The sequence below is a fragment of the Nerophis ophidion genome, linkage group LG09 (genome assembly GCF_033978795.1).
Source record: "Nerophis ophidion isolate RoL-2023_Sa linkage group LG09, RoL_Noph_v1.0, whole genome shotgun sequence".
NCBI classification, from domain to species: domain Eukaryota; kingdom Metazoa; phylum Chordata; class Actinopteri; order Syngnathiformes; family Syngnathidae; genus Nerophis; species Nerophis ophidion.
Genome location: NC_084619.1, coordinates 32,344,567 through 32,405,514, shown reverse-complemented (window position 1 = coordinate 32,405,514; position 60,948 = coordinate 32,344,567). Strand labels below are relative to the sequence as shown.

Below are 60,948 nucleotides of genomic sequence, written 5' to 3'. Positions count from 1 at the left end.
ACGTCCCAAGAGCTAGCTTCTGTAGCCAAGGATCGGACCCCCAAGTGCCCTCTTTTCGGCTGCCGCCCAGCTCACAATGCACCCGACCTCTTTGGCCCCTTCTATGAGTGGTGAGCCCATTGGAGGGATGACCCATGTTGCCTTTTCGGGCTGTGCCCGGCCGCCCCATGGGGACAGGCCCGGCCATCAGGCGCTCGCCATCGTGCCCCAACTCCGGGCCTGGCTCCAGAGCGGGGCCCCGGTGACCCGCGTCCGGGCAAGGGAAATCTGAGCCCATTTTGTTGTAATTCCATAGAATTCATTTTCATTTCAATTTTATTTATCTCCATCATTGATGTGCATCTTTGATCGATAGACAATTATACCTCAGTTATACAATTTTAATTTCACACAACAATGCCTTAGAAGGAGCAGGATGAAGAAAAATCTTATAGTTTCCTGCACCCTTTGACATAATACATAGTCTTACGTCATGGATATCATTTAAACCGACAAATACATCCAAATGTAATGAGACAATCAAAAAACACAAGAGAAACACAACAAGTGCAAAACTTCATAAAGTATAAACCAAACAGAGGAAATAATAATAATAATATACACCTCACGGAATGATACAAAGCAAATACAAAACCAGACAAAAAAGTAAGTGAAATAATAAATAAAAAGCAAAATGTAAACACTTATGGCTGTCCATATGATCTTATTGTTGTATTTGTATATATTTTTTTCAATTGGAATATATTTCTACAATCTTTTATCTCATTGTAAAGAGAATTCCACAATTTTACCCCCACCACTGATGTACACATTTGTTTTAAAGTTGTCCTTGAATATTGCTGTTTGAAATGACCTTTTCTTCTGTGCTCTGTACTCTCGGACAAACATTTTTTGTAAATTTGCTGGTAATGTTTTACTTTTAGCCTTAAACATGACACACAATGTCTGTAGCTTTACTAGCTCCTGAAGTTTCAATAGACCAGAATGAATAAATAATATGTTTGTGCATTCTATAAGAATGCACACTGTCTTGTGACTTGTTGATAAGCATGCGGCGTAAATTCTCAGATTATGGTTGTTAAATTGTTGTAAAAACCGGACTTTTATGCTAAATGCTGCCGCTAGCATTAATCTAATTAAGCCAATACACGTGGACTAAATGCGGCCCCTGGCATTAAGCTAATTAGCTTAATGCTAGCGGCAGCATTTAGCATTAAAGTCTGTTTTTTACAACAATTTAACAACCATAATCCTGGAATTTAACCCGCATGTTTATCAACAAGTCACAAGACAGTGTGCATTCTTTAAGAGCGACTACCAAAAAGTTTGTAAAATAATAAAAGGATCGAGAGACATAAAAAACGTGATTTACCAGCTCCGAGGGTCGCATCAAGAAAAATACACAGCAAGGAAACTTTAGTTAACTACCATAACATATTCTGCCGAAATTGCTATTCCATTTGAAATAAAATAGCTTTTTTTTACGGAATATAAAGTTTTACTCCTAGTCCTATCAAACAACGTCATTGCAATCATACATAAGTGATGATAGAAACACAAAGGCCGGTCATTACTGTGAATGTAGCAATAAATCAATAAATCTATACTTACGTCGTGTTCCAGCAGAGAAAGTCCAGAAATGATCGATCTTGGCTCAAGCGCGTAGCTTGACCTAGCAAGTTCATGCCCCTAGGCATGAACTTGCCTAGGGGCATATATATATATATATATATATATATATATATATATATATATATATATATATATATATATATGTAGGTGTGGGAAAAATCACAAGACTACTTCATCTCTACAGAACTGTTTCATGAGGGGTTCCCTCAATCATCAGGAGAACCCCTCATGAAACAGTTCTGTAGAGATGAAGTAGTCTTGTGATTTTTCCCACACCTACATATTGCGCTCTACCACGGTATCGAGCACTATTCTCTGGATAATCCAATCAAGACATATATATATATATATATATATATATATATATATATATATATATATATATATATATATATATATATATATATATATATATATATATATATATCCAGTATGTCTGGCCCCTCTACTTCTCCCACCTATAGCACACACACTCACACATACATAAGACTTTGGGGGATTGTCTTGCGGGGAGGCATGGCGGGGTGATGAGGGTGCCTCGTATGGGGCTCCAGTCCTCCTGTCTTGTCCCCTGCTCGTCCATCCCTCAATCTTAGCTGCATATTAGACACATAAGATTTTGGGGGCTTGGCTTGGTTGGGACCCACCATGACCTTGATGTCCCCCAATTTTAATCACGTTATTAGTTCCCACAACCATACATATCTCACTCACGCTACAGTACACACATCAATAGGGACTGGAGGTCGGCTATAACGGCTGATCTCCTAATTTTAACTGCACAGTAGACACTATGGGAGCCTTGTACACATGCATGGGGGGGGGTTCGGGAGTACGGCGCACCTCTCATTGCCTCCTCGGCTGGCGCGGGTTGCAGGCACTGCGGTCTAGTGGCCTGCCATTCCCAGGCAGAGACCTCGCGGAGGGTGTGAGGCTTTTATTAATTTGTTATTATTATTTTTTATTTATGGATTTATTGTTATTATTATTTTTTATTTTTTATTTTATTTTTTTATTGATTATTTAAAAAAAATTATGATTTATTTGTGTGTGGCGTGTGGCTCGACCTTGCGCTGTGGGGTCGGTGTTGGTGACTTTATGCGGTGGCGGCACGGCCCCCTTGTGTGGTCTAGATGCTGTGTCTCGGTGGTTTGGGTGGTGGAATGTCTGTGCGGGTTTGGGTTGGGGTGGTGGGGTCTTTAGGTGGGGGAGATGTTAATGTCTCTTGTTTGCATGTTGGCGTTTGGGCTGACTGGCGGGCTGGTGCTGGCTGGTCTCCGTGATCATGTTGTCGTGTGGTTGCCGGTTGCAGTTTTTTCGGAAGCTTTGATTTGGTCGAGTGGTGTTGGCTGTCTGGGGGTATTGCAGCTGCTGTTTCTGCTGCCGTTTACTTGTGGTGTGCGCGCCTGTGGCTGCTGGGTCCGGTGCAGGAGGATGGCTGATGTTGTGACTGGTGGCAGCGCGCGCGCGTGTTGGTTGTCGGGGCTGACGAACTTGCCGGCTTCATACTCGTTTGTTTTCGTGTTGGTTGACTTGTCGGGTGTGGGCCTGGGATGCCCTTGCTCCATGCCGCGTCGCCCTTTGTGCCCGGTGTCATGCCACCGTCTGGGGCGGGCTTGTCGGGAGTTGTCCCTGGGTGACAAAGTGCGCGGCCGGACCTGTGGGGTTTGGGGGAGGGGATCAGCTGGTTCTCAGTGGGCAGTGGTGGCCGGGACTTGATCGCTGTCCCGCCGGCCTGTGTATGGATTTGTTGTTGTATATACAGTATGTATATATATATATATCTATATTTATATATATCTATATATATATATATAGATATATATGTATATAGATGTATATAAATGTGTGTGTGTGTGCGTGCATGTGGATGATGGATGTAGGTATGTAAATGTGTGTACGCATGTGTATGTATCTACTGTATATGTGTGTGCATGTATGGGTATAGGTATATGTGTGTTTATAGATGTTTGTATGTATATGTGTATATGTATATATGCATATGTGTGTATGTGTTCAAACCCCGTTTCCATATGAGTTGGGAAGTGTTTTTGTTCCTAGTCTGTTTTATAATATAAATAAATCATCATTTCTTACTTTCACGCTGTGTCCATTCCGCCTGTATCAACGAGAGAACGCAACCACATAACCTTAATGCCAGCCAAGCTTCACAATTTATTTTGCTAACTGCTTCTTTGCTATTACTTTTACCATCATATTTGTACATATCCTATTTGCTGATGTTGCTCTATTGTTGCTGTTTTTAGTGTTGTGTTTGCTGTTGTTGTTTTTGTATCTTTGTCTTATCCCCTTCTTGTCCCCACAACTTTCTCTTTCTATCCCCTCCTGCTACGTCCCGGCTGCACCAAATGATAAAATAAATACATTTAAAGAAGTGAAATACAAATAAGGCAACAAGAGAAGTATCCTACACTTAACTCGATGTCCAGACATCGAGTAATTGTCTCTGGCCCCCTGCCTGGGAGAGGCAATGATGAGAGATATAGCAGATTAGTCTCTCTTAACAAGTGGCTGGATAGCTTCTGCAGACAACAGGGATTTACGTTTATTGATAATTGGCCCTCTTTCTGGGGCAAACCTGGCTTGCTGATGAGAGACGGCCTTCACCCTAACCAGGAAGGCGCTATCCTCTTGTCTCGGAACATAGATTTCGCATTGAGCCACATTTGACTAACTGCACTAGAGCAAGCCCGGTCACAGGCAATTACAGAGCCTGCTAGCCTGGGAATGGAGTCAGTTAAGCTAGAACTAGCCAGCGCCAGGCTGGATGATCCCTGTACACATAGCAATTTTCGTAGAATAATACACAACTCACAAAATGTTTTTTCTGCTGTGTCTATGACTACGTCAGAGTTAGACATGCGTTCTACTGAGGTGGCAAATTATGATGCATTCAGTTTATCGCAGCGCCAAGTAGACAATCTGAAAATTCCCGTCATATCAATTCCTAGATATGGTCGTAATTATTTTAAGTACACTGCGCATAATAAACGCAACATTATTAATATTGCTACTACGGATAATTTTATCAACAACTCCTTAAAACAGCCCACTACCTATAATATGGGCTTTTTAAACATCAGATCTTTGTCTCCCAAAACGTTATTAGTCAATGAGGTCATTAGAGTCAACAACCTTAACGTCATCGGTCTTAGCGAAACCTGGCTTACACCAGACGACTTTTTTGCGATAAATGAGGCATCCCCTCCTAACTATACGAATGCGCATATTGCCCGTCACCTCAAAAGGGGAGGGGGGTGTCGCACTAATATACAACAAAAACTTTAACTTTAGTCCTAACTTAAATAATAAATATAAATCGTTTGAGGTGCTTTCTATGAAGTCTGCCACACCTCTGCCTCTGTGCCTGGCCGTTATCTACCGCCCCCCAGGGCCCTATTCGGACTTTATTAGTGAATTCTCAGAGTTTGTTGCTGATCTAGTGACGCACGCCGATAATATAATTATAATGGGGGACTTTAATATCCATATGAATACCCCATTGGACCCACCGTGCGTGGCGCTCCAGACTATAATTGATAGCTGTGGTCTTACATAAATAATAAATGAACCGACACATCGCAGCGGTAATACAATAGACCTAGTGCTTGTCAGAGGTATCACCGTTTCCAAAGTTATGATACTCCCGTATACTAAAGTAATGTCCGATCATTACCTTATAAAATTCGAAGTTCAGACTCATGTTCGGCAAGCTAATAATAATAATAACTGCTATAGCAGCCGCAACATTAATGCTGCCACAACGACGACTCTTGCGGACCTACTGCCCTCGGTAATGGCACCGTTCCCAAAGTATGTGGGCTCTATTGATAACCTCACTAACAACTTTAACAACGCCCTGCGCGAAACCATTGATAGTATAGCACCGCTGAAGTTAAAAAAGGCTCCAAAAAGGCGTACGCCATGGTTTACTGAAGAAACTAGAGCTCAGAAATTATTATGTAGAAAGCTGGAACGCAAATGGCGCACGACTAAACTTGAGGTGCACCATCAAGCATGGAGTGATAGTTTAATAACTTATAAACGCATGCTTACCTTAGCTAAAACTAATTATTACTCAAATCTCATCCGCATTAATAAAAACGATCCAAAATTTTTGTTTAGTACAGTAGCATCGCTAACCCTACAAGGGACTCCTTCCAGTAGCTCCACCCATTCGGCAGATGACTTTATGAAGTTCTTTAATAAGAAAATTGAACTTATTAGAAAGGAGATTAAAGACAATGCGTCCCAGCTACAACTGGGTTATAGTAACACAGATACGACTGTATATACGGCGGATACTGCAAATATCCAAAATAGTTTCTCTCGTTTTAATTGAAATAACATTAGAAGGATTGTTACAACGTGTAAATGGAATAAAACAAACAACATGTTTACTTGACCCACTTCCTGGGAAACTTATCAAGGAGCTTTTTGTATTATTAGGTCCATCAGTGCTAAATATTATAAACTTATCACTTTCCTCGGGCACTGTTCCCCTTGCATTCAAAAAAGCGGTTATTCATCCTCTCCTTAAAAGACCTAACCTCGATCCTGACCTCATGGTAAACTACCGACCGGTGTCTCACCTTCCCTTTATTTCGAAAATCCTCGAAAAAATTGTTGCAGAGCAGCTAAATGAACACTTAGCGTTTAACAATCTATGTGAAACCTTTCAATCCGGTTTCAGAGCAAATCACTCGACTGAGACAGCCCTCGCAAAATTGACTAATGATCTATTGCTAACGATGGACTCTGATGCGTCATCTATGTTGCTGCTTTCGATACCGTCGATCATAATATTTTATTAGAGCGTATCAAAACACGAATTGGTATGTCAGACTCAGCCCTGTCTTGGTTTAACTCTTATCTTACTGATAGGATGCAGTGCGTCTCCCATAACAGTGTGACCTCGGACTATGTTAAGGTAACGTGTGGAGTTCCCCAGGGTTCGGTCCTTGGCCCTGTACTCTTCAGCATCTACATGCTGCCGCTGGGTGACGTCATACGCAAATACGGTATTAGCTTTCACTGTTATGCTGATGACACCCAACTCTACATGCCCCTAAAGCTGACCAACACGCCGGACTGTAGTCAGTTGGAAGCGTGTCTTAATGAAATTAAACAATGGATGTCCGCTAACTTTTTGAACTTAATGCCAAAAAAACGGAAATGCTGATTATCAGTCCTGCTAGACACCGACCTCTATTTAATAATACAACTTTAACATTTGACAACCAAATAATAAAACAAGGTGACTCTGTAAAAAATCTGGGTATTATCTTCGACCCAACTCTCTCCTTTGAGTCACACATTAAAAGCGTTATTAAAACGGCCTTCTTTCATCTCCGCAATATCGCTAAAATTCGCTCCATTTTGTCCACTAAAGACGCCAAGATCATTATCCATGCGTTTGTTACGTCTCGTCTCGATTACTGTAACGTATTATTTTCGGGTCTCCCCATGTCTAGCATTAAAAGATTACAGTTGGTACAAAATGCGGCTGCTAGACTTTTGACAAGAACAAGAAAGTTTGATCACATTACGCCTGTACTGGCTCACCTGCACTGGCTTCCTGTGCACTTAAGATGTGACTTTAAGGTTTTACTACTTACGTATAAAATACTACACGGTCTAGCTCCACCCTATCTTGCCGATTGTATTGTACCATATGTCCCGGCAAGAAATCTGCGTTCAAAAGACTCCGGCTTATTAGTGATTCCTGCGGGCTATAGAGCGTTTTCCGTTCGGGCTCCAGTACTCTGGAATGCCCTCCCGGTAACAGTTCGAGATGCTACCTCAGTAGAAGCATTTAAGTCTCACCTTAAAACTCATCTGTGTACTCTAGCCTTTAAATAGACCTCCTTTTTAGAGCAGTTGATCTGCCGCTTCTTTTCTTTCTCCTATGTCCCCCCTTCCCTTGTGGAGGGGGTCTGGTCCGATGACCATGGATGAAGTACTGGCTGTCCAGAGTCGAGACCCAGGATGGACCGCTCGTCGGGACCCAGGATGGACCGCTCGCCTGTATCGGTTGGGGACATCTCTACGCTGCTGATCCGCCTCCGCTTGAGATGGTTTCCTGTGGACGGGAATCTCGCTGCTGTCTTGGATCCGCTTGAACTAAACTCTCGCGGCTGTGTTGGAGCCACTATGGATTGAACTTTCACAGAATCATGTTAGACCCGCTCGACATCCATTGCTTTCGGTCCCCTAGAGGGGGGGGGTTGCCCACATCTGAGGTCCTCTCCAAGGTTTCTCATAGTCAGCATTGTCACTGGCGTCCCACTGGATGTGAATTCTCCCTGCCCACTGGGTGTGAGTTTTCCTTGCCCTTTTGTGGGTTCTTCCGAGGATGTTGTAGTCGTAATGATTTGTGCAGTCCTTTGAGACATTTGTGATTTGGGGCTATATAAATAAACATTGATTGATTGATTGATTCTTTTTTGTAAAGTAAATCTGAACAGCCGATATGGGCATCTACACCAACTTTATGATTTGCATGAGAAGCTGGACAAGACAAAAAAAATAAATAAATAAATAAATCAGTGATGTTGTGGGGGAAATAAAGCGAACTTTGTGGTGAGTTTTTTAAAACAATGTGCTGCTTATGCTTAAAATGATCAACATACATAAATACTAAATGTGATTATGAATGTGCCTTTTACTACACTACATATTACATCATGCAAATAAAACCCTAATGAATGTGTTTGGATGTTTTTAAGGGCTTAAAAAGGCAGAATAGTGACTCTCATAGCCACCATTGTAAGCAGACTTTGGATTACATTTTGTCTTACATAAGGATTGTAAATGATAGGCAAAATTTCCCCCAAAATGCAATTCCCCTTTAAATTTGATTTGTTATGTTTTATGTGTTATTAAAACTCTATGATTAATCATTTTCATGCAACTTAACAAAAAAAGGCGCCATGGCAAAGTCCGTCTTATTAGGAATGAGCCCTTCTTTCGCGATTACCACAATTTTGCCTGATTTACGCAGAGTGGGCGTGTACACAGGCTGGATAGGAGAATACAAATAAGAGGAATGATTGTTACTTCAAGCACATAAAAACCCACTAATGCGCAAACGGAGACTAAATATATTGTACATATTGGTCTTGAAATCACAATTAATCTCGAGATATTCATAAAGGCATGGTTATGGTTTAACTGTATTTCAAACACGCATACAGCTACAATATGATACATCACATATTTCCAGTTTCTCATTACAACATGTCCAAAGAAGAATAGTAAAAATCTGATCCTATTCATTCCTACCCCTTTTCTATTACATAACAATTGATAACTTATTCAATTCGCTTCCTGTTCTCGATCTATACTAGTTCTCAACAAATAGTTACAATTAATTGTAATTCACATAATGAGATTAAAATTATTATGTCATTTTCCAGTCATTTAAAATGTTTGTCTGATTTATTCTTCTTTGTATTTTGTTAACACTTTGATTTTGAACAGTTTCTTAAACTGAATCATATTATCATTGTCTGATCCATTCCGGAATTTCATTCCACATACTAAAATATTTAATATTTTAAATGTTGTTCATGCATACAATGTTTAAAATTTAAAAAATCCCTAAGGTTAAATGTTTTCCCTTTTTTTGCTTGAGGAGAAATGTTGTACGTTTTGAGTAGAATTTTATAGTTCGCTTTGTACACAATTGTATCTGAGAGAAGTTAAGTCCCTACCTTTAGTCAAAAGTGATTTATGACCCCCCATAAAACAATGATTTATGACCCTCAAGGTCAAAGGTCAATGATTTATGAGGGGTCAAGTTCAAAGGTTAATGATTTATGAGGGGGTCAAGGTTAAAGGTCAAAGTCAAAGGTCAAAGTCAAAGGTCAGGTTCAAATGTCAAGGTCAAGTGGGTGTGGCTTACCCGGAAGAGGGTGGAGTTAAGACCTGCGGTGGGAGTGGTTAAACCAGGAAGAGGGTGGAGTTTTAAACAGAAAGAGGGCAGAGTTAAGACCTGCGGTGGGAGTGGTTAAACCAGGAAGAGGGTGGAGTTAAGACCTGACAGGGAACAGAGGAGGGATCAGTTTTTTTAAGAAAGCAATGTCATCTGAGCAGCATGTGACCATATATTTGATAGTTTAAATGTTTACGATCGTTTGAAACAACTTCCAGATTTCGATGTATTGATGGCTGGGAATGTTACGTGTGGAGATGTGGACACGCACGCACTTCACACACACACACACACACACACACACACACACACACACACACACACACACACACACACACACACACACGCAGAGGAGGGGTACAAAAGGGAGGTGTAAGCCTTAGTCATTATTTGGAGCTTTATACGTTAGCGTAAAGACTTTGTTCGATTCGGTCATGATTAGTGAAACGCCTGTGTCGATTTATAAAAATAATAAAACTTACATTGACGCTCCGCAAAAAAGTCGAGTGTTTCTAAATCGTATTCAGATGCCGCCGACCGAGTCTTTGCGTGAGAAATGGGATTTGGAAGGGTTAGGGATGGAGGGATCTTTTGGATTTGTATTCAGATACGAAATGGGGGATATCTGCTTATTTCAGCTAAAAGAAAGAAGAGACGGAAGCCCTTTCTCGATATTTTCATCGTTATCTATCGTGGATTGGGAAGTTTTTGGTGGACACGCACACACACGCACACACGCACACACGCACACACGCACACACGCACACACACACACACACACACACACACACACACACACACACACACACACACACACACACATTCGTACGCACTGAAACAACTTCCGTACCTCACGAAAACATATTTAAACAGATGGAAAAAACTATCGCAGAACACAGTGTCACGTAGCAACTGGTCTTTACGGTCGTTTGAAACAACAGGTCAGTTTGGGGGACAAAAGGAGGGTTCAGTTTTTACTGACCTCCCATCTGACAGTTTAAATGTTTATGACCGTTTGAATCAACAGGTCAGTTTGGGGTACAAAGGAGGGTTCAGTTTTTATGGGAGCTTGAGAATTTCGTATGAATAGAAACTGGCCACCCATTTGACCGTTTAAATGTTTACGACCGTCTGAAACAACTTCCATACCTCACGAAAACATATTTAAACAGATGGAGAACTAGAGCAGAACACAGTGTAACCGCGATTTGCAAAATGAAAGGTAATTTCTTTTTTTTTTTTTTTCATTCCTTGTAACACGTCTGTTTAATGTTACTATAATAAGTATTTATTCGAACTAAAAACAGTCGAACATCGAGTTGAAATTCACCCACCACCAAGGGATCTCCTAACAGAGTCTCCAATCCTTTTGTGTAAGTACCGATTTTTTTTTTTTTTTACTGTATTCATTTCATTACCTCCGTTTTTACCACATTATTAGACAATGGTTTAACTCCGTTTAAGCATTTAAACGTTAAAAGCATTGCACGTGTACGACGATGTAATACCTTTTTTTTTTTTTAACAGCCGATGACGACGAAGTGAAAGACGAAGAACTTTGTTTGATCGATCTTACAAAGTTGGAAGATGATTATCGAGGTGTGTTTAAACCTTCGAATTATTTAATATTGTGTGTATTCATTATTTTGTTTTATAGAGGATTCGCCGGAAGAGACCAACGCGATCCCTTTAACCCAATCGCAGTCTGGTGAGTCAAATAATTCTCATTTTTACAAGAAAAAAAACATGCGGTATACGATACATATATACATATATTTACTTACAGATTTTCCGTTTACATCTCTTGCTCACTGGTCTCCCTTAACGCTGGAGGGTCCGTCAACGGCCATTCCAGGCAGAGAAGGCTTGATTGCGCCAAAGACTCCAGACATCGAATCCTTGCTCCGTGGGGAAATCATCGAAAACGACGGTGAATGTCCAACAGGCACCCGCTGTAAGTTTTTCTCGTTTTCTGTAAGCTTTTTAAGATTCTCAGGAGCTTTAAAGAGCTCCTCTCATTCCAATGTCTTTCGCTCAAATGAATTTCGCGCCTAAGGGGAATGGGCGGGGACTGATTCCGGAGGTGGGCGGTTGTTTCCGGCTATGCTTGCATGAGTGGAGATGACAGCGCCACATGTGGTTAAAGCCGGTATATATTAATTTTTTTTTTTTTTTTTTTTTTTTTTTTTTTCCACAGGCAACAAACGCAGGAGGAAGCGTAGATGCGCCCGCCAGCTCGACAAACATGATAGAAACAGAAGAAGGCTGAAACAGTACTATCGTATACTGGCTCGCACTCTCATGAAGATGGCAGACATGATTTGATACATACTGGTTTGTTATATCTGTTCCATTCGAATTATTTTTTCTTTTTTTTCTTTAGAGAAATATAATGGGTGTAGTTCCATCTGAATTAGATGTAGTTATTGAAGAAGATGAAGACGTTTGTAATCATCATTTAGATCCAAACAACCAGATAGAATGGGAACCAAACAATGATCCGTCTTTGCAAGATGATATTAATGTGTTAAATTCAAACACAAACACACAAGCCTCTACACAGCATCACGATGTGTTGGGAGGGGCGACACCCTCGGGGGAATGTTTGGATTTTTCGGAGGTGGTGGGGGTCATGCAGAACCAACCGTCAACGGCTGACCAATCAATTTCAAATGAGACCCAGAGGGGTGATGGGGTAAATGTCTTGAGGAGGGAAACATTCAACAATATACAACTATCCAGCGTTTTAACTTTTCCTCAAAACAACGATGTAACAGATTACGCCACATTTTACCGCGGAGTCTTGGGGAGCCTTAAAAAGCTGACACAGATGGTAACTAAGGAAGCTAGACCCGGCGATATCATTCAATTGGAGTTATCCGGTGAAAGTGCAAATCAACACACTTCATTTACATTTCGAAACGATGCCGGGGCTGTGATGAATGCTTTTCAAGATGTGTTAGATCTGTTGGTACAATCAAACGTTGAAATATTGAACGATGAAGAAATACAGGTGATGGTCCAGGTGATACATAACCCTCGAGGTGGTGTAAGAAGAAAAATCGAAACCCTTTTGGAACATGAAATCCGCAGAAAAAAAGCTCGTTATCTTTACAATCCATTAAACTCGAATAATCAACTATGTTTTGCCATTAGCCTAGCAAGTCTGTTACATCCTGAATTTACAGATAGCCAGGCTGTGGCGGAGGCTGAAAAAATACAGAGAAAAGCGGGCTTAGACGAACAGACTTCCGTCACTTTCAGTCATATTCGTGAATTTGAAAAAGTGGTACGTCGTAAAATTGTCATACTGTACAGAGAAGAGGGCCAACGACCCCTCTCACGGTTCGAGACGGATTACCCCAAATCAGAAAATCCGTTGTATCTGTATTTATCTCAGAATCATTACAGCGGTATCATTAACATTAAAGGTTTTTTGTCAAAACCGCACGTTTGTCACTACTGTTACCAAGGGTACGACAAACCCGACAGACACAAATGCGACGGCTATTGCTTGGTCTGTACACAAAACGGGTGTGTAAAAATAGAGGGGAAAACTGTGCTTTGCAGGGATTGCAACATGTGGTGTCGTTCTCCTGCATGTCTCCTCAGACACAGGGTAAAACACCGGGTTATGGAAAAACTCGTCAGCAACTGCGATCGGCGAAAGAAATGCCTTAAATGCAACCTATTTTACGATGTACCTGTGGCTACAGGTATCGCTAAACACACGTGCCCTAAGTTAAAATGTCAAATATGTAAAGAAGAGCTACCTCGCAGTGACTCAGAGACACCTGAAACACGACATCTTTGCTATATACAACCCCAACCACGTGAAGTAAACCACAATGATAATATCATATTCTATGATTTTGAGACGTTTGTCGATGACAATCACACTCACATTCCCTTTCTAGTCTGTACCAAGACGCTGCAAGGAGAAGAGTGGTGTGCTTTTGGACTGGATTGTGTTACAGTTTTCCTCAATCATTTCAGGAAACCTCGTTATCTTAAATCTACATTTATAGCCCACAATTCGAGAGGATTTGACGGTTACTTGATTCTGAGAGGCATGGTACGGCTGGGTATAGCACCCTTAATTATCATGCAGGGGAGTAAAGTTCTCTGTTTTAAAGACCCTGATTTTTTGCAAAAATACATTGACTCGCTTTCCTTCCTTACCATGCCGCTTAGCGCTATGCCAAAAGCGTTAGGACTCGGTGATTGCTGGTCCAAGGGGTATTTTCCTCACAAATTTAGTTCGGAGGAACATTTAAATTATGTCGGAAAATACCCCGCAATCAGCAATTACGGTGTAGAACGCATGACACCTGTTGAACGCACCAAGTTTGAGACGTGGTATCAAAATGAGAAAAGCGAGGTCTTTGATTTTCAAAAACAAGCGGTACACTACTGTAAAAACGACGTCAATGTTCTTCGTGAGGGTTGCATCAAATTTAGAGCCGAGTTTACGAGCGAGACGGGTGTTGACCCCTTCTCCCGTATCACCATAGCCTCGGCCTGCATGAAGGTGTTTGTGACTAATTTCCTCGAGCCGCGTTCTCTAGCCATACCTTCCCCGGATAACTACCGAGGGTTGTGTAAAAAATACTCACACACCAGCATCCAATGGTTAGAATGGGAGTCGCATCGTCGTGGTATTTTCATTCAGCATGCTTTAAACAAAGGCGAAAAACAGATGGGGGCATACTTTGTGGATGGGTTTGCTATAATCGGTGGCAAACCATTCGTCTGGGAATTTCAGGGGTGTTTTTATCACGGATGCCCGACGTGTTTCGAACCCGGTGCTGTATGCCCTTTGACAAACACACCGTTCGAGGAGTTGCACAAGGCTACCGAGAAAAAAATGAAAGCGTTAAAGCGTGACCACAAGGTCAACATCATCGTCATCAGAGAGCACGAGTGGAATGAAATGAAAAAATCAAACCCTAGGGTAATAGACTTTCTCAAAACACGCAATTACCCCGCACCTCTCATGCCTCGAGACGCTCTTTATGGAGGTAGGACAAGCGCCTTTTGCTTGAGGCACACGGCGGGTGAGAACCAGCGTGTATTGTATGAGGATGTCACCTCTCTCTACCCGTACGTCAACAGCGCATTTCCTTACCCCCTGGGTCATCCTGTCATCATCCACACGGATTTTGACGATGTTGGAAACTATTTCGGTCTGGTCAGAGCCGTTGTTCACCCTCCTCGAGGTCTCTATTTCCCTGTGCTACCCTACAGAACGGTCAAGGGTAAACTAGTGTTTACACTTTGCCGCACATGCGCAGAAAACAATAACCAGCAGGAACCCTGCGAACATGATGAGGAAGGAAGGGCATTGACGGGAGTCTGGGTCACGCTCGAATTCAACAAAGCTTTACAGTTGGGATACAGAGTCGGTAAGATTACGGAGGTGTGGCACTTTGAAGAACGGAGCGAAACCGTTTTTACGGGTTATGTTCAAACTTTCCTAAAGGGTAAGCAAGAAGCTTCAGGGTATCCCAAAGAAGCCGTCGATGCAGAAAGCAGGGAAAAGTACATTCGTGAATATCGTGAAAATCAGGGAATACAGCTGGATGCTGAAAAAATCGAACCCAACCCTGCCAAGAGACAAATGTCAAAACTCTGTTTAAACAGCCTTTGGGGAAAGTTTGCGGAGAGGTGCAATAGAACTCAGACCACCTTGGTGAGAAAAAGTGAAGTATTTTTCGACTTTGTATTTTCAGGAAAATATCAGGTTGAATATTTTTCCTTTCTCAACGAGCAAATTGCTATGGTGCAATGGCAATACAGTAAAAACAGCGTGGTGCTTCCCGGTAACACAAATAATGTATTTGTCGCTGCTTTTACCACCGCTTACGCACGTTTGAAAATGTACGGTTACCTAGAGGGGTTGCAAGAGAGAGTTCTTTACACAGACACCGATAGTTTAATCTACACGGTAAACGAGGGGGAAGTTTCTCTGGAGACGGGGTCCTATCTAGGCGATTTGACGGATGAGTTGGGAGGAGACAGCATTCACGAATTCGTCTCCGCCGGTCCAAAGAGTTATGCCTACCATACCCTGCAGGGTAAAAAAACTGTGCTGCGTGCCAAAGGAATCACTCAAACCCGCGAGTGTTGTGAGAGGGTCAACTTTGACAGCGTTAAAGATTTGGTGGAGGGCTATCTGGAGGAAGACAAAACAGGTGCGATCTACACCCCTCATCACCAAATTGTTCGTGATAAAAGGGGGTTCCTTTTAAATAACTCGTCTTTCGAAAAAAAGTTTCGAGTGGTGTATGACAAAAGACGTCTCTTTCCCGACGGGAAAACTTTACCTTTCGGGTATTAGAGAGGAAATGGAAAAAATGGAACGAGTAGACTTTGATCCCAGATTTCATACACCTTTTTCATGCCTGGTTGTAGGACCTAGTGGTTGCGGAAAGACTTTTTTTGTAAAATGTGTGTTGGAAAATTGTGAACACGTCATGAATTCTATACCCGACAACATTGTGTGGATTTATACATCTTTCCAACCCATGTATGCTGAATTAAAAAAGATGAATAAAAAAATAAAATTTGTTGAAGGACTGCCTGATTCCTTTGAAGATGAAAACTTGTTTCCGGACGATCAGACCCATTTGGTGATTTTGGACGATGTTATTTTTCAAGCCTCAAATCACCCCGAAGTGGTTAAAATTTTCACGCAGTATAGACATCATAGAAATATGAGCGTTATGATGCTGACCCAGAATGTTTTTCATCAGGGAAAATTTTCACGCACCATTAGCTTAAACTGTAATTATATGATACTGTTTAAGAATCCGCGGGACAGATTGCAGATTAACGTGTTGGCACAGCAAATGTTCCCCGCACAAAAAAGTTTTTTCTTGGAAAGTTTTGCGGATGCTACTTTGGATGCTCATGGCTATTTATTGGTCGACCTGACACCTTTCTGTCCAGAACAATACAGAGTGAGGTCGGGCGTGCTTCCGCACCAGTGGCCCGTTGTCTACGTGCCAAAAACATAATGTCAAAGCGTGTAAAGAGGAACGGTCCCATGTTAAAAGCTCTGTACCATGCCACACCACAAAAACGTCGAGATATTCTGAGTCACGGCTCACCAGACTTTATCCAGACGCTGTGTGAAATTGCTTTAAACATTCTGAAGGGTAATGTGCCCTTATCACCGTCTCAATTTGCTCAGCTTAAAAAACAAAAGAAAATCATCCGACTGCTGGCTGATAAAAGGACTGGACTGAAACGCAAACGCCAGACTCTGATGAAACAGTCGGGCGGTTTTCTTCTACCCTTACTGGCCACCGTCGTACCGTTTATAGGGAATCTTATCGGTGGATTGAGCGGAAAAGGTTGAAGATGAAAAAGGCTCAAAAATTGTTTCTCCTATCCCCCCAACAATTAAATCGTCTGACTCGCCCGGAGCCGACCATCAGAGACTCGGCGGAGGATGATCTAGATGTTAAAATGAGAGCCGTCTTAAACGAACCCGGAATGAATCCTCATGAAAGAATAAAAATATACGATACCCTGCTGCAGAGATATCTCGGCCTGTTGAAGCAGGGGCAACGGGAGGAGAAAAGGATGACTCTGACTTTACACAAGGATTTGCGGGGTGAACCATGGAATGACTCTGAGGATAAACCGGAGGATAAACCAGAGGATAAACCGATGGATAAACCGGAGGATAAACCTCGGAATACTGGCGGGGGGTCAAAGGATGTCACGATGATCGAAGTTCTGAAAATCCTCCCCCGACGCGACCGTAACAACGCCGAGTACATTATGAAAAAATTATCCGAGAATGATAAGGGGTGGACCTCTAAAGGAGAGTTTGTTCAAAACGGTACACCGGTGCAGGGATCTCATATGATCGATTTACTGAAACACCTGATGCAACGGTCCAAAAATCCACAGACCCGCACGCCTGAGGGTTGGAGAAAATTTTTAACAGCGTTGACGGAGCTAAATGTCCCCACATCGACCATTCATAACCCCAGAGCACGAGATCAATACAGACGTCTGAAAGCGGATGGAGAGTTTGAATCAGAATGGGTGGAAAAAGAAACATTTCTATCCCCCGAGAGGAAAAGAAGAGGTAGAAAAGTGACATTGTCCCCACATTGGTTAAACCTTGAATGAATGATGACAAAACTCTTGTTTCAATAAAATGTTTTTTTATTCATCAAACGCAGTGTGTACAGCATTTTCATTTCAACGGTTCAAAAAAGTTTCTAAACAACAGACGTCTTGTACGCCACAACGACTACTATTATTCTTATTCGTGCTAGTACAACATTGAATTTTTTTAACCAGGGTATATGCTTCAAGATCATTTTTTACTACATCATCTGTGTATAAAGACAAAACTTGTTCAAAAGACAGTCCGCAAAATCGATGGTGCAGATAATAAACGCAGTGTTGACCGCACACTGTGGACAAAGGGTGTTGAAGCTGTAGGTTGTGGTACAATATACGGTCAGAACGATTTTCCAAAAAGTTCAAGATGCTCCGAGGGTAGTAATCAAAATCGGGAGAAAATCCATAAGAATCAAAAAAAGTGGCGGTCCCATCTTCCTCCAGAGTCATCGATAACCAGTGCTCCCCCGGTCGATGTCCTTCGTGGGTGTTGACGATAAAGTAGGAGGGTGGGGTAAAGGAGCGAGTCAGTGAGGGGAGTTGGTCGGAGGCCCATACACCACAGAAAACATTCCCCAACACTCGTCGCAGAAGCTTCTCCAGTTGATGGTTATTCATCTCCGTCGTCAATAATAATCCACCAGCACTTGTCGTTTGGAATCAATTTCCAAAATAGAATCGTAACATGCGTAAACCACAAGAGTGACCGTGTTGGGTAAGGGTACTCTGAATCTCATTTCCAACCTCAAAGTGCCATTAGAAACCCGAGACAATGCGTCGCTGTCCTCTCCCGGATTGAGATTGAACACAAACAGCGAATAACCCCGTTCAAAATCTTGTCTGTTGATGCACAGAGGTAAATCTTTCATATGCCTCCCTGTAGCGGTAAACATGTTGTAAAACTCTCTGACCGAAGCCCCCTGGTTAAATTGCGGTTGGAAAGCTTTGGAGGGAATTTGTTTTCCCGCGTGACAGAGGGTGATGTATTCAGCGTTAAAATGCTGGAAATTAAAGGGTGAGAGATCTCTTCTTCCTGTGAAAGCTTCATGATTTACCATACCCAAAACAATGTATTTAGGCATCGTGCCCAAAAACAAATTTTCTTGTGTGCATACTCTGGAATTTTCAGGGATAGAGTAGGTTTTCACGCTGACCCGTGACAAAGGGTAGAGTGCGTTTCCTTTGAGTAAGGCCGAGGCGTGCCCCAATCGTACGGCCGGCGAAACGGTGACCTTTTTTGTGAAGAGAGAGGCACCCAGCACTTTCAGACGGAAAGTACCGTCCGCAGCCCCTGTGAGACAAAAGGCGTCGCTGGCACGCGTGAGTTTGATCCTCAGATCCACCGAGTTGAGAAGGAGTCTCTCGCTGAAAAGAATGTCTGCGTGGAGGGGTCCTAGTAGCTGAACCTCTTTAGATTCAGCCGTGTAACCGGCTCTGATGTTGAGTCCTTTGTTTGGTCCGTTCGCTGTTTCTATAGAGTCTATTGAGCCGCCGGTGTCTTTGTGGAATAACCCGGCTGAGAATTGACTTCTGAGTGTGGCTTCAGAATAGTTTAGTAGCGTTTCAATTATCGCCCTGTATGGGTGTGTGGCGCTGGATTGAGAAATCAGTCTTTCCCCGAGCATAATGTCGCATTGGCTGAAGATGGTGTTTAGAGGATAATTGATGAGACCCACATTGGCGTCGTTTGGGATATTTGATCCATCGGCGCGGGTAATTTTAACCCGCAGGTAAAGTAATGTGTCATTCAGATCCAAGTACTTTTCACCTTCTCCCGGGATGAAAAATTCAATAGGACCCCCGTCAGTGATGGCGGATAGCGGTAGGACTTCTGTGTAGGATTTATCATCGATAGACATCTGAGTCATAGGAGCTGAAAATAAATCCAGCTCGGCCATCGTGCATTCGGCCGAATTTTGATGTAAAAGAGCCATCTTTTTTCTTTTTTTTTTAAAATATATCGTGTGAGGGAACGACGGTCCTTCTCTTTGAAAACCTTTTACCGACTGATTTTCTTCTCCCCAGATGACGGCGTTTTTTACCACTCGTTGAGAGACGTCGTCCCGGGGGTCTCTTTCGGGGTTGTCTAGCCAGGACCATTATTCCTCCTGATCCGTCTTGTACCCCACTACCCATTTTTCCAACGGCATGACTGAATACGTCGGAAGCGATATTTTTTGCCGCTGTTTTAAGATGAGGTTTGACCAGGGCAAAACCTCTTTTCACCAGAGGTGATACAAAACGAAACAACCTGGAAAACACGGAGCCTATCCCACGCCCGTACATCACAGGTGAACCTGTGAAACCGGGGAGGGAACCCCCCACCTGGCTTTCGTAATAACCCACTAAACGTAGAGGGTCGTGCATGGGTTGACTCATTCTCATTGTTGTTGGTTTTACTTTCTAACGGGTCTAAAGTGGAGCTTCGCGATGGTCTTTCCAAAGGTGAAGTCGACGTGTTTGTTCTGATCAGATTTAATCTCCACCCTGATGTTTTCAATGTGATTTTTCGAGACGGGTAAATAGTAGGCGGGGTTAAAACACTTGGTGACAATCTCACCGTAAGCTCCCTCTACACTCACGATTCTCAAAAGAGGAGCATAAGCGTCGCCTACTATCTGAGGTCGCACCACGTCACTGTAACAGTAGAGATGGTAGAAACCGGCGTTTATATCCGCGGGATAGGGGGCCGACCCCCGGTCAAAGTTGATCCACTTTCCAGGTTTCACTCCCATGATGTAAGCCAGGGAAGGGGAAAAACGAAAATGAGTTTGACCCCCTGATTGATAGGAGATTCGCTTTTTAACATCGTCAAAGGCTATCCTCACATCGTTGTCAATTTTTTGTAAAGATTCATTCAGTTCATTTATGAATCGTGTAATGTTCTCATAACATCCCCCTCTCAATTCTTGACGGTAAACTATCCCCATTCCAGGATTGCTTTCAGGTCCCACCGGTGGAGGTCTCTTTAGCCATTCATAAAATGCTCCGTTAGAAACATTATACCATGAGCGAGGGTATGAAATCTCTGTTAAGGCCACCTCCCATGAGCCTGCTAAATCTATATGTTGACTTAAATCTATCTGGTAATGGGAACTTTTGTTTTCTTTAAATACGTTGAGGCTGGCGTTGGAGGGTAAGGTGAGGTAAAAACCCTCGTTGCAGGAATGATCCATAATGCTCGATGATCTTTAGACTGTGAGGCTCATCAAAGGCATCAGATTGTTTTATACATTTGTAAGGAGGTCAGCGTCCACCCAACTGTTGAATTTTTCGGGCCAGTTTTTCCAGTGCACTAGAACTTGTTTTTTGCCACCGACCGTACGTCGTTTTAGAATTTCCTCCACATGATAGCGCTTGTCCTCGCTCTCTTTTACTTTCTGCAACTCGGCTTCGTAAAAAGAACCCTCTATTATTTCACCGTCAAAATCTTTCAGTCTGTATGCCGGGGGAGATCGATGGAGACGTCGTGTTATTGTAAACACCTCGTCTGTAAAACTCTGTTCATATTTTTTATCAAACACTCCTCTCACTTTGGATATTCTCACCATATCTCCCGTGGCAAATTTGTATTTGCGTTTGAATGCTGTGAATGAGCCGTAGAGATTCTCAAACACTTGAGGGGTATTTTCCAAAGTCACATCCACCGGTTTCATTTTAATACTGCTGTGATATCCGTGATTGTAGCTTTTTACCAAGTCTTGTAAGACGTCTAGGTAGCGCCTGGTGTTGTTGGCTGTAAAATATCTCCACATTCTCCCTTTCAGAGTACGATTAAATCTTTCAACCACCGAAGCTTTGAGATCGCTGGCCGTAGAAAAATGTACAATATTGTGTTTCTTCATCAGAGCTTGAAAACTCTTGTTAAAAAATTCTTTTCCCGCGTCGGTTTGGAGTTTGCGAGGAATCTGACTTTCCCCCAACACCGATTGAAACGATTCAACCACCTCCACGGACGTCTTTCTCCTCAAAACCCTCACATAGGCCTTCTTGGAAAATACATCTATGACCGTTAATAAATAATTATAACCGTCGTTATATTCAGCCAAGGCTTGCATGTCACAGAGGTCGGCTTGAAACTGGGTTAAAGGTCGCGGGACAAAGACTCTGTTTCTTGGAAAATGAATGCGAACCGGTTTATGGAGTGTATAGGCGTCCTGTCCCGTTAAATATTCTTGAACTTTTTCTTTTGTGACACGTTGCCCCGTTTCATCCTGCACAGCTCGACGGAGTCGATCTACCCCTCCAAAACTACCCGGGTGTGCGGGTGTATGGTATGCTTTTTCCATAGCTTTCTCCATTGTGGAAAGACAAAGAGAAATGAACTCGTGTTGCTTGGTACACATTTCTTTTATTCATTCATGGAAACAACACAATGAATCTAAAACAGTTTGTTTTTATTCATTCATGGACACCACACAGCGAATCTAAAACAATTTTTTTCTATAAACTATAAACTATAATCAAGGTTTGATGTAAAACAGGTATACCGTAGGTGAATTTAATCGCTTCGTGCAGTTTTTGTAGTTCAAACAAAACGTTGACGGGGATGTCGCATCGTAGACGATACATCGACATATCAACAAACAGAGCATATAAAATGAACACGTGATAAGGAGAAGGTTGAAAAGACTTTTCTTTAGACCATTCCTTCAAAATTGATTCAAAAATGTCAAAGTCAAAAGCATGAGAGACAACGGATTTCCAGGTAGCTTCCCAGGTAGGCTTAGAGCGGGCATAATCAAGAATAATTTGTAGTTTTTGAGGTTTGTCTCGTTTTAGAACATACGCTTCCATCGCGTCAATCAACGGGTAAATAACAGCGTGGTTCTCGATGGAGTTTACAAGTTTTCTCCAATAATTACCCATCTTTTTTGTAATTATTCCAACACTCTGTCACCATATCCAGATGTCTCAAAATCGTTTCATCACCCCGTACCAACTCGTTGTACACGTCATCTATGGCCCACCAGACATTTCTCTCTGATTTCAGCTGAGACAGCAGAGAGTCGGCGTAGGATTCGACCCTTGAATCCTCAGCCTCGATGCGACGAAGCATCAGCAAGCGTTGAATGGCTTGAATGAATTTAGACGTACGCAGAGTCTTGATGAGTCCGTCGTAGTTGTACAGGAGAAAGTCCTCTTCATAGGGTTCCAGGCACGGGTGGTTTCTCTGGCTCGGATGGTTCACCCGACAACCGTAACATTCGCTCTGCCTGAACTGGCGGATGGCCTCGTTGAGGAGATGAAACACGGCCGTTTTCACCGTGCTGGTGAAAAGCAACCACTTCCCCCCATCGGTTTCATCATCGATGTGCAACGGGGGGTCCAAGAGTGACAGGGATGGTGACGGGGGTGGTGGCGGGGACGGCGGAGGTGTTATGATGATCAGGTCATTCTCCTTTTCCTCCTCCTTCCTATCGTCATCTGGCAAAGACTGCGTAGCGTTGTCGGTTTTCACCCCCCATCTGCAGAAACATCTGCCGAAGCGACACGTCTCATCGTCGCTCACCACCTCCGATCCAGCCGTCGTTTCAGGAGGGTTAAAGATCTCGGCCATGTTTGCTTCATCAGTCGTGTTTACGGATGGTTTGAAATCGTCCTGTGGTATAAGACGGGTCTTTACGCGTCTGATGGTCTTGTTTGCCATTTTCTTGTTTGAGATCCGTGCGTTCAAAAAAGGGAGCCAATATGGTCTGGTCGAAAAAAAAATTGCAGGGTGGGGGTTGTTTTTATAGGGAGGGTTGAAAAAAAAGTCTCGACCAATCAAACTAACGCTATGATTTTCAAAGGGTATTGGACGAGTCGGTGGAGGGGGTGTTTCCTTGAAGGTTATTGGTTGAAACTGAAGCGGGGGAGGTCCTTTCGTCCTCCGTCGGGGGTGTGGTCTCAAAGGACAACTTTCTTCTCGTCGTCAGCATGCTTTTCCATTGTCGACTGCTTCGGAACAAGTCGTTTATTTTCTCCTTCATCGACGCCATTCGCTCTCGCCATGCCACGATGGGTACGACCACCAACGGTGTAAACACCCCGCATTCATCGTTGAAAGACTCCAGGGAAAAGACATCGGGCTCGGTCCACTGAGCCGTATAGGTACCGGTGATTTTTGGAGCACGGAGACTGGCACGTAAAAACCAACGACCCGAGGCTGAAGATTTCGTCTCCCAGGTAGCGCTGAACAGAATTCTTCTCTCATTCAACTCATCCATCGTCGGGTAAGTAAACAAGCTTCCTTTTACGCGTTTATCCACCGGTGAAGGATCACGCCACAGGAAATCGGGCATTGCCAGTCTTAAAACTTCCCAATCCACGGTAGATAACGATGAAAATATCGAGAAAGGGCTTCCGTCTCTTCTTTCTTTTAGCTGAAATAAGCAGATATCACCCATTTCGTATCTGAATACAAATCCAAAAGATCCCTCCATCCCGTACGCTTCCAAATCCCATTTCTCACGCAAAGATTCGGTCGGCGGCATCTGAATACGATTTAGAAACACTCGACTTTTTTGCGGAGCGTCAATGTAAGTTTTATTATTTTTATAAATCGACACAGGCGTTTCACTAATCATGACCGAATCGAACAAAGTCTTTACGCTAACGTATAAAGCTCCAAATAATGACTAAGCCTTACACTGCCCTTTTGTACCCCTCGTGTGTGTGTGTGTGTGTGTGTGTGTGTGTGTGTGTGTGTGTGTGTGTGTGTGTGTGTGTGTGTGTGTGTGTGTGTGTGTGTGTGAAGTGCGTGCGTGTCCACATCTCCACACGTAACATTCCCAGCCATCAATACATCGAAATCTGGAAGTTGTTTCAAACGATCGTAAACATTTAAACTATCAAATATATGGTCACATGCTGCTCAGATGACATTGCTTTCTTAAAAAAACTGAACCCTCCTCTGTTCCCTGTCAGGTCTTAACTCCACCCTCTTCCTGGTTTAACCACTCCCACCGCAGGTCTTAACTCTGCCCTCTTTCTGTTTAAAACTCCACCCTCTTCCTGGTTTAACCACTCCCACCGCAGGTCTTAACTCCACCCTCTTCCGGGTAAGCCACACCCACTTGACCTTGACATTTGAACCTGACATTTGAACCTGACCTTTAACCTTGACCTTTAACCTTGACCCCTCATAAATCATTAACCTTTGAACTTGACCCGTCATAAATCATTGACCTTTGACCTTGAGGGTCATAAATCATTGTTTTATGGGGGGTCATAAATCACTTTTGACTAAAGGTAGGGACTTAACTTCTCTTATCTGTTTTAAATCATTGATTTTCAATATCTCTGATTCAATTAATAAAGGGTTAGAATGTTCTCTCTGTCCAACATTTTGTATAAGTCTAACTGACCTCTTTTTTGTAAAATGGTTAGTGAATGTAGTATTCTTTTGTAGTTATTTCCCTATATTTCTACACAATAATTGAGATATGGTAACACTAGCAGTGGAGAATATGCAGTAATTTTTGTCTAGTACATTGTTTCATTGTATTCATTATTAATGTATTCCTTGCCACCTTATATTGTATTTGATCCATCATTACACCCACATATTATGTTTATTTTACTCTGTCAATGTCTACTCTATTTGTATTGTGTTAAACTTTCGTGTCTGCTGTTACCAAATAGAATTATTTTAGTTTTACTGAGATTCAAGGATATTCTGTTTAAAATACAACCATCTCTTTATTTTGTTTGTTTCTTTTATTATTTTTAGCTTCTGTATGTTCTCTCCTGAACAAAACGCAGTTGTCTTTTGCAATAGTACTAACTTTAAGCCCTTTGTAACTTTACAAATGTTGTTTATATAGCGAGTGGACAATATGACCCCAGTACAAAGAGAGTACAAAGGAGTTATTAGAGCTTTCAACTAATTAGGTCATATTGTCATTTTTTACGTTTCTGTCTGAAAAGTAGTGAGCGTAATCCTTCTATATACCATTTTTAATGATGCAATTTAGGACGCCCCATGTTGCTCTCATGTTGTTTTTGTCTATCCATCCATCCATCCATCCATCCATCCATCCATCCATCCTTCTGTATGCCATTTTTAATGATGCAATTTAGGATGCCCCATGTTGCTCTCATGTTGTTTTTGTATTTGTCTATCCATCCATCCATCCATCCATCCATCCATCCATCCATCCATCCATTTTTCTACTCCTTGTCCCTTCCGGGGTCGCGGGGGGTGCTGGAGTCTATCTCAGCTGCATTCGGGCGGAAGACGAGCTACACCTTGGACAAGTCGCCAACTCTAATTTTTTTTTTACATTTTTGTAGTATGCTAGTTATGCTAGTTGATTTTACAAACCCTGTTTCCATTTGAGTTGGGAAATTGTGTTAAATGTAAATATAAACAGAATACAATGATTTGCAAATCATTTTCAACCCATTCTCAGTTGAATATGCGACAAAAACAACATATTTGATGTTAAAACTGATAAACATTTTTTTTGTTTGCAAATAATCAATAACTTAGAATTTGATGCCAGCGACACGTGACAAAGAAGTTGGTAAAGGTGGCAATAAATACTGATAAAGTTGAGGAATGTTCATCAAACACTTATTTGGAACATCCCACAGGTGTGCAGGCTAATTGGGAACAGGTGGGTGCCATGATTTGGTATAAAAGCAGCTTCCATGAAATGCTAAGTAATTCACAAACAAGAATGGGGTGAGGGTGACCACTTTGTAAACAAATTGTCGAACAGTTTTAGAACAACATTTCTCAACAAGCTATTGCAAGGAAGTTAGGGATTTTACCATCTACAGTCCGTAAAATCATCAAAAGGTTCAGAGAATCTGGAGAAATCATTGCATGTAAGCGATGATATTACTGACCTTTGATCCCTCAGGTGGTACTGCATCAAAAACCCAAATCAGTGTGTAAAGGATATCACCACATGGGCTCAGGAACACTTCATAAAACCACTGTCAGTAACTACAGTTGGTCGCTGAGTTTGTAAGTGCAAGTTAAAACTCTACCATGCTAAGCACAACCCATTTATCAACAAATCCCAGAAACACCGCCGGTTTCGCTGGGCCCGAGCTCATCTATGATGGACTGATGCAAAGTGGAAAAGTGTTCTGTGGTCTGACGAGTCCACATTTCAAATTATATTTGGAAACTGGGGACGTGGTGTCCTCCGGAACAAAGAGGAAAATCACCATCCGGATTGTTATAGGCGCAAAGTTCGAAAGCCAGCATCTGTGATGGTATGGGGGTGTATTAATGCCCAAGGCATGGGTAACTTAAATATCTGAGAAGGCACCATTAATGCTGAATGGTCCATACAGGTTTTGGAACAACATATGTTGTCATCCAAGCAATGTTATCATGGACGCACCTGCTTATTTCAGCAAGACAATGCCAAGCCATGTGTTACAACAGCGTGGCTTCGTAGTAAAAGAGTACAGGTACTTTCCTGGCCCGTCTGCAGTCCAGACCTGTCTCCCATCGGAAATGTGTTGCACATTATGAAGCGTAAAATACGACAGCGGAGACCCCGGACTGTTGAACGACCGAAGCTCTACATAAAACAAGAATGGGAAAGAATTCCACTTTCAAAGCTTCAACAATTAATTTCCTTAGTTCCCAAACGTTTATTGAGTGTTGTTTAAAGAAACGGTGATGTAACACAGTGGTGAACATGCCCTTTCCCAACTACTTTGGCACGTGTTGCAGCCATGAAATTCTAAGTTTTCAAAAAAATAGTAAAAGTTTATGAGTTTGAACATCAAATATCTTATCTTTGTAGTGCATACAATTGAATATGGGTTGAAAACGATTCGCAAGTCATTGTATTCCGTTTATATTTACATCCAACACAATTTCCCAACTCATATGGAAACGGGGTTTGTATATATTTTGTACCTTTTGTAGATATTTTTGTTATGAATGTTCTATGTAATATATTTTGTCTTATTACAGGCATTTGTCGTTCCCTTTGTCATCCATGATTGATTGTTTTTCATGTTTCCATGGACAGTGTTTGTCATAAAAATTACCATAAGCTTTATCAACATCATTTTCACAGTACACATTTTCCAAGCATCCCAATTTTCCATTTCTAGATAACTATTTAAAGATCATACTTTTCACTGTGCATGGCCTTTGAAATGCATTTTTGTCATCCATGTTGCTCTTCTTTTAGTTTCCATCATAGATTGTAAAAACTGGTAGATGACCATTGATGTCGGTAATTAGCAAACCTCTTGTAGTATAATTATCTAAATCATTAGGAAAAATATCAATAACCTCTGTCCTTTCTGTGATTCTGCTTAGTCTTGTAATTTATGGATATAAAGTCATGCTATACATTATGGTATTATGTTTATCAAGATTCAGGGAGTCAATATTGAAGTCACCGCATAAAAAAAATACTTTCTGACTGATTTTAGTAAAAGTTGCCTTGTTCTAGTCTTCTAACATTTCAATACTTGACATACAGTAGGTGTTCTATACATACAGCTGATAAATCACTTTTTCTGTTTTCATGACATATTTCAATACATTATATACCAATAAATTCTAAGCTATGTGTAAAAGCCCATGACATGTGTTTTTGTTTTGTTTTTTACCACTTGTGGTTCAGATTCTTCATCACGTACACAGCTCCTGTCCTCCGTTCTTGTTGGTTCTGTTGATGTAATTTAGTTCATATCCTTGTAAATAAAAATAACTTATTTTTTCTTTATCATCGATCCATGCTTCTGAGATAGCTACCACTATGAAGGATTTGTTTGAACTGTTTCAAAAATTGGTTCATGCTGTTGAAGTTTGCATAAATGTTTCTGCTGTTGAAACAAATAATTGACAGTTTGTCGTCAGATTTAATGTTATTATTAATTTTTGTGCTATTATATTGTTATATTGTTAAATTAAACACAAGTATTCCTGATGTGGGATAAATCATTTGTATCTGGCTCTAAATAATTTTCCAATCCCAAACTTTTATGATCTATGTTGCAGAAGGTTTTCAGTTCCATATTTGCTTGTTGAGCAATCTTGTGTGTGCTTTTTGAATGTCCAAAAGGGTAGTTGAATGTGCTCAAACATTCTTGTTCAGTAATCCCTGGGAACGTGGTCGTGTTGATGTTGGATGTTGATGTTTTTTTTCCTGCAGACTCCATTATCAGTCTTACTGTGAACTTTAATATTTGTCCAGATCCTCAATGCCTAGACCAGTGGTTCTCAAATGGGGGTACACGTACCACTCGGGGTACTTAAGGTATGCCAAGGGTCACGTGAGATGTTTTTTTAAATATTCTAAAAATAGCAACAATTCAAAAATCCTTTATAAATATAATTATTGAATAATACTTCAACAAAATATGAAAGTAAGTTCATAAACTGTGATGAGAACAGCAGCTATGCAATATTCAGTGTTGACAGCTAGATTTTTGTGGAAATGTCCATAAATATTGATGCTAAATATTTCTCTTTTTGTGAAGAAATGTTTAGAATTAAGTTCATGAATCCAGATGGATCTCTATTACAATTCCCAAAGAGGGCACTTTAAGTTGATGATTACTTCTATGTGTAGAAATCTTTATTTATAATTGAATCACTTGTTTATTTTTCAACAAGTTTGTAGTTATTTTTATATCTTTTTTTCCAAATAGTTCAAGAAAGACCACTACAAATTAGCAAAATTTTGCACTGTTACACAATTTAATAAATTAGAAACTGATGACATAGTGCTGTATCATACTTCTTTATGTCTTTTTTTCAACCAAAAATGCTTTGCTCTGATTAGGGGGTATTTGAATTAAAAAAAATTCAAAGGGGGTACATCACTGAAAGAAGGATGAGAACCACTGCATTAGACAACAAGTACTCTTGCTTTTGGACCTCCAATCATCTTGCTGTAAATTTTGCAGTTAGCACTTTCAAGTTCCCTGAATTTTCCTGTGCTTCCTAAAGTTTGGTGAGGTGCTCATTAATGTACACATTTGTACCTATGAGCTTCTTTCCCTGTTTCAGCAGTGCAATTCTGGATTTCCTGTTGTCAAGGTTCATGAGGTGTTGTTGTTTCTTCCAGTGAGTGGGATGCATGTGTATCTATGGCAGGGGTCTCAAACTCAATTTACCTGGGGGCCACTGGATGCAGAAACTGGGTGAGGTTGGGCCGCAATAAAAGATTTCTTAAAAAATCTAACATGCAGTTTTTAATGAATTCACCTTCTATGAATGGCTTTCCCGCCCTAGCAACATACTTGCCAACCCTCACAATTTTTCCGGGAAACTCCTGAATTTCAGTGCACCTCCCGACAATCTACCGGTGAAACCATTCTCCCAAATTTTTCCCAATTTTCACCCGGCCGACATTATTAAGGGCTGCTAAGACTGCACTTCCTTTAACGTCCTCTACAACAGTGGTTCTCAACCTCTTTTCAGTGCTGTACCCCCTGTGAAAATGTTTTCATTCAAGTACCCCCTAATCAGAGCAAAGCATTTTGGTTGAAAAAAAGAGATAAAGAAGTAAAATACAGCACTATGTCATCAGTTTCTGATTTATTAAATTGTATAACAGTGCAAAATATTGCTCATTTGTAGTGGTCTTTCTTGAACTATTTGGGAAAAAAATATATAAAAATAACTAAAAAACTTGTTGAAAAATAAACAAGTGAAGAAGTGATTCAATTATAAATAAAGATTTCTACACATAGAAGTAGTCATCAACTTAAAGTGCCGTCTTTGGGGATTGCAATAGAGATCCATCTGGATTCATGAACTTTATTGTAAACATTTCTTCACAAAAAAGAAATCTTTAACATCAATATTCATGGCACATGTCCATAAAAATTCTAGCTTTCAACACTGTATGTTGGATTATTTTTTTCACAGTTTATGAACTTACATTCATATTTCATCAAGGTACTATTCAATAAAAATATTTTTTACGGATTTATGAATTGCTGGTATTTTTTTAAATGTTGTTATTAAATCTCTCTTGTCCCTTGGCATTCCTTCAAGTACTTCCAGGGGTTAGCGCACCCCTTATAGAGAATCATTGCTCCACTACATGTCATCGCGCACGCTCTTATAGCACACAATCAACGTGCCGGCTCTGTAATATGTTGTATAAGACTTGTGCAGACCAACGTATGCGGCTGCAAATTGTAATTGTTCAACAGCCATACAGGCCACGCTGAGGGTGGCCGTATAAACAACTTTAACACTGTTACAAATATGCGCCACATTTTGAACCTACTCCAAACAAGAATGACCAACACATTTTGGGAGAATTTCTGCACCCTAACACAACTTAAACACAAGAGAACAAATACCCAGAACACCTTGCAGCTCTATCTCTCCCTGGCTGCAAACACCACCTCAACCGACGCAAGTAGGGAGGGTGAGGGTGTGGGGAGTTGGTGGTATTTGGGTGTGTGTATATTGTATGGAATTGTGGGTATTTGTTCTGTTGAGTTTATCTATCGTGGGATCACACTCCTCAGCCTTCCCGGTAAGGTTTATTCAGGTGTACTGGAGAGGAGGCTACGCCGGATAGTCGAACCTCAGATTCAGGAGGAACAGTGTGGTTTTCGTCTTGGTCGTGGAACTGTGGACCAGCTCTATACTCTCGGCTGGGTTCTTGAGGGTGCATGGGAGTTTGCCCAACCAGTCTACATGTGCTGTTTAGGGCACGTCCAACCGACTGCGGATGTTGTGGATCGGTGGAGGGAATACTTCGAAGACCTCCTCAATCCCACAAACATGTCTTCCTTTGAGGAAGCGGTGCCTGGGAAATATGTGGTGGGCTCTCCTATTTCTGGGGCTGAGGTTGCTGAGGTAGTTAAAAAGCTCCTCGGCGGCAAGGCCCCGGGGGTAGATGAGTTCCTTCGGAGTTCCTTAAGGCTCTGGATCCTGTGGGGCTGTCTTGGTTGACAAGACTCTGCAGCATCACGTGGACTTCGGGGGCGGTACTTTTGGATTGGCAGACCGGGGTGGTGGTCCCTCTCTTTAAGAAGAGGGACCGGAGGGTGTGTTCCAACTATCGTGGGATCACACTCCTCAGCCTTCCCGGTAAGGTTTATTCAGGTGTACTGGAGAGGAGGCTACGCCGGAAAGTCGAACCTCGGATTCAGGAGGAACAGTGTGGTTTTCGTCCTGGTCGTGGAACTGTGGACCAGCTCTATACTCTCGGCTGGGTTCTTGGGGGTGCATGGGAGTTTGCCCAACCAGTCTACATGTGCTTTGTGGACTTGGAGAAGGCATTCGACCGTGTCCCTCGGGAAGTCCTGTGGGGAGTGCTCAGAGAGTATAGGGTACCGGACTGTCTTATTGTGGCGGTCCGCTCCCTGTATGATACGTGTCAGAGCTTGGTCCGCATTGCTGGCAGTAAGTCGGACACGTTTCCAGTGAGGGTTGGACTCCGCCAAGGCTGTCCTTTGTCACCAATTCTGTTCATAACTTTTATGGACAGAATTTCTAGGCGCAGTCAAGGCGTTGAGGGGTTCCTGTTTGGTGGCCGCGGGATTAGGCCTCTGCTTTTTGAAGAAGATGTGGTCCTGATAACTTCATCTGGCCGGGATCTTCAGCTCTCACTGGATCGGTTCGCAGCCGAGTGTGAAGCGACCGGAATGAGAATCAGCACGTCCAAGTCCGAGTCCATGGTTCTCGTCCGGAAAAGGGTGGAGTGCCATCTCCGGGTTGGAGGGGAGACTCTGCCCCAAGTGGAGGAGTTCAAGTACCTAGGAGTCTTGTTCACGAGTGGGGGAAGAGTGGATCGTGAGATCGACAGGTGGATCGGTGCGTCGTCTTCAGTAATGCGGACGTTGTATCGATCCGTTGTGGTGAAGAAGGAGCTGAGCCGGAAGGCAAAGCTCTCAATTTACCGGTGGATCTACGTTCCCATCCTCACCTATGGTCATGAGCTTTGGGTCATGACCGAAAGGATAAGATCACGGGTACAAGCGTCCGAAATGAGTTTCCTCCGCCGGGTGGCTGGGCTCTCCCTTAGAGATAGGGTGAGAAGCTCTGCCATCAGGGAGGAACTCAAAGTAAAGCCGCTACTCCTCCACATCAAGAGGAGCCAGATGTGGTGGCTCAGGCATCTGGTCAGGATGCCACCCGAACGCCTCCCTAGGGAGGTGTTTAGGGCACGTCCAACCGGTAGGAGGCCACGGGGAAGACCCAGGACACGTTGGGAAGACTATGTCTCCCAGCTGGCAGGGAACGCCTCGGGATCCCCCGGGAAGAGCTGGACAAAGTGGCTGGGGAGAGGGAAGTCTGGGCTTCCCTACTTAGGCTGGTGCCCCCGCGACCCGACCTCGGATAAGCGGAAGATGATGGATGGATGGGATGGATGAAAATGAAATGAAATTAATTGCGGTGTTTTCTGGTCTCGTGAGTTTACGCACGGGCCAAAAACTCAGCTGCGTCTGTGGACATCTTGTGTGCCGCTGTGGTATTAATATGAGTGTGTATTATATCATTCTTTATTCTTTAGTGGAGAAAGATCCTGTTGACTGTGGACTGTGTGTGACGTGTTGTTTGTTTCCATTAAAAAAAAAGGTATGTCTGTTATGAGTTTTTTGGCATAGTTAATTGTAGAAAAAAATATAAAATGAGTTGATGTGAGTGGGAAAAATTAGGTATATTGCTGCACATATTAAGGATTTTTTTTCTTAATATATATTTTTTTAATTTGCTGATGTATATATTTTACATACTGTATTTTATTTAATTAATTAAAGACTATTTTATGCTTTATTTACCTTTTTTTATTATTATTATTATTTCCACATGTAAGCATAAATAATTGAGTTGAGTGCACTGACGCTCGGATGTGGAGAGAGATCTTATTTACTGTGGACTGTATGTGAGACGCCCTGTTTTAGTTTCCATTCAAAAATAAGAAAAGGTGAATAAATCCTCCACATCAACTCCTGTGTGTGCATCACTATAAAAGACACAACGCAGAACAGTGACTGTTACATATATAGTGTATAGTGTAAAGTGTCTTGTTGTGGGACATGCGCATTCTGCGTCTCTCTCCGCTGCGAGTCCAACCAGAGGACCCGCCGACAGCGCACTCCAGACACGCCCCCGCATTCATCAAGCGGACCGCGCCCACTCTCCGCCGCAGCCGGCTGCAGGACACACCTGTGACTGACGATGAGCAGCATAAAAGACCAGTGGACACAGGGATCCGGGCGGGAACTTAGTTCCAAATGCGTACCGTAAGCAATCACCCTGCTTTATGCAAACCTGCTCTCCCTGTGCCCTGTACCTCTACGTGTTCTCAGTGTCTTCTCCCGTGTCCCCACAGAATCCTCCGTCGCCCGCAAGGTGAGCTGTGCGTCTCACTCTTTTCCCTGGATCTCCCTCTGGATTCTGACTGCCTCCTTTGTACCTCGACTCCTCGCTCGTTTGACCTGAACCCTCTGCCTGCCCCACGGACTTCCGCGTTCTCTTTTGTCAACACTTGGGTAAAACACACTTCAGTTAATTAACACACTTAGACTAACACCATACACTCTAGAGTTTTTGCCACGCTCCATTTACTTAGTATGTTTTCTGTTGATTGATTATTACATATATACATTTGTTAATATAGATATATATATATATATATATTAATAAATATTTGGACATACTGCCACCTGGTGTCCGTTTGCCGTCACGTCCTCCTTAGTAAACCATAACAGTAAGTTCCCGCCAGAAAAATTAAATAGTAGGACCTGACGGCACAGTATTTTTTGTTGTTGTTGTTGTTTTCATAGCCCCCAGTGACTTTAGCTCTGTCCCAGTGACTTTTTGTTTGTTTTTTTTGGTTTTCTCAACTTTCCTCCTTCCTTTTTGCCCCTGTCACGATGTCTTTTTCCTCCACCATGGACAATTTTTATAGCCCTCAACACTCCGTCAAGGGACTGTTTAATTTCAATACGGGGAGGGATGAATTTGCCCGGCGCCTGGCCACCCACCTCCCACCCTTAGTGACAATTCCTCAGTCAGCTGGAGGCGTTTGGCATCCGCGTTCGGAAGGGGGGGATAGTGCTGGTGACTGTGCTGATGTGGTGGCGCATCTACACCCAGCCAGGCAAACCCCTGCCATACCTATACCATCTGTTTTTCATTTTTGTACTGGTGGCTGTGCTAATGTGGTAGCACAGCTGCAACCAGACAGACTTCCCCCTGCCCGAGATATCCCACCTATCTTCCGTTTTTCCCAGCCGCAGCCACCAGTCCCCTGGCTAGCCTCCGAGCTAGTACCTGTCCCGAAGCTAGCGCCTGAGCTAGCACCAGCCCCTCGACTAGCCCCCGAGCTAGCACAAGACCCACAGCTAGTCTCCGAGCTAGCGGCAGTCCCCGAGCTAGCCTCCGAGCTAGCGCCAGTCCCCGAGCTAGCCCCCGAGCTAGCGCCAGTCCCCGAGCTAGCCCCCGAGCTAGCCCCCGAGCTAGCGCCAGTCCCCGAGCTAGCCCCCGAGCTAGCGTCAGTCCCCGAGCCAGCCCCCGAGCTAGCCCCCGAGCTAGCGTCAGTCCCCGAGCCAGCCCCCGAGCTAGCGTCAGTCCCCGAGCCAGCCCCCGAGCTAGCGTCAGTTCCCGAGCCAGCCCCCGAGCTAGCCCCAGTCCCCGAGCTAGCCCCCGAGCCAGCGGCAGTCCCCGAGCTAGCCCCCGAGCTAGCACCAGCCCCTTGGCAAGCCCCTGAGCTAGCACCTGTCCCCAGGCTAGCCTGTGAGCTAGCACCCATACCTAGGCTGGCCCTGACCCCCGCCCCTCAGCCAGTAGCACTGGCTTCAGCTCCTCAGCCATCTCCTCGTGTCCGGCGGGCTGCAGCACGGCGCCGCCCACCTCCTTGTGTCCGGCGGTCCTCACTACAGTGCCGTCCACCTCCTCGTGTCCGGCGGCCCGCACCAGGGAACCATTCGCGCCCGCCTTACCGACGGCCAAGACGTCGACCGTTCTTTGGTCGTCCACTTCGCCGGCCGCAGCGGCGGTCCACCCGACGCCGCCACCAGACTTGTCCCCGATGGCTTCTGAGACACTTGGGCTGGCGACCCACCACCAGTTCACCCCTCCACCCTCCCTTGATTTTTGTTCCTGCTTTTGGGGGTGTTCAGATTCTAGGACATCTGGAATCTGTCCATAGGGGGGGGATACTGTTGTGGGACATGCGCATTCTGCGTCTCTCTCCGCTGCGAGTCCAACCAGAGGACCCGCCGACAGCGCACTCCAGACACGCCCCCGCATTCATCAAGCGGACCGCGCCCACTCTCCGCCGCAGCCGGCTGCAGGACACACCTGTGACTGACGATGAGCAGCATAAAAGACCAGTGGACACAGGGATCCGGGCGGGAACTTAGTTCCAAATGCGTACCGTAAGCAATCACCCTGCTTTATGCAAACCTGCTCTCCCTGTGCCCTGTACCTCTACGTGTTCTCAGTGTCTTCTCCCGTGTCCCCACAGAATCCTCCGTCGCCCGCAAGGTGAGCTGTGCGTCTCACTCTTTTCCCTGGATCTCCCTCTGGATTCTGACTGCCTCCTTTGTACCTCGACTCCTCACTCGTTTGACCTGAACCCTCTGCCTGCCCCACGGACTTCCGCGTTCTCTTTTGTCAACACTTGGGTAAAACACACTTCAGTTAATTAACACACTTAGACTAACACCATACACTCTAGAGTTTTTGCCACGCTCCATTTACTTAGTATGTTTTCTGTTGATTGATTATTACATATATACATTTGTTAATATAGATATATATATATATATATATTAATAAATATTTGGACATACTGCCACCTGGTGTCCGTTTGCCGTCACGTCCTCCTTAGTAAACCATAACATGTCTATCTGCAATCTTTATAATTAAAATTAATGAATTAGAAATTAATTATTTTGATCACTGTTTACGGCGGTTCAGACAACTAATGTATTTTGCGCCTGTTCATAATTTTTTGTGCTACTGTATGGAACTTGGTCCCATCTTCTATTTTGTGTGTTTTGCAGCATCATTTATTGCCTGGATTGCCTGGATTTTTGCCTACAATTGCTCCTGCTGCGTTCGCTTAATCAAGTAAGATACTTTCTGGTTTGTTCAAATGTAATGTTGCTTACACATTTTTCTAGCAGCTCTTGGCCTATTCATGGGGCCGAATCAAGAAGTGCACCCACAATTTAACGTTGTCCTATATCTTGTCTAGTTTGTAGCAATGCAACAGGCAACAAAACCATTTGACAATGTATCTATTTAAATATAACATGAGAAACAATGATCAATGATAAACTTTACTGTATTTTCTTGTCTTTTAGCACAAACATGAATAGAAAGACTGTGCCTGTCTCTTTATCAACCTTAAGACGAAGGACATGTGGAGACGTTCAAAAAAGGCTGGCCAAGATATGACGTTTCTGTTGTCCGAGCTTGTGGTATGCAAATTCATAAATTTCTTGTTTAAAAATAACGTCATAGTTGCTTCTCTTTGTGCTTGGAATAACCTATTCTGTCTATGTTCTGACCAGGTCTCTTGTGAGAGAGAGACCTGATACATCATCATCAATAATAATAATATTCTGTTCAGCTCTACAGCTAATTTGAAACTCATGTTGATTTTAACATATTCAATTTTAAACAACTACAAAGACGCAAAAATAATGCAACAATATGGAAAGGGCTGCAACACCTCAGACCTATAATCTGAGGCAGAGAATGAGGAGCTGCCAGAAAAAAGGAACAGGAATCCAGTGTAAGTGTGTTCTGTCTTGTTTTTGTCATGTTTCTACAGCAGGTTGCCCCCACTATTGACTTTGAACATATGTAATATTACTTTGAATTATATACTTACTGAAAAGCAAGGTCTTTTTTGCCATCCCGCTAAAGGCCTTTTTGTTGTTGACACCCTTCCAATTGATTTGATGTGATACGTCATCTGGTTTTGGACCACTGCTTTATAGCAATAAAATAATCCAAGTGGGTAAGTTTAATGCTATATAGCATTAAGATAGCTAATCGTGGACTAGCTTAATGCTACATAGCAACGTGCATGTGGAGAGACGCAGTCGACGGGCCGACAGCGGGCTGAGAGGAGCGGTCCTGACCAAGATGGAGGCCAGGAGGCGGGCATGCGGCGGAGAGGAGAGGCGTGATGCACGCGGAGCGGCACGGCAGCGGCAATCCGAGTCAGGTGCATACAACACACAGCTGCTCACAATCTCTCCATCTGCGGCTTCAGCATAAAAAGGGCAAGGGAGGAACGATCCTGGCAGAAGACGGAGGAGGAACTACAGCACACGACGACGACAAAAGCGACGAGAGCGACCTGAGAAAAGATGAGCCCCCGCGGAAGACGCAGCACCCGGCCACCGAATGGCGTGCCGAGACGAGCAGCCAAGAAGGTCGCGCTAGAAAGTGGCGCGACCGACTGGGACACAACGCAGTTTATTGAAATAATAAACGAGTGTCAACCTTGCTACGAGGTGTCTTGCATCCATGGTCCTTGCAACCCACACGAGGACGGCAGGAAGTCCATCACAGTGCATTAGCAGCATTTAGCATATAAAAGTCCGGTGTTTACAACAATTTAATAACCATACTCCGGGGAATTTAACCCGCAAGCTTTATCAACAAGTCACAGACAGTGTGCATTCTTATAGTATACTTTAAGAGAGACAACCAAAACGTTTATAAAAAAACAAAAGGATCGAGAGATAACGTGGCACGTTGTCTCTTGTTCCTTTGTTTGCCTCGCGACTTGCGAAGCGAGCTGCAGCTTGCTCGTCGCATCAAGAAAAATACAGCAAAGAAACTTTACTTGTTGCGTCACATTCGGTCTGCATCTTCCTCCGCTGCGGTTCCACCCAGAGGGCCCGCTGACAGCTACCCGGACACGCTCGTCAAGCGGACCGCGCCCACTCTCCGCCGGAGCCGGCCACAGAACACACCTGTGACTGATGACGTGCAGCTGCTTAAGACACCAGTGGACCCAGGGATCCTCGCGGGAACTTAGTTCTCTGTTGAAGTACAATCTCTCCGTCACCTGCAAAGTGAGCTGTGCGTCTCACTTTTCCCCGGATCTCCTTCGTTCCCGGATTGCTTCCTTCGTCCCTCGACTCCTCGCTTCCTTCCACGGACTACCCTTCCTGTCTTGCCCTTATTGGACTGCATCGCGTCTCTCAACACGCACCTCCAACACTTTGGTAAGACACTCCAGTTAATCTATACACACCTAGTCTTACAACACACAATTTTGGGTTTTTGACACACACATCATTCTCTAGTTTATTAGTATTGTTATTATTATTATATTTAGTATTTTATATATATATATATATATATATATATATATTTTTTTTTATTTTTTTTTTTTTTTTTTTTTTTTTTAATGTATTTTTTTTTTACTTTGTATAAGAATAAACCTTTGGACATTACTGCCATCTGGTGTCCGTTTGCGGTCACATCCTTAGTAAACCACAACAGTAAATTCCCGCCAAATTATATATAGGACCTGACGGCTGTTTTTTTTTTTTTTTTTCTCTTTTGCTCGTCCCCCAGTGACTTTAGCTCCGCCCCAGTGATTTTTTTTTCCCTTCCTCCTTCCTTTTTGTCCCTCTTTGGATGTCGTTTTCTTTTTCCTCCACCATGGACAATGTTTATAGCTCTCAACACTCTCTCAAGGGACTGTTTAATTTCAATACAGGGAAGGAGGAATTTTTTCGTCGCCTGAACACCCTCTTCCCACCCTTAGTTCCTCAGCCAGCAGGAAGCGTCTGGCATCCGCTTTCGGAAGGGGGGATAGTACTGGTGGCTGTGCTAATGTGGTAGCACAGCTGCACCCAGACAGGCAAACACCTTCCAGACCTATACCATCTGTCTTTCATTTTAGTACTGGTGGCTGTGCTAATGTGGTAGCACAGCTGCAACCAGACCGACTTCCCCCTGCCAGAGATATCCCACCTATCTTCCGCTTTTCCCAGCCGCAGCCACCAGTCCCCTGGCTAGCCTCCGAGCTAGCGCCTGTCCACGAGCTAGCGCCTGTCCACGAGCTAGCGCCTGTCTCCGAGCTAGCCTCCGAGCCAACGGCAGTCCCCGAGCTAGCCTCCGAGCCAGCGGCAGTCCCCGAGCTAGCCCCCGAGCCAGCGGCAGTCCCCGAGCTAGCCCCCAAGCCAGCGGCAGTCCCCGAGCTAGCCCCCGAGCCAGCGGCAGTCCCCGAACTATCCCCCCGAGCCAGCGGCAGTCCCCGAGCTACCCCCCGAGCCAGCGGCAGTCCCCGAGCTAGCCCCCGAGCCAGCGGCAGTCTCCGAGCTAGCACCAGCCCCTCGGCTAGCCTCCGAGCTAGCACCTGTCCCCAGGCTAGCCTGTGTGCTAGCACCCGTACCCAGTCCGGGCCCCTCATCTCCACCCGCTCCCAGGCTGGCCCTGACCTCTGCCCCTCGGCCTGCAGCGCCGACTTCAGCACCTCGGCCAGCTCCTCAGCTGCCCTCCTCGTCTCCGTCTCCAATGACGCCTGCCGCTTCCACGCCGCCGATGATGTCCGCCTATTCCTCTACGCCTCAGACGACGTCTTCTGCTGCTTCCACGCCTCCGACGTCACCTCCTCGTTTCTGGCGAGATGCGCCACGGCGCCATTCGTGTCCGCCTCCCCGACGGCCAAGATGGTGGCTGTTCCTTGGTCGCCCGCCTCGCCGGCCTCAGCGACGTTCTACTCGCCGCCGCCGCCACCAGACTAGTCCCCGGTGGATTCGGGGACACCTGGGCTGGCGACCCACCACCAGTTCGCCCCTCCACCCTCCCTTGACTTTTGCTCCTGTATTGGGGGGGTTCGACCTCCAGGACATCTGGAATCTGTCCATAGGGGGGATACTGTTGCGTCACATTCGGTCTGCATCTTCCTCCGCTGCGGTTCCACCCAGAGGGCCCGCTGACAGCGCACCCGGACACGCCCCCGCGCTCGTCAAGCGGACCGCGCCCACTCTCCGCCGGAGCCGGCCACAGAACACACCTGTGACTGATGACATGCAGCTGCTTAAGACACCAGTGGACCCAGGGATCCTCGCAGGAACTTAGTTCTCTGTTGAAGTACAAACTCTCCGTCACCTGCAAAGTGAGCTGTGCGTCTCACTTTTCCCCCGGATCTCCTTCGTCCTCGGATTGCTTCCTTCGTCCCTCGACTCCTCGCTTCCTTCCACGGACTACCCTTCCTGTCTTGCCCTTATTGGACTGCATCGCGTCTCTCAACACGCACCTCCAACACTTTGGTAAGACACTCCAGTTAATCTATACACACCTAGTCTTACAACACACAATTTTGGGTTTTTGACACACACATCATTCTCTAGTTTATTAGTATTGTTATTATTATTATATTTAGTATTATATATATATATATATATATATATATATATATATATATATATATATATATATTTTTTTTTTTTTTTTTTGTAATTTTTTTTTTTAACTTTGTATAAGAATAAATCTTTGGACATTACTGCCATCTGGTGTCCGTTTGCCGTCACGTCCTTAGTAAACCATAACATTACTTAACTTAACTTTACTTAACTACCATAGCAATTTCGGCAGAATATGTTATAACATATTCTGCCAAAATTGCTATTCCATTTTAAATAAAATAGCCTTCATTTACTGAATATAAAGTTTTACTTTTTCCTAATATCAAACAACGTCATAACAATCATACATAAATGATGATGGAAACACAAATGCGCCGATATTCACTGTGAATGTAGCAAGAAATCAATAAATACTTACGTTCGTCTCCCAGCAAAGTCAAGAAATGGTTGATCCCTATCATGCACGTACACTAGGTGCACGTCCACGTCCAGGGCGCAGACATTGGTCCGCTCGTGTGGGGGGGGCCGATCCTCGGGGCGGAGCATACCGGTGTAGTTTGCCGCGTCCGCGTACGCGAATCCGACAAGGGTCCGCTCAGGATCCACTGTCTGACCGTACAATTTTCAGAGGCGGAGCGGATCTTCATGGAGGAGCCAAAACAAATGTGACAGGAACGAGGGTTGGGGGACTAGAAGGCGAATCCGTATAGGAGTCTCCTGCTGTGTGCGACATCTTCCAAGCATTTTTTATCGTATTTAAAATCCCCAAAAAAGGACATATGTGTTGTTGTCTTTCGTAATGATTGTGAACAAATTCCCCCCCAAAAGTGCAGATCCCCTTTAAAACGTGTCTACTCAATGGATTTTAAACTAGCATTAGAATGGTGTGTTCTTTGTCCATTTTTATTCTTTCATGTATTTATTCTTTTTCAGTTAAAGGTTTCCTACACGAAACTGTCCTTAGTTTTAACCTCTGTTTAAATGTGTGTTTTACCTACTGTGCAGCCATTAGTCAACCATTAATTGTTTTTTTAAATGTGCTATATAAATAAAGTGGATTAGCTTGAATGATATTTGAATTTTGGTTGAAGTGGTGCAGAATCCTCATAGTTGCACACCTTATTTCACTTAAGGGGACATTAGGGCCCTAGATTAACAGTGTGTGTTCTTCCTCCAAACCAACTGTGCTGCCACTCGCGTCAAAGCTGTTTTGATGAGTTGCACATTTCTATTTTGATGATTTTGCCTGCCTTTACTATAGTTTATTTTATATGTACATTGTGTTTTGACAGGGGTTTTATAATGATGTATATTTTGCAGTTTTTTCAATTGGATTACTTTGTTCACCGTATAATCGATTTATTGTTTTAGGTAGAGCATTTTAAGATATGTATAGGGACAACAGATGAAAAATAGCTCATTGGCTAATTTTGGTACATTTACAGCAATGTTAATTGATGTACACTGTCCCTGTGAATAAACCAATAAATAAAAATGTGAACTGTCAAGCTAAATTCCAAGGTATTTGTAACAAGTGACAAATTGCAGAGCAAAACCATTCAGAGAGAGACTATTCCTCAGATGATCGATTTGTAAGACATTTTGGTTTAGTCTTGTACATGTTCAATGGTAACTGTAGACTACAGAGTGTAGTCTGAATGTTAATAAAGCTTGTCTGCATCTCAGACAAGGCAGTGTGGAGTGAGGATCTAAAGGTATAGATAATAGTGCCATCAGCATACAAATATGTGAGATAGTATTCAATAGTGGATTATATTGTTGATGTATTGAAGAGCATTGGACCTAGTATAAAACCTTGCAGAACACCTTCGCAAAGTGGCATTGGGGCTAAAAATTGGCCCTCCACCCTCACTGAATGTGTGTGCCCAGGACAGCAGCTGCTAAACCAAGTGATACAGCTCTCAGAAAGATCAATATTCTGTAATCGTTTGAGTAGTATGGCGCCAATGACAGAATCAAAAACTTTTGCTGGATCCACAAAAAAAGCAGGAAAATACTCTCTGTTGTCTGTGGCATGTACAATATAATTTACCGCATAAACTTAAACCAAAACCACCGTAACATTTAGCATGTTCTGATCTAAAGCCAGACTGCAAAGGGTTAAAGGGATTAACGTTCTCTAAATGTTATTTCAGCTTGTGTGTGTGGGTTTTTTTAAAACATTTTAGAAATGGAGATTGGTCTGTAACAGCTCAAATGTCTGTTGTCACCTCCCTATAAAGAGTGAGATGACTGCAGCAGATTTCCAATCCTTTGGGAACACACCAGTTTGCAAGGAAAAGTTGCACACATCACAGATGGGGGCTGCAAAATAATTCAAGAAGAGTGGGTGTAAATCTTCCGGGCCTGGGGTTTATAAGTGTCCAAGTTGAGAAGTTCTGAAGGTATACCAGAGACCAGAGTTGAGAGAGTGCTTTAAAACATGGATCTTGAGATGACTGGAGAATAGGTAGGAAGACACATAGTATTTCATAAGCACACCTGGTTTTGATCAAATGTTTGTTGACCCATAGAAATATCTTAGACTTGTTTGTGACAACAATCAGATTTAACTACAGAAGGAAGGTATGTTTTAAGTCACTTGATGGTTTTCCAGAAAAGTTTAGGATTTGTACTGTTGATGAGCAGTTCAAGTCTTATAGACTGAGTGCATTTATTTCTGGATGTCCTGTTTTGCTACCCTTCATTTATTTCTTGAAAGGGGTTTTAGAGTCTTGCTACAGTTGACTTTTCTGATAAATAAGTACTTACAAATCAGGAATGAACCATGGAATAAGGTGATTTTAACTTACTTCCTTAGGAGGATGTTTTTTGAAAACAACAGTGAATTTAATTTTAAAGTCAGACCAGGCCTCAATGTCAGACATGAGACCTTTTATGCCCCATTCTCCTCGTGTTTGACCATATAAGAAAGCCTGCCCGTTAAAATCTGTCAGGTGGCATTTACGTAGAGACAATCCATGGCAGTTTTCTGGTGATAGCATATTTTCAAACTATGCTAAGGTGGTCACTGAGGTTTTGGTCTGTTAGGTCTAATGGTAAGTATGGTGTCAATAAATGTGTCAGATTTCAATACCATGGTAGGAACCACAATCCGATACAGGTCTAGACGAAAATAAAGGTTAAAAATACTATGACAATGAAATTATCATATCAGTCAACTGTGCTTAGTGAACACATGCATTTAGCAGATGCACAAAGGCCAGTTTAGCTTTGAACAAATACAGTACAGTATATATTGTACATATTTTATATACTCATGTGCACCTTCTTAAATTTTACATATTTAAAATATCCCAATGTTGTATTATATTCTCTAAACTGTATATCATTTGCCCTGTTGCATTGTAATTGTTATATTACATACTATATTGTAGACAAACCACATAGAGTAGAATACCATCATTTTTGATGATCTGTGTGTCTTGGACACATGATGACTTGACAATAAAACACTTAAATCTTAAATTTTGAACTAAATTGAGGAAAGCCTATGAACAAAATTCTGTTTACATTGCATCTGTACACAATTTATTTGGTCTGCAAAATGGAGAAGTACAAAATGATTATTGTAAATACCTATGACTGTAGATCTTAGCTATGTGTGGGGTTAATATTACCAGACCGTACTGTACTGCAACTAATGGACACACCCATAAAAAAAAGAACTAGAAAGGCCTATTTTAGATTTGCTTAAGTCTAAACCAGGGATGCCAAACACAGCCCGCGAACAAGTTCATTCTGGCCCGCGAGATGAGTTTGCTAAAAACTGAGCTTCATTTTTAAATGAAAGAAACTGCTGTTGTAAATGTGTCCACTGGATGTCGCAATAGAAATTCTGTTAGGCAAGCAGATCATCTATACCAGGGCGAGCAAGTATACCAAGCAAGAGGTACATGCTAAAGCGGTGCTGCGACTCCTCCCACTCGGCCCAATGTAAAACAAATGGGAGTAAAATAAACAAGTGGTAAGCACACTTAAAATGCTTAATGAGACACTGCACATTGATATAGTTCTGTGAAAATGATAGTCATCTGTGCAAATTTTAAAGAAAGTGAACAGTGGAGATGATAAAGGAGGTAGTTGATAAATGGAAGAGTTTTTATTTATGCTTTATTTAGTTTTTTGGTAAATCCCAGCTAGGCTGTGACTTACAGTTTAATTCCTTTGTAGATACACTGAGAAGAAGTCTAAGTTCATTGTATTCTTCATGTTGTTTTTGAAAATGCACCAATATTTTCTTCAAAATTTTCAACTAACTTGAATTTTTTTTTCCAGAGGATAATTTGTGATATGTACATTTTCAGAATGTGCTTGGCTTGTTCTATCTTGGGCCGAAGTAAAACAAAAACAACAATCTGAAGTTGCCGTAGTGTTATTCTTAAGTTATTATGCTATGATTTTACCCGTCCGGCCAACGTTGGAATAGATTTTTCTCCATGCAGCCCTTGAGGTAAAATGAGTTTGACACACCTGATCTAAACCCTATGATACGCTGCTCTCAAATATTAAACACATTATAAATCCATCCATCCATTTCCTACCGCTTGTCCCTTTTGGGATTGCCCCGGGGGGGTGCTGGAACCCATCTCAGCTGCACATGGGCGGTAGGTGGGGTACACCTGGACAGGTCACCACCTCATCACAGGGCAAACACAGATTCACACTCATTCACACACTAGGGACCATTTAGTTTTGCCAATCAACCTATCATCCTTGAAAATGTATAGCTTCTCACCAGTAATTAATGATAATAAAAGTGATTACATTTGCTGTGCCGCACGATGATGATAGTGATTATGAAGATGCCACAAGCATTGACAGCCAATAAGCAAGAGTACATTTTGGGATCATTTCCAGTCTTTCTATTTTTAATCTATTATGAATTGTGCTGGTTATCATTAAGAACTTACGAGTAATGTCTATCATACTGTGTCTGGTCTGTCTGAGGATCCCCAAACTGTCCAGCATTAAAATACAAACCCTGTTTCCATATGAGTTGGGAAATTGTGTTAGATTTAAATATAAACGGAATACTATGATTTGCAAAAACATGTTCAACCCATATTCAGTTGAATATGCTACAAAGACAACTTATTTGATGTTCAAACTGATAAACTTTTTTTTTTTTTGCAAATAATCATTAAATTTAGAATTTGATGCCTGCAACACATGACAAAGAAGTTGGGAAAGGTGGCAATAATTACTGATAAAGTTGAGAAATACTCATCAAACACTTATTTGGAACATCCCTCAGGTGTGCAGGCTAATTGGGATCAGGTGCGTGCCATGATTGGGCATAAAAGCAGCTTCCATAAAATGCTAAGTAACTCACAAACAAGGATGGGGCGAGGGTCACCACTTTGTAAGCAAATTGTCGAACAATTTTAGAACAACATTTCACAACGAGCTATTGCAAGGAATTTAGGGATTTTACCATGTACGGTCCGTAAAATCATCAAAAGGTTCAGAGAATCTGGAGAAATCACTGCACGTAAGCGATGATATTACGGACCTTTGATCCCTTAGGCGGTACTGCATCAAAAACAGACATCAGTGTGTAAAGGATATCAACAAATAGGCTCAGGAACACTTCATAAAACCACTGTCAGTAACTACAGTTGGTCGCTACATCTGTAAGTGCAAGTTAAAACTCTGCTATGCAAAGCAAAACCCATTCATCAACAACACCAAGGAACACCGCTGGCTTCGCTGGGCCCGAGCTCATCTAAGATGGACTGACGCAAAGTGGAAAAGTGTTCTGTGGTCTGACGAGTCCACATTTCAAATTATATTTGGAAACTGTGGACGTGGTGTCCTCCGGAACAAAGAGGAAAATAACCATCCGGATTGTTCTAGGCGCAAAGTTCAAAAGCCTGCATCTGTGATGGTATGGGGGTGTATTAGTGCCCAAGGCATGGGTAACTTACATATCTGTGAAGGCACCATTAATGCTGAATGGTCCATACAGGTTTTGGAGCAACATATGTTGTCATCCAAGCAACATTATCATGGACACTCCTGCTTATTTCAGCAAGACAATGCCAAGCCACGTGTTACAACAGCGTGGTTTCGTAGTAAAAGAGTGCGGGTACATTCCTGGCCCGCCTGCAGTCCAGACCTGTCTCCCATCGAAAATGTGTGGCGCATTATGAAGCGTAAAATACGACAGCGGAGACCCCGGACTGTTGAACGACCGAAGCTCTACATAACACAAGAATGGGAAAGAATTCCACTTTCAAAGCTTCAACAATTAGTTTCCTCAGTTCCTAAACGTTTATTGAGTGTTGTTAAAAGAAAAGGTGATAGAGAATGTTGCACCACGGTACTATTATTGTGACACATACGCAAACAGGAAGTGGATGACGTGTTGAAGTTATGCCAGACGGCACTTAGGATCACGTTGATAACATGTTTTGTTATTGTATTTCACTGCTATAATTTATTAAAGCAACGTGAACAAATGGAAGACCGTTCTTATTTATAACAAAACATATGGACTTTATCAAACGGAGTTTGCCGACATCGGAATGCAAACAACGCATGAGCGAGAGGCGAATGCACTCGCGCCATTGACCGAAGAGTGAGTGAGTCATCAAAACAAAGAAGGTGAAACGCAAACCAGTAAAACCAACAATGGAGGTACGTTGCCCTATCGCAAACTGTGAATACACGGCTCGGCACGAAGAGGCGGCAGTGGTGGCGGCGATGCTGAACATCCATGCGACCACACACACTGCAGCCCCCAGGGAGCCACACATGAATGCTAAGGTAGAGAAGCTCAAGCGACCCTCCATCGCGTTGGCGGGAACGGCCGAGACGTGGTCATATTTCTTAACCCGCTGGGACGAATACAAAAGAGGAACCAAATTAACCGGTTCTGACGTAGTCACGCAGCTACTCGAGTGCTGCGAGGAGGAGCTAAGAAAAGACTTCACTCGCGCAGCTGGCAAAAGCCTCGTGAATAGTGATGAAAAGGATGTTTTTTTGGCTATGAAAGCACTCGCCGTCCGTGCAGAAAACATCATGGTGGCCAGGGTGGCCCTATCCAACATGCGGCAGGGACACGAGGAGCCCATCAGGTCATTCCACGCTCGTTTAAAGGGGCAGGCTGGCACATGCAAATAAGAACTGAAATGCACAAAAGAGGACTGTGGCCAAATGAATGATTTCACAGAGGAAATACTGCGTGATGTGATCGCTCGGGGCATAGCAGACCAAGAGATACAGCTGGATTTATTGGGCGAGAAAAATCAAAATATGCCATTAAAAGACATGGTAGAGTACATTGAAGCTAAAGAATCAGGGAAGCGCTCAGCCTCACGTCTGCTTGACACCCAAAATACAGACTCGATCAGCAGTTCATATCGGCGAGGGAAACAGCAAGACGTCCGCAGCAAAGGGGGCCAAAAGGCAGAAAAAACTAAAACAAAACCTGAGGAGGCCTGTGTCTATTGTGGTGAAACAGGTCATGGCAAGACACCGCAGTGGCGCGTCCGGCGCGCTGAATGCCCTGCATATGGCAAGACGTGCAAGAAATGCAATCGGCAAAATCACCTCGACAGAGTCTGTCTGGGCGGCCGCCCATCCAGACCCCCACCAGAAGAGGCTGATGGGGCGCGCGAGGAACAACAGACAGCAGCGCACGTAGAACTGTGCACACTCACAATGGATAGCGCCAACGACAAGATCTGCACACTGCCCTTGGTCCACCACCTATATGATGATATGTGCGACAAGTGGACGAAACGCCCATCCAACCCACAGCCATACATCCGCCTCACCCTCGCCATCGAGCGTGAAGATTACAAAGCGCTGGGACTCGACCTTCGAAAGCACACCCGCGCTGTAACCCTACCCGCCATGGCTGACACAGAGTGCCAGAGCTGTCTGATTGGCGTCAAGGTCGCCCAGCAACTAGGTCTGAGAACAGACGACCTCATCCCTGTATCAATGACAATGAGAGCCGCAAACAATGAAGGTATACGCATCCTTGGGGCCGCCATCATCAGATTCGCCGGCAGGAGCAGCGACGCCCGGAGGCTGGAAACGCGCCAGATCGCATATGTGACCGACACCTCAGACCGCATATTTCTGTCTCGCACAGCCTGCGTGGATCTCGGCATGATATCTGACAAGTTCCCAACTCTGGGTGAGGTCAACCTGGCGACTTCGGAGCCATGTAACTGCCCCCGACGCGCAGAGCCTCCAGTCACACCTACTACGCTCCCCATGCCAGCTACAGAGGCCAACAGGGAGGCGCTACGGGCGCACCTCCTGAAGCTGTATGCTCAGAGTGCGTTTAACACATGCCCCCACCAGCCCCTGCGCAGGATGTCTGGCCCACCACTTTGCCTCATGCTCGATAACGAGGCAACGCCAGTGGCCCACCACACACCCATCCCAGTAGCCATACACTGGCAGAGCGAGGTGAAGGCTGGCCTCGACCAAGACGTTCGTCTCGGCGTACTGGAGGAGGTGCCGGTTGGCACACCGGTAACATGGTGTCAAAGCATGGTAATATGTGCAAAAAAGAACGGCAAGCCACGGCGCACAGTTGACTTCCAAGCCCTGAACAAACATGCTGTTCGTGAAACCCACCACACACAGTCCCCCTTCCACCAGGCGAGGCAGGTGCCCAGTGGCATGTACAAAACTGTATTCGACGTCTGGAATGGCTACCACAGCGTCCCACTACACGAGGATGATCGCCACAAGACAACGTTCATCACCCCATGGGGGAGGTACCGATACCTCTCAGCCCCGCAGGGATACATAGCGTCAGGAGATGGCTACTCACGGCGATATGACGAGGTAGTCACGGACATTGGTAACAAGACCAAGTGTGTGGACGACAGTAACGTTACTGTGGGCTGACGACATTGAAAAAGCCTACTTCCAGGCCGTGAAATGGCTCGACGTCTGCGGCAGGAATGGCATCATCCTCAACCCTGAGAAGTTCGTCTTCGCCTCTCCCACAGTGGACTTTGCCGGCTTCACCATCACCATGACCGACGTACGGCCATGCAGTCGTTACCTGGACGCAATCAGAGACTTTCCCCGGCCACGAAACATCACCGACGTCAGGTCATGGTTCGGCCTTGTCAACCAGGTGGCTTATGCCTTCAGTATGGCCGAACGCATGCAACCGTTCCGGAAGCTCCTGCAGCATGGCGTGCGCTTCAAGTGGTCCCCGGAGCTGGAGGAGGTCTTCCGCGAGTCCAAGGCTACGATCGTCCAGGAGATCGAGCGAGGCGTCCGCATCTTTGACAAATCCAAGCCCACTTGCCTCGCGACGGACTGGTCAAAGGAAGGGGTCGGCTTCTGGTTATTCCAAAAGCATTGTTTATGCCTCCCAGTCAAACCCTTCTGCTGCACTGATGGCTGGAAGGTGACCCTGGTTGGCAGCCGATTTACCCACGCAGCTGAGTCCAGATACGCTCCCATAGAAGGCGAGGCACTGGCAGTCGCCGACGCCTTGGATAAATCACGATACTTCGTGCTGGGCTGCAAAGACCTCATCATAGCTGTGGACCACAAGCCCTTCCTCAAACTCCTTGGCGACAGGGCGCTGGACGACATACCCAAACCCCGCCTCAGGAACCTCAAGGAAAAGACCCTGCGTTACCGCTTCCGCATGATACATATACCAGGCATGAAGAACAGAGCCTCTGACGCGATGTCACGCGGACCAGTTGGCACTCGGAACCCATCACTCATGGTCTTGCCGGACAACAGTGTTGCCATGATGGGCCACCTTCCACCCAGCACACACACCGACATCCTGTCCCCCATACGACAGACAGAAACTGCAGACAATGGCGATGAGGATGACAACGGTGATGACGAGAGTGGCGACCTGACCTGGTGCGCTGCAGGACTCGAGTCACTACGGCCCGTGACATGGGACCGCGTCAGAGAGGCTACCAGCAGAGATGACGACATGTGCGCGCTGGAGGAGATAGCGATGGACGGCTTCCCGGAGTCCAGGACAGAGATGCCCACAGCGATCCGTGGCTTCTACCAGTACCGCGAGGACATCACGTCGATGGACGGAGTATCAATCAATCAATCAATCAATGTTTATTTATATAGCCCCAAATCACAAATGTCTCAAAGGAAATCGGCGTTAAGACTATGAAGCGGCTGATCACGGACAACACTGGCCCGAAGGGGGAGCTGGACACTGACTCTGTGCAGAGGGCGATACTACACTACCGCAACACGCCCGACCCTGTCACAAAGCTCTCCCCTGCGATGTGCATTTTTGGCCGACCCATACGGGACTTCATCCCGATCCCGCCCGGGAGGTACAGGCCCCATGCAACATGGCGTGAGACACTGTTGCTGAGAGAAGAGGCCCTCCGCAAACGCCACATCCGTACAGCCGACAGTTGGGCGGAGCACACTAAGCGCCTGCCACCCCTCAAAGTGGGGGATCACGTACGCGTACAGAACCAGACAGGGCCTCATCCCAACAAGTGGGACAGGACTGGCCGCGTCGTTGAGGTGCACCAGCATGACCAGTATGTCGTCAAGATTGATGGGTCGGGCGGGGTCTCCCCTCGGAACCGGAGATTCCTACGCAAGTTCTTTCCTGTACACAATGAACTGCCCACCCCCCGGTCCATTCATGACGACCTGGCAACCCATACTGGCATCCCGCCGCCTGTTGCACTGCCTCTGCTGCCTGACCCCCTGAGTAGTTTGGCGGTACCTGCGAAGGTGTCAAAACCCCCTGTGTCATCACGGCCCACCCTGCCACCTGCCCGGCCTCCCAAGGACCCTTCCCAACTCACTGAGAGGTCCACCGCGCCTGCGACCCCAAATCGCAGTACCCCCGCCAGGCCGTCGCCTGCTCCTGCGGCCCCATCGACTGCCTCTTCCCAGTCGCCCGCTACACCATCAGCCGTGGGCCTGCGCCGTTCCACCAGGAAGCCCGGCGCGCCGGCCTGGCATAAAGACTATGAGATGGGGTAGCATTTATGGGGTTTATGGGTGGTGAATTTTAGTTCTATGTTCCTCATCGCCATTTGTTATGTTCTCATTAATGATTATCACATCATTTCTGCTCATTATTACTTTTCAGCCTTGGTTTACATATGTTAAAGGCTCGGGGGGAGATAGAGAATGTTGCACCACGGTACTATTATTGTGACACACACGCAAACAGGAAGTGGATGACGTGTTGAAGTTATGCCAGACGGCACTTAGGAATACGTTGATAACATGTTTTGTTATTGTATTTCTCTGCTATAATTTATTAAAGCAACGTGAACAAATGGAAGACCGTTCTTATTTAGGTGATGTAACACAGTGGTGAACATGCCCTTTCCCAACTACTTTGGCACCTGTTGCAGCCAAGAAATTCTAAATGATTATTTACAAAAAAAAATAAAGTTTATGAGTTTGAACATCAAATATCTTGTCTTTGTAGTGCATTCAACTGAATATGGGTTGAAAAGGATTTGCAAATCATTGTATTCCGTTTATATTTACATCTAACACAATTTCCCAAATCATATGGAAACGGAGTTTGTAGTTTTTAATCAAACTGGTACTGGTACCTTGTTGTTGTTGTTTGACGCTCTGATGTTCAAATAATACAGTAAAGCGTTGCTAATACTTTCCTGGCAATTAGTGCACTATTCGCTGCTTACTATTGCGCTAATCGCCAGCTGCCAACAAGTGCGCTAATCGCTAGCCATCTTAAATGCTAATAATTTGTTCATGTTTTTATTAGTCCAGTGACTAGTGTGGTCATCATGACACTGCCATTTGTCAATAGCATAGTGAATCAAGGCTAATGTATTTATTAACTTTTAAATTTGTAGAAAAAATTGTAGGGGGATTCATGTAAAACATATATTGCAAATAAAGTCCAGTCAAGCAAACATTTCACAAGCCCCTAAAGTACCTCTTTTTTGAAGCAATGACCAAATATTTCTGATTGATTCATTGATTGAAACTTTTATTGGTAGATTGCACAGTTCAGTACATATTACGATCACTGATCATTGACCACTAAATGGTAATACCCGAATAAGTTTTTCAACTTGTTTAAGTTGGGGTCCAAATTAATCAATTAAATTCTGTTGACTTTGACATTTAAAATGGCACAATGGGATTTTAAATGCCATCTACCAATTGAATGTTAACTTAGCTAACATACTTTTAATTGGCTGTGCCATTGGGCTGCGACCTGTTATTTGCTGTTGCTGGTGGTAGCTGGACATTGTGGTGCTTTCACTGACCAACTGGAATTCTAAAACTCATGTAGAGGAAGTAGCGTTAAACAGATGTATTGTAGTAAAAAAAAATAATCAACCCCAGCGGTTAAAGAGATTTTTTGGAGCGGGCGTGGTCAATTTAGTACTCATAGTACTTAGCGATAAAATATTCTGTTTGGGACTCGCCTTTGTAATTTGGATTTTTTTTGTTTTTAATGAAAATTCACCTTGATGCTGGTATTTCCGGTGGCAATGAAGGCCACAGCTGTGTTTGCTGGGCTCTTGCAAAGGGAAGAAGCGTCACTGACTGATTACAACAATGAGCGCAGTGAACGAGCATGTTCGCCGACTTTAAACTGGAGTTTACTTCGGCGAAACAAGCCACTCAATTTATTCTACATGTGCTCACTCAGTGAGTATTCTCTTTTCAAACGTTCTTTATTTCATACTGTGTCACAAATGAATGAGCGAACGGTACACTCGTCAGAACGCCAGCAGCTGCTGCTAACTATTTGAACATTTCACAGCTTTTGCCTGCCTGGTGGTGGAACGCTTTTTAAATGGTTTGCTGGTCCACAGGCAGTGGCGTCATTTCAGCACAAAGTGTGTTTTTAACTCCATATGACTTATAGCAAATGTTTCGCTTGGTTTTACAGAAGTTTCCAACGCCCCTCTTTTAAATGGAGCTAGAGGACCAATGGTGGAAAGGACAACTGGCTGCAGATATTTACCAGGCGCTGAGATTCAAAGTGAGTGCATGAGTGTGGATCAAACTCTTTAGTTTACGATCGCGAGTTTGTTCAAAAGATGCTCCAATTAATGTCAATACATTAGTGACACTTCTGAGGATTGGTAATGCAACAACATCCCTAGGTTTTTAATACTAAATGAAGTTTACCTACTTTTAGCTGATGAGAATGACGGCCAAGTGTTGTGTTCGACAAATGTATGATTACATATGGCACTCTGTTATTTTCTAAAACATGGGTCGATCGACCAGTAGATCTCTGGGGCTTTACCAGTGGACCCCTAAAATATTAGGACAGAGAAATGCATTATTACATTAGGTTGGTGACCACGGTTTTAAATTCAAATCTTCCTCCAGGAGCCTGCATGCATCCATTTTCACATGTGTACTTAGACAGACTTTATTGATCCACAAGGGAAATTGTTCCACACAGAAGCTCAGTTTCAAAGGATGGAAAGGGTGGGGATGAAAAAGATAATGCAGGTATTAAGTAGACTAAAAATGTACCATAGTAGCAATTAGGGCTGGGCGATATTGGCTTTTATTAATATCACAATATTTTTATGCCATAATACGATATATATTACGATATTTTGCCTTGGCCTTGAATGAACACTTAATGCATATAATCACAACAATATGATGATTCTAAGTGTCTACATTAAAACATTCTTCTTCATACTGCATCAATATATGCTCATTTTAAACTTTCATGCAGAGAGGGAAATCACAACTAAGTCAATTGACAAAAACTGTATTTGTTAAATACTCTTCATTCTGTCACAGGTGACTTTTTAAATGAATGAACAAATTAATAGTGTTGCTACCTTTTTGTAGTAACACTTCTGCTGCATACTTTGCATTGATTGACTGGTACTTTTATTAGTAGATTGCACAGTACAATACGTATTCCGTATAATTGACCACTAAATGGTAACACCCGAATAAGTTTTTCAACTTGTTTAAGTCGGGGTCCACGTTAATCAATCCATGGTACAAATATATACTATCAGCATAATACAGTCATCACACAGGTTAATCATCATAGTATATACATTGAACAGCATATTGCTGTTGTCTGCTGAATATCTTCCCACTTGAAGCCAAACCACTGCCAGATGATGGACCCCCTGCTCTTTATGTTGGGCATTTATTGTTCTTCCTCCATTTGTGATAAGTTTCAACATCTCTCTCCTGTATTGTCACAAGCTCCGCTCGCTCGAACTGGCTCAGCTAACGTTAGCCATGCTGCTACCTCTCTGATCGGCGAGGGCTATGATGCTACACTTGCGAGAGTATGTGACGTATGTAAGAAGGCGGGCTTGTTTTCCGTATCTGTCAGAATGAGAGACGAGGAGGACTGAGAAACGCCTGTTGTGTGATGCCCGCAGCTAAATGCAACTCGACCTGCCTCAGCTAACGTTAGCCATGCTAACGTTAGCTCTCGGCGAGAGCATATGACGCTAGACGCGCGACAGTATGTGACGTATGTAAGAAGGCGGGCTTATTTTACGTCTCTGTGAGAAGGACAGACGAGAAGGAGTGAGAAACGCCAGTAATGTAATGCACGCAGCTTAAAGCAACGGTGTGAGAACATATATTCGAATATTACGTTATAGTCATTTTCTATATCGCACAGACAAACCTGCGATATATCGCCCAGCCTTAGTAGCAATATGAAATATGACGTGTAATGTATCCACATTATATATACAGTCTATATCAGTGCTGGGCCGTCAGGGCCATCAAGGCCTTCTCTGCTGGCCTAACATAACCAGAAATCATAATCATACAAACCCTGTTTCCATATGAGTTGGAAAATTGTGTTAGATGTAAATATAAAAGGAATACAATGATTTGCAAATCTATTTCAACCCATATTCAATTGAATGCACTACAAAGACAAGATATTTGATGTTCAAACTCATAAACTTTTTTTTTTTTTTTTTGCAAAAAATTAACTTTGAATTTCATGGCTGCAAGACGTGCCAAAGTAGTTGGGAAAGGGCATGTTCACCACTGTGTTACATCACCTTTTCTTTTAACAACTTTCAATAAACGTTTGGGAATTGAGGAAATTAATTGTTTAAGCTTTGAAAGTGGAATTCTTTCCCATTCTTGTTTTATGTAGAGCTTCAGTCGTTCAACAGTCCGGGGTCTCCATCGTATTTTACGCTTCATAATGCGCCACACATTTTTGATGGCAGACAGGTCTGATCTGCAGGCGGGCCAGGAAAGTACCCGCACTCTTTTTTTTTTTTTTTTCTTTTTTTTTTACGAAACCACGCTGTTGTAACACGTGCTGAATGTGGCTTGGCATTGTCTTGCTGAAATAAGCTGGAGCGTCCATGAAAAAGATGGCGCTTAGATGGCAGCATATGTTGTTCCAAAACCTGTGTACCTTTCAACATTAATGGTGCCTTCACAGATGTGTAAGTTACCCATGCCTTGGGCACTAATGCTCCCCCATACCATCACTTATGCTGTTTTTTAATCTTTGCGTCGATAACAGTCTGGATTGTTCGCTTCCCCTTTGGCCCGGATGACACAATGTCAAATATTTCCAAAAACACAGAACAGTTTTCCACTTTGCATCAGTCCATCAAATATGATCTCGGGCCTAGAGAAGCCGGCGGCGTTTCTGGATGTTGTTTATAAATGGCTTTCGCTTTGCATAGTCAAGCTTTAACTTGCACTTACAGATGTAGCGACGAACTGTATTTAGTGACAGTGGTTTTCTCAAGTGTTCCTGAGCCCATGTGGTGATATCCTTTAGAGATTGATACAGTGCCGTTTGGGGGATCGAAGGTCACGGTCATTCAATGTTGGTTTCCAGCCATGCCGCTTACGTGGAGTGATTTCTCCAGATTCTCTGAACCTTTTAATGATATTGTGGACCGTAGATGTTGAAATCCCTAAATTTCTTGCAATTGCACTTTGAGAAATGTTCTTAAACTGTTTGACTATTTGCTCACGCAGTTGTGGACAAAGGGGTGTACCTCGCCCCATCCTTTCTTGTGAAAGACTGAGCATTTTTCGGGAAGCTGTTTTTATACCCAATCATGGCATCCACCTGTTCCCAATTTGCCTGCACCCCCTGTGGGATGTTCCAAATAAGTGTTTGATGAGCATTCCTCAACTTTATCAGTATTTATTGCCACCTTTCCCAACTTCTTTGTCACGTGTTGCTGGCATCAAATTTTAAAGTTAATGATTATTTGCAAAAAAAAATGTTTATCAGTTTGAACATCAAATATTTTGTCTTTGTAGCATATTCAACTGAATATGGGTTGAAAAGGATTTGCAAATCATTGCATTCTGTTTATATTTACATCTATCACAATTTCCAAACTCATATAGAAATGGGGTTTGTAATTAAAATACAATTATTTGTTTATTTACTTTTCCTAAATACCTAAAATTATTAATAATATTTTCATGTCATAATATGCTCCTTACAGTGCTGTTGTTTAGTTTTAGTTTGTATCTAATCAGAATTCAGCTGGCTTATGTTGCCTTGCTATACGGAATATACCAGACTCCTTCAGAATCAACATCGCTGTCATCTGTGCACTATGACTGAACGAGGACATACAGTGATAGACAGTTGCGATAGCCAATCAGATTGAGAGTTGTTGACAGTAGCTGTTCTCTTACCATTAAAAGTTGTAAACTCTTGTTTTTTAAAGTGTGTCATGCTTTTAATTTAATTAACATTGTTACATGTGTATTTGGGGCTTCACGGTGGAAGAGGGGTTAGTGCATCTGCCTCACAATACGAAGGCCCTGAGTAGTCGGGTTCAATCCTGGGCTCGGGATCTTTGTGTGGAGTTTGCATGTCCTCCCCGTGAATGCGTGGGTTCCATTCCGGTTACTCCGGCTTCCTCCCACTTGCAAAGACATGCACCTGGGGATAGGTTGATTGGCAACACTAAATTGGCCCTAGTGTGTGAATGTGAGTGTGAATGTTGTCTGTCTATCTGTGTTGGCCCTGTGATGAGATGGCGACTTGTCCAGGGTGTAACCCGCCTTCCGCCTAATTGTAGCTGAGATAGGCACCAGCGCCCCCCTGCGACTTCAAAGGGAATAAGCATTAGAAAATGGATGGATGGGATGGACTTGTGTATTTGTTGCCATCATGTAGTCAGGGCAGTTAATATATCTTTGAAAATGGTGGACTTTGAATCAAACTTTATTGACCGGAAGTTGCATAGGCCAAGCAGAGAAATTCACGGTATATGTTTAATTGCTGATGCGTTTCAATTGAGTTTCAAATGAGGCAAAAAATAACCCGTTTAGTTTACTGTTGATGTCATTCAATGCCCAGTAGGGCGTGTTCCTGTATAGTATGTCTCCTGCAATGATCATGTGGTGACATCAATTATGGTATATTGAGAGGTAATCATTGAAGGCCTAGGTGGGAAACGCATGGCCCGCCACTGGTATATGATGTATACGGATATATTATATTATTGCACTATATTATATTTTCATATAATATATACAAAATATAACAAATCCCAATTACCATGTACACTATTACAGTACATTGGAAACCCTCACTTCCTGACACCTTAAAGGGGAACTGCACATTTTTTGGATTTTTGCCTATCGTAGGTTGATTGGCAACTCTAAAATGGCCCTAGCATGTGAATGGGTAAATGGGTTGTACTTGTATAGTGCTTCTCTACCCCTTTTTAAGGAGCCCAAAGCGCTTTGACAGTCGTTCCACATTCGCCGATTCACACATACATTCACACACTGATGGCGGGAGCTGCCATGCAAGGCGCTCACCAGGGCCTGTCAGGAGCAAGGGTGAAGTGTCTTGCCCAAGGACACAACGGACATGACTAGGATGTAGAATGGTAAAAGGCGGGGAATGAACCAGTAACCCTCAGATTGCTGGCACAGCCACTCTACCAACTTCGCCACGTCGTCCCCCCGTGAATGAGAGTGTGAATGTTGTCTGTCTATCCGTGTTGGCCCTGCGATGAGGTGGCGACTTGTCCCGGGTGTACCACGTCTTTCGCCCGAATGCAACTGAGATAGGCTCCAGCACCCCCCTTAACTCGAAAGGGACAAGCGGTAGAAAATGGATGGTTGGGAGGTTCACAGTCATTATGAAATACATTACAAATATTTTTTTTAATGCATTCTTAATATTAAATGCATTTGATCGAATGCCTGCCTATGGGAGCTGTTCAATTCTGCCTATAGAGCTCCTAAAACATCCAAACACCTCCATAAAGTTAAAGTACCAATGATTGTCACACACACTAGGTGTGGTAAAATGTGTCCTCTGCATTTGACCCATCCCCTTGTTCACCCCCTTGGAGGTGAGGGAGCAGTGAACAGCAGCGGTGGCCGCGCTCGGGAATCATTTTGGTGATTTAACCTCCAATTCCAAACTTTGATGCTAAGTACCAAGCAGGGAGGTAATGGGTCCCATTTTTAGAGTCTTTGGTATGACTCGGCCGGGGTTTGAACTCACAACCTACCAATCTCAGGGCACACACTCTAACCACAAGGCCACTGAGCAGGTTTTATGTAAATGATGTAAGTATGTATGAAATGCAGTAACAGGTACTTTCATAATAACACTTAATATTTATGCATTTTAATCATTTCAATCATACATGGCGCAAAAATGTATCTTGATATTTGCTTTTTTTTTTCATCACTAATTTCTGCTTGCTGCGGACTTCGAGAGCCAACAAACATAATAAAACATCAATTACGGTGCAAGGTCGGCTGTCATTAGGATGCCAGCTGCCAAACATTTTCATATATTCCCATTTAGATGAAAAATGTCTCATAATCCTCGCGAAGAAACAGGGCGGGGGAAATAGGCGCTTTCGTGTCGTCCTCGCCAGTTCCAGTTTATGAAATGGCTGTCAAAGTGTACCAATTTGTCGGATTATATTCTCAGCCATCTACTGTTCAGGTGAGAGGCATGATTTATGATCTACAATAAACTTACAGATAACAAGGAAGCGAGGAAGCATCTGAACAGTCAATGATCTAAACCTATATAGGCACACCCAGAAGTGATCATGGTGCCGCTCTAGTCTGCCTTAGCGCTTATTAGGGGTGTGGGAAAAAATCGATTCGAATACGTTGTGCGATTCAGAATCGATTCTCATTTTTTTTAAAATCTTTTTTTTATTTTATTTTATTTTATTTTATTTTTTTATATGAATCCAACAAATCACTACACAGCAATACCCTAACAATGCAATCCAATTCCAAAACCAAACCTGACCCAGCAACACTCATAACTGCAATAAACAGAGCAATTGAGAGGAGACACAAACACGACACAGAACAAACCAAAAGTAGTGAAACAAAAATGAATATTATTAACAACAGTATCAATATTAGTTATAATTTCAGCATAGCAGTGATTAAAAATCCCTCATTTACATTATCATTAGACATTTATAAAAAAAAGAAAAAAAAAGAACAATAGTGTCACAGTGGCTTACACTTGAATCACATCTCATAAGCTTGACTCCACACTGTGTCCAATGTTTTCACAAAGATAAAATAAGTCATACTTTTGGTTCGTTTAATAGTTAAAACAAATTTACATTATTGCAATCAGTTGATAAAACATTGTCCTTTACAATTATAAAATCTTTAAAAAAAAATCCACTACTCTGCTAGCATGTCAGCAGACTGGGGTAGATCCTGCTGAAATCCTATGTATTGAATGAATACAGAATCATTTTGAATTGGAAAAATATTATTTTTGAATCGAGAATCGCGTTGAATCGGAAAAATCGATATATTATTGAATCGTGACCAAAGAATCGATATTGAATCGAATCGTGGGACACCCAAAGATTTGCAGCCCTAGCGCATATAACACTCTCACTAATACTACTTGGTTAATATACAAGTCAAAAGTAAATTGA

The 60,948-nt window shown here is 43.4% G+C and overlaps 2 protein-coding genes across 4 annotated transcripts in view; both read left to right on the top strand.

Moving 5' to 3' along the window:
• Positions 1–10,360: 10,360 nt before the first annotated feature.
• LOC133559263 (uncharacterized) lies at positions 10,361–17,785 on the top strand. 3 transcript variants are annotated; one of them, XM_061910861.1, is made up of 6 exons: positions 10,361–10,811; positions 10,897–10,962; positions 11,117–11,188; positions 11,247–11,297; positions 11,376–11,543; positions 11,787–17,785. In XM_061910861.1, the coding sequence occupies exons 1-6, from the start codon at positions 10,805–10,807 to the stop codon at positions 11,912–11,914; spliced, it is 492 nt and encodes a 163-aa protein (XP_061766845.1). In that variant the 5' UTR covers positions 10,361–10,804; the 3' UTR covers positions 11,915–17,785. The 3 variants fall into 3 exon arrangements, with proteins under 3 accessions (XP_061766845.1, XP_061766843.1, XP_061766844.1); XM_061910859.1 differs by having other exon boundaries at positions 10,364–10,811; XM_061910860.1 differs by having other exon boundaries at positions 10,364–10,962; positions 11,423–11,543.
• A 35,732-nt stretch (positions 17,786–53,517) lies between these two features.
• ccnj (cyclin J) overlaps positions 53,518–60,948 on the top strand; it is a 14,535-nt gene continuing 7,104 nt past the window's right edge. The window contains exons 1-2 of the mRNA XM_061909950.1: positions 53,518–53,695; positions 53,940–54,032. Coding sequence (XP_061765934.1) covers positions 53,964–54,032 — 69 coding nt within the window. The 5' untranslated portion in view covers positions 53,518–53,695; positions 53,940–53,963. The remainder of the gene's footprint in view (positions 53,696–53,939; positions 54,033–60,948) is intronic.

What these genes read in the sequence shown, in the direction of transcription:
- LOC133559263 (XM_061910859.1), top strand. Translation starts at nt 11,982, where the DNA reads ATGGGTGTAGTTCCATCTGAATTAGATGTAGTTATTGAAGAAGATGAA.